General features: G+C 39.9%; 1 long non-coding RNA gene across 1 annotated transcript; it reads right to left on the reverse strand.

Annotated features, from left to right (window-relative positions):
* Nucleotides 1–14791: 14791 nt before the first annotated feature.
* LOC114232443 (uncharacterized) lies at nt 14792–21623 on the reverse strand. Its single transcript, XR_003618493.2, has 2 exons — nt 21471–21623; nt 14792–15129 (listed from the first exon to the last, which is right to left on the reverse strand). It is a non-coding gene; the product is annotated as an uncharacterized LOC114232443 (long non-coding RNA).
* Between the last annotated feature and the right edge of the window lie 50466 nt (nt 21624–72089).

The raw sequence follows: 72089 nt of genomic DNA on the forward strand, positions 1-72089 counted from the left end.
GTTAAATAAAAAAGTAGTGATTGATTTAATTGGCCTAACAGAAGTGGACGGCACGTATCCTAAGACCTTAAATAAAGGACAGGCACAGGTGTGGTGGTTGGCCAGGACAACCATGTCTCATTGCACTTTGGAGGATGCACCAGACTATATACCTATGAAACTTTTATGACTCTTCTCAGGAGAAAGACCTTTTATTTTATTTTATTTATGTCTGATTTTATTTTATTCTTTTATTTATTGATTAAGGTATTACATAGGTGTCCTTATCCCCCCCCTTGCCCCCACCCCCACCCCACCCCCCACTCATGCCCTCACCTGCCTTGTGTCTGTGTCTCAGAATGCAGACTGGTGCAGCCACTGTGGAGAACAGTATGGAGTGTCCTCAAAAAACTAAAAATGGAACTCCCATTTGACCCAGGAGAAAGACATTTTAAAAAAACTTTTAGAAATACAATATTTTTTTCTTGTGGTGGGTAAATTTCTAGACTAGTGCAATCCAATCCTACATAATAAAAAGGTAATATGCAAATTGCATCACTCCGCTATGCCCACGATTGGGCCGGCTGGAGGCGCGGGGGGCGGGACTCAGGGTGGCCGATTGGCTGGCTGTAGGAGCAGGGGGCCTAAACGGCCGGTGCTGCGGTAGGACCCATGGGGCAGGCGGAAGACGCCGGTGGCGGAACTCAGGGTGGCTGATTGCGTGGCTGTGGGCACCAGTTTTCCGCCAGCACCAGTTTTCCTCTGGCCACCCCCAGATCAGAGCGCCTCCCGAGTCCCACCCTCAGCCTTCAGGAGGCGCTCCGATCGGCGGGTGGCCAGACGAAAACTGGTGCTGGCAGCCAGGTGAAGGGAAGTCTATTGCACAAAACTTTGTGCAACGGGCTTCTAGTAGAAATATAATTTTAACTACATAAGTTTAACATTTTCTAGAAGGCACATTTTAAAGAGAAGCACATGTATTAAAATTTTAATAATATTTTAAGTTCAATATTAAGAAAGTATATTATTTTAACATGTACTCAATGTAAAATATGAATGAAATATTTTACATATTTTTGGTATTAGGTCTTCAAAATCCAGTATGTGCTCTGTACATACAGCACATCTCATTTTGGACTAGGGCTCAATAGCTACATTTAACTGGAGGCTAACATCCTGGACAGCATAGCTCTGCATTATGCAGTTGTCACTGGTATCCTCAGGGATTGTGTCTAAGACACCCCCTGTCCCCTACTGTGGATACCAAACTCTGAGGATGCTTAAGTTCATTATGCAATAATGGCACAGAATAGTTGGCCCTCTGAATCAGTGGATTTTATAACCTCGTATGAAAGATGTTGTTTTTTATTCTTTGTTGGTTGATTCTACAGTTTCAAAATCCACAGATAAGAACGAGAGCCCACGGTAAATGCCAATGTAGTTCTAGACCATAGATGCCAATGTCTTCGAAATACCTTTATCCCTGGCTTCAGTTTAGATTGCCCACCATGGAGAAACATACGTGTCTAAAGTGTCATGATTTGAGGTTAACTGACTTCTGAAGCAGCAGAAGTCACTGAGTGTTGATGTGTATGTGAAGAGAGAGAGAAGATGTCAAGACTAAGGGATGGCATATTCCTCAGAGAGGGAATGGCGATAAGATCTATTCATTATTAGAAGGGCAGTAGAGGCCTGAGCCAGGGAGACGAGGTGCGTTGCCTGTGGGATCTGCCTCACATATTGGTCTCTATTTTCAACCCTAAATTTTGAGAGTGGGATTTCTGTTTTTCGTTTTCTTCTTGACATCTTCCCTCTGTCTCTGTCTCTTGTCTCTGTCCTCTCATATCTCTTTCCCTCTCATATGCTATCATTATTCCTGTGTTTGCTTTTCAGATCCAAGACTTTTGTATTAACCGTGATTAATCTCCTTTACTATTTTATTCCTTTCTTTCTTTGCTCTCCCAAAGTGTGGATTTTTTTCTGCTTCTCCTGTTCTGGGACATAAAACTCATTCATTGTGGATGCATCATGGAGTAATAATGATTTTTCTTGTTGACACTGATACATCCACATGCTCAAGCACAAACCACACACTCTATTACTACTGCCTAACGCTGTACTTATGCAGAACATCAGCTACTTGCCATGGGTTTATTGTGTTTAATGCTTGCTTATAATTTACAATCCACATAATTTCTTAAATTTTATCTGAATCTTTTTTATCAGGTTGGCTGCCTTAGATATTCTGATCTGTATTCCTCAAGCTGTGTTGTACTCTGGTAGACATGCACACATCTTCATTATTGCTGTATGCATGGAATGAAAGATTAAAGAGTTATTAGTTACTGTTTGTTTTTTAAATATACACAGATCTTTGTAAAGTTTACAGTATTTTTAGGAATTTAAGCATTAGGATAAACCAATTGATAAACCTACTTAGTCAATTAGTAAAGCTATTATTTATAGAGATGGGTATAAATTTTACTAAAAAAAAAACACTTTTTGTTAGAAATCATTAAAAAGGATCCCAACTTAAGAAAAACAAGCAAACATGTATAATTCTAGGGCCTTCATTTAGTTTCATGTTTGGCATTATTAAACAATATGGGTTTTAAGAAAATAAAAGAGAAATGTTTGAACAAACATTAGAAAAATATTTATAAAACATTAATAAGAACTATTTTTAAAAACAGTCTAGAGAAAAACAGACACATAATTTTATGTGCTAACTTTATTGAGTTTTTATTATGTGTGAGGTATTGTTCTAAGTGTGTGCATCTGAGGTACAGAAAAGTCATTTAGCAAGGCAATAGCAGAACCAGGCTTCAATTTTAATGACATACATTTTCAAAGGTGATTTTCTAAACATCATATCACTTTTTATAACATATATAGGTCTTAATACAATGAGGATAATAGGGATTTATGACATAGGAGTTTTGTTTTTTATTAGAGTAACAGGATTGATTAGTGTGACTATTAATATCCAACTTATCTATATTTACAGAACACTCAGTTTTTAGCCAGGGTTGCTGGGAATGAGAACTACATTTTCTAGCATCCTCAAACACAGACGTGTCATGTCGCTGATTTCTGGCCAAGGTGATTTAAGTGTAAGTACTTTTTTTTAATCTTTAGGGTTGTGTCCTTAAAAGAAGTTTGACCCAGTCCTATAAGACCTTTCCCCTTTACCAATGTGTAAATGGTGCATTTGATGTTGAGTCATCTTAAACTGTGAAGTTGGGTAATCCACAGAGGGATGCTATACAACAAAATAGAAAGCACCTTAATCATAGACAAATTCATGTCAGAGTCTCTTTTTCAACTTGGATCTACATTAAAAATAAATAAATTTAAGTTTTTTTAAAACTGCTGCAAATCCGGGTCTTTGTTAAAGCAGATTAATCTCCCAACCAATATACAGGGATTGAATTTACTATGTAATTCTTTATAGCAATTATCACCAATTTTCTTCCTGTCTTCCTGTCTGTTCCTGGCCTATCTTTTCGGTGTTGGCTAAAATGTATGCTGGAGTAAAGAGAAAAGAGCAGATAGTATACTTTTACTATGACTCTGTTTAAGAACTTATATCCTGCCCCCTTACCTGCTTATAAACTACATCATGCCTATATTACATGCACACACACATGTGCACACACACGCACAATCTTTTTATCGTGATTGCTTTATTACTTAGAATTTTTATTTTGAAATATCCTTTTTAGACTTAGACATAACAATATTTTAACATGCATTGCTCTTTCTCGTTCATAAAGTGGAAAATAGCAGGGAAGTAAATTGGCTGTGGTTTTTCTAAACTTCTTCACAGTCAGAGTATTACTGGCTGAAGCACTTTTGACTTGGAGCTGTCTATGTCTTGCTTCCCACACAGTGCGGTTCTCTATGCCATCAGGAGTGCTGGCGAGGCAATATTTCTTACAAAAGTACTCTTGACTTTTTTCCCATATACCTGGCTCCTATTGTGTAAATTGATGTGCACACAGGTAACGACAACCGCTGAACAACTGCGACCTGGCAACAGTGACTGTATATGCATCTAGATTTTCAAGATATCAAACTGGAAAAATAATACATCTTAGACTCAGTGAAGTATGAATTCTGAGACTCAGCCAAAAAAAAAAAGACTACATTCTTGCCCTGACCGATGGCTCAGTTGCAGCATCATCCTGTATACCAAAAGGTTTAGGGTTTGATTCCCAGTTGGGGCTCGTATAGGAGCATCGATAGATGTTTCTCTCTCACACTGATGTTCCTCTATCTTCATACCTCTCTCTCTAAAGTCAGTAAAAAGATATCATCAGGTTAGGATTTAAAAAAAAAAAAAAACATACACACAACTACATTGTTGTCATTAAGCAATAATTTTCTCCTGTATAATTTGCAAAACTAAATGGTTTCCAGTGCATCAGACACAATAGAGAGTCCTCTGTGATTTAATAGAGTCTGGAAGGCTGTATGCATGAAGTAGGACACACACACTGTTTTATCACCATAAGTCTTTGGAGATAGGGAGACAGTTCTGTGTGTGCACACAAATACACACACACACACACACACACACACACACACACACGTGTCCCTCATGCAAGATGTGTAAATGACACTTTTCAGGAATTGTGGAAAATTCTTGTTGATAAAGATGACCTAACTTTTGACTGAGACAGTGACTAAAGAAAGTCTTAGTTTGCAAAAATCTCTATATGAGAAAATCTAGTAGGTTCTCTGAGAAGGTGAAGAATGTGGGTATTTTTATGCCATTAAGTAGGATTAGAAATACCAGTTAAGTCAGTATTCCAGATCATAGATTTTTTTTTCTCACTAGTCCCTAAAAAAATATTGAAGTGGGAAAAATATTTCATTATATTTTGCTTTAACCATTTCCAGTTTTTAACTTAGACAAGCTATGTACATAGAGTCAAATTGTATTCAGTTTGAAACAACTTGACACAGCATATATTAAGCTAAATGGGAGGCAATGTGAGTACACAGAAACTGATTTAGTATGCAATATTTATCTGTGGGAGAGAGAAATGCAATTCAATTCAGGCTGATTCATCCTCCATTTTCTGTGCACAGAATCCCACAGGAGGTCATCTACCATCATTTTTGCTATTTGGTATGCTTGACTATATCAGGCAGTAATAGAGTAAAGCCTGCGATCATAGATTACAGGGTAACATGCCCTCCCCTATGTACTAGCATGCAGAGCTTAAATTTTTGTTTTTCCCCTCACAGACATTGTAAGCATGAAATTACTGTAATTGTTTTTGAAAAAACTTTTATGTTTTCACTTTATCAGTCAACCTAGGAGGCCTTGCCTTGCTGTGTACTATTGCTATCTCATGATAAATATCATTTTAGAATTTGGAGATGATCTTACTTTTATTTATTTATCCAATTTGGTTAATATTCTACCATTGATAGGGTATCCTTTTTTTCTTTTTTAACTCTCCACTCTTTGAATTTTTATAATGAAAACACCATATTCTTCAAATATATTTTCAAATGTTATTTTTTTAAAGCTAGATTTATCAGAAATTATATACTATTTTCTGGGAAGAAAATTTTGAATGTTGGATGTAATTAATTAAATATATATTTTCAATAATTCCCACCTCACTGAGTTATTATGAATTCTCTATAGTATTTTAATGCCATTATTTTTAGTAGTATCTGCTGTCATAAAGAAGATAACCATTAGCCCTGGTCGGTGTGACTCAGTTGGTTGGGTGTCCTCCCTTGCACTGAAAGGTTGCTGATTTGATTCCCAGTCAGGGCACATGCCAGTGTTGTGGCTCAGTCCCTGGTAAGGGGAGTACAGGAGGCAGCTTATCTATATTTTACTCTTACAATAATGTTTCTCTCTCTCTCTTCCTCTCCTTTCCCCTCTCTCTATAAATCAATTAAAAAAAATTTAAAAAGGAAAAAAGAGCAAGTAGAAAAACATTTTTTTAAAAGAAAATAACCATTAAAGTTTGATAGTGACCTTCAATATCTCCGTTTATTTAAAATACACACACACACACACACACACACACACACACACACACTATCTAATAATAGACAAATATGCAAATTGACCATACCTCCGACACACCCACAAGCCACGCCCATCACCCAGAGGAAGTATACAAATTAACCCAAACCAAGATGGCTACAGCCACAGAGAACAAGGTTTCCTAGGTAACAGAGGAAGCCAAGCTTGCCACCTGCCCTTGCCAGGCCTAAGCCTCCACTCAAGCTACAAAGTTTCAATTATGGAAGGTAAACAAATTCAAACAAATGGCAGCAGAATGGAGCTTGAGAGAGCAGACCAGGGTTGCCGCCGGCAACAGGGGAAGCAAAGCTTTCCGCACACCCTGGCTGGGCCCACCCCCTTAAGGCAACAAAGTTTCAATTATAACCCCAACACAAATGGCTACCAGCCTCAGAGGGAGCCCCAGGCTTGGCTCCGCTGCAGGCTACAAAGTTTCAATTGTAGAAGGAAAATAAATTCCAGATACCAGGGCCTCCGCTTGCATTGCCAGGGGGGCGTGGCCGGCCTGCAAACCACCACAGGCCCCTCGCTCAGGCGGCCCCACGCCCCAAGGGAACCCCCACCTGATCCGGGACACCCTTCAGGGCAAACCAGCTGGCCCCCACCCCTGAACCAGGCCTCTATCCTATCTAATAAAAGAGTAATATGCAGATTGATCATCACTGCAACACACAATATAGCTGCCCGCATGTGGTCAAATATCCTGCCCCCATGTGGACACAGGATTGCCACCACAGCAGCAGGAGAGGGCAGTTGGGAGGCACCCGGCCTACAAGGGAGGGCAGTTGAGAGGGACCAAGCCTGTAAGGGAGGGCAGTTGGAGGTGATCAACCCTGCCGGAGAGGGCAGTTAGGGGTGACCAGGCGGGCAGAGGAGGGAAGTTGGGGGCAAACAGGCTGGCAGCAGAGTGGTTAGGGGGTGACCAGGCTTGCAGGCAGAAGTGGTAAGGGGCAATCAGGAAGGCAGGCAGGCAGGCAAGCAGTTGGGACCCAGCAGTCCTGGAATGTGAGAGGGATGTCCGAAAGGGCAGTTGGACATCCCTTGAGGGGTCCCATATTAGAGAGGGTACAGGCTGGGCTGAGGGACAACCAACCTCCGTGCACGAATTTCGTGCACCGGGCCTCTAGTACACTAATAAAAGAGAAAAATGCTAATTGACCATAACTTCGCTATGCCCACAGCCAACCAGAGTGAGTATGCAAATTAACCCAACAAAGATGGCGGTTAATTTGCATAACCTGAGGGAGGGAGGAGTGAAGACTGAAGACAGCATAGAAGGAAGAGGGAGGGAAAGCGGAAAGCAAGGCAGCTGCCAGATGGAAAGCATGGGCGAGGCGGCGGCAGGCGGGATGGGGCAGGAGGCATGCACGCCTGTGGTGGCCGCTTACAGGAATCTTCCTGCAACGGGCTCCTAGTATATATATATATATATATATATATATATATATATATATATATTTGTCTATTATTAGGTAGCATAATAGACAAATATGCAAATTTACCATACCTCCGACACACCCACAAGCCACGCCCACAAGCCACGCCCACCATCCAATCAGAGCGAGTATGCAATTAACCCAACCAAGATGGCTACAGCCACAGAGAGCAAGTTTTCCTAGGTAACAGAGGAAGCCAAGCTTTCCACCTGCCCTTGCCAGGCCTAAACCTCCACTCAAGCTACAAAGTTTCAATTATAGAAGGTAAACTAATTCAAACAGAAATGGTGGCAGAATGGAGCTTGAGAGAGCAGGCCAGGGTTGCCGCCGGCAACAGGGGAAGCAAAGCTTTCCACACACCCTGGCCGGGCTCACCCGCTTAAGGCTACAAAGTTTCAATTATCACCCCAACAGAAATGGCTGCCGGCCTCGGAGGGAGCCCCAGGTTTGGCTCCGCTCCAGGCTACAAAGTTTCAATTGTAGAAGGAGAATAAATTCCAGATACCAGGGCCTCTGCTTGGGTTTCCAGGGGGCGTGGCCAGCCTGAAAACCACCACAGGCCCCTCGCTCAGGCCGCCCCATGCCCCAAGGGAACCCCCACCTGATCCAGGACACCCTTCAGGGTAAACCAGCTGGCCCCCACCCCTGTACCAGGCCTCTATCCTATCTAATAAAAGAGTAATATGCAGATTGGTCATCACTGCAACACACAATATAGCTGCCCCCATGTGGTCAAAGATCCTGCCCCCATGTGGACACAATATGGCCACCACAAGATGGCCAAAGAAGAGGGCAGTTGGGAGGCACCCATCCTGCAAAGGAGGGTAGTTGAGAAGGACCAGGCCTGCAAGGGAGGGCAGTTGAGAGGGACCAGGCTTGCAAGGGAGGGCAGTTGGAGGTGATCAACCCTGCAGGAGAGGGCAGTTAGGGGTGACCAGGCCAGCAGAGGAGGGAAGTTGGGGGCAAACAGGCTGGCAGCGGAGTGGTTAGGGGGTGATCAGGCTGGCAGGCAGAAGTGGTTAGGGGCAATCAGGAAGGCAGGCAGGCAAGCAGTTGGGACCCAGCAGTCCTGGATTGTGAGAGGGATCCCAGATTGGAGAGGGTACAGGCTGGGCTGAGGGACAACCCCCCTCTGTGCATGAATTTTGTGCACCCGGCCTGTAGTATATATATAATATATTTATATATGAAGACTGATAAAATCAGAGTTTATTTTTTTAAGTGTGTACACTAAAAAATACATTCAAACTATAAATCTTGAAAAAGTAGTTTAAATGTACTTTTGTTTAAATGTATCAATGTTTAAAATTTCTATGGAATATTTATTCTAAATCTTCTAAGATATTTTATACATTTTACACAATGACCACTTTTATTGCCTGATAGGCACACATTATTTAGGAGGATGCTTAGTATGTACAAGGACCTGTCCTAAGTACTTGAAATGGAGCAACTCACATAATCCTTGGGCAACTCAATGAGTATAGTATATTATTATTCTTATTAACAGGTGATAAAATGAGAGATTAAGACATTTTTCATGTCCATACTTCCTGGCACTTACTAAGTATTCAAAAAATATAATTTCATAAGTATAGAGTCCCGAGAACCAAGATGGCACCTTCCACAACCACATCAAAATTATAACAAAAATACAGAACAATCATCATTCAGAACTTCCTGACAGATGGGTGAATGAAGGTCCTACAACTAGAGAAGTAAAGAAGAAAGTACATTGAGACTGGTAGCAGGGGTGGAGGCAGGGAACAGGCTGCTCTGACACCCACGTGTGGCCTTTTTTTTCAATCGGGAGGGATATCTCAGCTGCAGAGGCCACCATGAGGAATAAGGGGTCCCATCTCCACACCAGCACCCCAAGCCCAAGGTTACAGAGCCTGGAAGAGAAATCCCCTTAACTTTAGACTGTAAAAACTAGCAGGGATCGTGGCTGAGTGACACAGAGGCTGCTGGAGTCCCAGGGAATACCTCTTAAAGGCCCAGCACAAAAAATTAGATGGACTAACTTGCTCTGAGCTCCAGCACTGGGGCAATGGCTCAGGGAGACCCAGGGACATACAACAGGAATTGGATTGTCTGGCATCAGAGCAAGAACTCAAAGGCAGCTTTCTCCCAGGAAACGATGCTAGCAGGGGTTATTGTTTCCATGCTGAGACATCCCCAATGCAGAGCTGACTGACAGCCATATCTGCGTTTCCATCAGCCTGGCTCACACTGCTCACCCACCATGGTGACTCCCTGAGACTCTGCCCATCCATTTTCAGCCCTACCAAAGCTATTTGAAATGGCTTCTCCTTATGAATGGCCTGTCCTGGTTCAGGCTTCAGACTTTTCTAAAATTACTCAAACAAGCAGAAGCTGGCATCAACATACCCCATACCTATTAATAAGAGACCCAATACCTAGCACTAGCACCTGCCTGCCTTGCTTCACAGCTGGGCCTCACTTGAGCACTTCCAAGCCCAATACAAGTAGCAGCAATCTACAGATCTCTCTGTAGCTCCTTCTGGGTGGCCGCAGGAAGTGGCTGACTTTGCACCTCCAATGAGGTCCAGAGCCAGTGAGCCTGGTGGACAGCTTCAGACCACACCAGATTACAACTCTACACATCCACAAGTGACACACTCAAGGGGCAGACTCAGTAAGCACCAAAGCCCAACTGAAGCAAGTCCTGCTCCATAAGGGTATCTCCAGTTGGCCTGGAGGTCAATTCCTTCCAGTGATGCCAACAGTAATCAAGGCTCAACTACAATAAGACTATGCACACAGACCACCCAAGGGGTGCAGGTAGAGTGCCCAGGTCAGGTGACTGGGGAGGCTGAGCCACTGGGCTCTACAGGACACCTACAACACAAGGCCACTCTACCAATTCCAGAAGACATAGCAGCTCTACCTAATACATAGAAACAAACACAGGGAAGCAGCAAAAAATGCAGAGACAAACAAACATGTCACAAGTGGAAGAACAAAAGAAATCTCCAGAAAAAGAAGTAAATGAAACGGAAGTAAACAAATTACTGGATATAGAGTTCAAAAGAATGGTTAAAACAAATGGGACTACATCAAAATGAAAAGCTTCTACATAGCAAAAGAAATCATCAACCAAACAACAAAAAAGCCCACTGCATGGAAGAACATATTTGCCAATGTTATCTCTGATAAGGGTTTAATCTCCAAAATTTACAGGGAACACATACAACTTAACAAAAGGAAGATAAACAATCCAATCAAAAAATGGGCATAGGACCTCAATAGACACTTTTCAAAAGAGGACCTACAGAAGGCCAAGAGACATATGAAAACATGCTCAAAGTCACTAATCATCTGAGAGATGCAAATCAAAATGACAATGAGGTACCATCTCACATCTGTCAGAATGGCTATCATCAACAAATCAACAAACAAATGCTGGCAAGGATGCAGCGAAAAAGGAACCCTCGTGCACTGCTGGTGGGAATGCAGACTGGTGCAGCCACTGTGGAAAACAATATGGTGTTTCCTCAAAAAATTAAAAATGAAACTCCCATTTGATCCAGTAATCCCACTTCTAGGATATATTCCAAGAAATCAGAAATACCAATCAGAAAGGATATGTGCACCCCTATGTTCATAGCAGCACAATTTACAATAGCTAAGATTTGGAAACAGTGCCCATCACAGATGAGTGATTTAAAAAAATATGGTAAATCTACACAATGGAATACTATACTGCTGTAAAAAAAAAAAGGAACTCTTGCCATTTGCAACTGCATGAATGGACCTGGAGAGCATTATGCTAAGTGAAATAAGCCAGTTGGAGAAAGATAAATATCACATGATCTCACTCATTTGTTGAATATAATGAACAACATAAACTAATGAACCAAAATAGAGCTAGAAAAAACAGTGGTTATAAGATTGCTCAAGGATCTTAATGAAAGCCTCAAGGGCCTTAGTGAGACTTTAAAGAATCTTAGTGAGAACTTCAAAGGCATGAAAAAGGACCAGTCAGAAATTAACCACACACTAACTGAAATAAAGAACAATTTACAGGGATTCAACAGTGAGTAGAGGATGCTGATAATCAAATCAATGATTTGGAATATGAAGAAGCAAAAAACACCCAATCAGAAGAGCAAAAAGAAAAAAGAATCCAAAAATATGAATATAGTGTAAGGAGATTCTGCTACAACTTCAAACATACCAACATTCACATTAGGGGGAGTGTCAGAAGGAAATGAGAGAGAGCAAGATATTGAAAACCTATTTGAATAAATAATGGCAGAAAATTTCCCCTACCTTGTGAAAGAAATAAACTTATAAGTCCACAAAGCACACAGAGTCCCAAACAATAGGAACCAAAAGAAGCCCACACCAAATACATATTTAAATGCCAAGGGTTAAAGACAAAGAGAATTTTTAAAGCAGCAATAGAAAAGTAGTTATTTACTTACAAAGGAGCACCCCTATGACTATCAGCTGATTTTTCAAAAGAAAAATTTTGTAAGCCAGAATGGAGTGTCAAGAAATATTCAAAGTGATGAGTAGCAAGGACCTACAACCAAGATCACTCTACCTTGGAAAGCTATCATTAAAATTGAAGGTCAGATAAAGAGCTTCACAGACAAGAAAAGCTAAAAAATTTAATCACCACCAAGCCAGCATTACATGAAATGTTGAAGGTTATTCTTCAAGAAGAAGAAAAAGATAAAAACTTGAACATTAAATAGTAATAAATACATATCTATCAATAATTGAATCTAAAAATCAAAAGTATGAACAAGGAATCTAATGAACAAAATAAATTGATGAATAAAATAGAACCAGAGACCTGGAAATCTAGAATAGACTGATGAATCTCAGGGGGCAGGTGGGGAGGGGCCTGGAAGAGATTAACCTAAGATTTTATATGCATACTAGAGGCCCGGTCCATGAAAATTCATGCACTGGAGGAGGGGGTCCCTCAGCCCGGCCTGCCCCCTCTCACAGTCCGGGAGCCCTCAGGGGTGGAAGGCAACCCGGTGATCAGGGGAAGATGATGCCCCATCACACCTCTGCTGCTGCCACTGCCAGCAGCACAAACCTCGGCTTGCCCTGGTTACCTGAGCCTCGAGCAGCCCTGGGCAGCTGGGAAGCTGCCATCCGAGGATTGCCTGTGCCTCGGGCCAGCCCTGGGTGGCTGGGGGGCTGAGGGGACTGGGCACTGCGATCTTGTGGCTGTGGGCACCACCATCTTTGAGGGCGGGGGCAGTCAATTAGCATATTCCCTCCTTATTGGCTGTGGGTGCTGCTATCTTTCAGGGTGGGGCAGTCAATTAGCATATTCCCTCCTTATTAGATAGGATATGTATTACCTATGGACACAGACAATAGGGTGGTGAAGGCATTGGGTGGGATGGAAACTGGGTGGAGGGGGTTAATTGGAGGGGAAGGGGGAATATCTGTAATACTTTCAACAATAAATATTTAAAAGAGAAAATATATTGGGGAAATGTTATATCAGAATTTTAGAATTTCTGAATTTTGTTTCTCTTTCTCTTGAGTCTTCCAATACAACTTGTATCTTTTGTTTTTATTTTTTTCCTTTTTCAAGGCCATTCTGTATTGGAATGTTCTTGCCCTTTTGTTCAGGAGCAATATTTTTAGACTCTGCTTCCATACTTATCCAAAGGTCACCTTAATATGAAAATTTAATAAAGTATTTTGCTGCTCTTCTTTGTGTCTTTCACCAAAGGTTTCCATTAGTTATTATAAGGCATCACCTCACTATTTTTGTGATTTTATGTCTTCACCCTCTCTCTATTTGAATAACCTGTATTCCCTGGCTGCTAGCCTCACTATTTAGTCCTAGCCTCTGTACACTCCCTGTTTTTGATAGAGGGACTTATAATCTGATAGATAGAGCACCTGAATTAATTTGAAAAATAATCATATTATTTTAAATCTTAGAACACATATACTTATGTGAATATAGGGTTAAGTTTTTCTTAATTTTTTTTTTTTCAAGGCCTGTGCAAAGTGATTGAGGAGGTGACTCAGCTGTGAATCCAGCCAGCAGAACTGATAAGCATGGTCAGACTGACCCACCAGGAGTCAAAACAACATCTCATCGCATGATGACTAAGGACAATAGCTGACGTCTGCGGACCTCCAGGGCTGCATGTAGCTGCATTCCATTCCCAGCCTCACCCTAGCCCAGTCCCCCTTTATAATCTTGTCCCAGACACCTTGCTGTAAGACAGGATTTGAATGCTTGTAAGTTCCCTGTCTCCTTGGTTGGCTAGCCTTCTCAATAAATGTCTTATATGATTCAACCCTGCTTTCGTTTTTAGACACAGCAACAGGCAGCCCAAGCCCACCTGGGGGTTTTCCAGTAACAATAAACACATAAGTTTGTGTGTGTTTTTGTCACAGAAGTAGAAGTGGGCTAAGGAAGAAGTGAGACAGCTGGGCTGAGTGGGCTCAGGAAACAGTTTATAGAGGTAAAAGAAGAGACCATGGAGCTTAGGAGAAAGAAAGGTAAAGAAAATGCACCTGAAGGAAAGAGGAGGGGGCGGGAGCAAGGGTGTGCTTCAGAGAGAAGGAACAACCCTGGGAAAACAAGAGGGTGAGGAAAGGCATAAGTGTGTTTAGGAGAAAGAGCCCCCTCTGTCCTGAGGGTTTTTTTTTTATCTGCCCTCTAACTGTAGGGATCTTATGGGAGGTCCCAGGGGAAGATCTCAAAAGAATATTCATCAGCTTCCCAGAAGTGTCCTTTCCGGGTCTCCACTGATTGGTCAGTGCCAGGGGAGAGGGTCATCAGTCATAGCAACTGGTCCTGATGTCAGCAAGGGCATCATCCCATCTGGCCTTATTGCTATCCAGGGCCTGGAGCTGAAACACAACTGAGAATATATCTATTTTGACCAAACTTCTGTCTCTATGGTCAACAGACCCAAGGCTTTGTCCCTAAGATTATCTGATGTGGGTCAAAACCTCATTGTCTTAAGGAACTAATGCTGAAGGGACTGGTTGTGCAAGGGTTTGTATGGGACTCATGTGAGGATGTTCTCTGAATCCCTTGTTTCTCCTCTTAGGGGATCTACTACATGACTATTAAAGAAAAGGTAAGGGGAGGTTCCAGACCCCCTGACTGGCGATATGAAAGATCAGGGAGTCTAAATCACATGACCATGGATATTCTAGGGTAAGGATGAGACTCTTGTTTTCCCAGTTTTGCCTGTTGCTAGGCACCCAGGGCTTTCTGTCCTGGTGACATTCCATACCCAGCCTGTAGTTCCTCCTCTGCTTATGTCTGTCTAACTAGCTACTACAATTTAACTTCATAAGTGAGATATTTTTAATTTATAAAGTTTGCCTACATGTTAGCAGACTTTGAATGCCAGGTTTCTAGGTCTCAATGTCATAGAGATAAGCACTGAATTCTGTCCAGTATCAAACAGATAGAGTTTATTGAAAAGAGTTTGTGCACAATGGAGTCCACCAGAAAAGAGAAGCCAAGTTCCTGGCAGGGTTCTTGTGGATGGCTTCTATCAGTCCTTGGGGCAAGTGTAGGGCTTGGGAATGAGGATGAGGTCAGTTGTCCCACGATCATTATCTGGTGGTGGTTGATCCCAGGGTAGTTGCAAGATGTTTTCCACAGTGGATCACTCAAAGGGCCTGTAAAAGAATGCATGTGCAAATATTCTAGTTAACCTTTAATTGACAAAACACTTTTGCAGAACATGATGTTAAGAAAGGTGTCATCCTCATATATTCTTTCCTTTAAGGATGTGGTTAGGTTTGGTCAAGAATGAGTTCGGATGTCTCTACCCTACACTGTCTCATACACATTTGCCATTTATTAGTACTGTTCCCAGAGAACTGAATTTCTCTGTTGCTTGTGGGAGTGGTGTCCTTGGGGGAACTCTGAATTAAGCATTTTCAGAAGCCTCCGTGGAAGAATGAGATGTGGTGAACGACTTTATTTGCAGGGAGTTACATTCCTCTGATTACAAAGCGCCAGGTCCATCAATCCAGTCTTGGGAAAGGGGCAGCTGTGGATTCAACAAAGCCAGAAGCAGGGCCAGTGTCCAGAGTTTCCTTTCCATGTTGCAGCCGGGTCCAGTACAGCAACAGGCTAACTAAAGTCCATTAGTCCATTGTGTGGGTGGCACATGGCTGTGGGCCATGTGGGCCAATGTAGGAGAGGGCGACCCCTGCAATGGGAGAGCCAGACATGCAGGCAAGTAGCAAAGGAGAGCCAAGAGCGCATGCTCCTTTGCTCAGGAGCTTAAGTATTTAGGTTTCACGCTGTTGCAGTGGCCATGCCGGACTTGTTTCCAGGTGTGACTGACAGACAAGCACCTTCCCAAGTCATTCAGACCTTACGGGGCAAGCGGGGCATGTGGGGCATTCGGAGCATGCAGGACATGCATCTATTGTCCAGTCCTTTCCCCCAGCAATCTGTGGGGAACAGACCTGGAGAGTGTTAAACTGTAGCTTCCTGGCAATTGCTTATATCATCTAGTCTTCCCTTTACTCCTTTCCTGTTAAATAATAATCAGATTATTAAAACAGTATCATTACCTGTTTAAAATTTTCACCTAATATCTAAGAGATCTTTACAATTAAAATGGGTTTGAGTTAATTTAAATGGTATAACAAATCGCCTTAAAGATAATTATTTTCAGAATACCAGGTGATACAGGAATAAAAATTCACCAAATATAAATTTCTATACTATTAGAAAAATATATTTTTGTTTATAAGACTGAATCTACCCTTTAAAGAAAAATGCTCCTCACAGTAGTAATAGTATTTTCTAAAAGCAATTTCTGTTGTTTCGGCCTTTGCCAACCTGACAAGATTTCAGGCATACAAATTACAGGCTGCTTAGTTTAGCCAAATCAACTTGAAAAGTTCTGCCCATGAAAATCTCTCACTTCCCCAGCTCTCAAACAGATTTAAATGAAGAAAATCTGGTACTTAATGTTCTCCTGGTTAGGTTGCTTAGCGACCACTCCACCCTGCAGCTCACACTGTGGGTTAGGTGTAAATTAACTATTGCAATGCTTGCAGGATTACAATTAAATACACAAACACAGGTAATGAGATAACATGTTTGCAAAAAAACATTTGTCATATCTAAACATTTGTCAGACTAAACTCCTTTACAATATCATATGTTTACCTAACTGTTTTTTAAAAAGACTTACCTTCACTAATTTAAAAGAGTTTAGCTTAAGATATCTGACATACATAAGGTGATTTTTAAATACATTGATAAACACACTAAATAAGTAAATATTTCAATTGATAATTTTTTGAAGAGAGATGACTTGTAAGTGAATAGACTATAGCTGTTTACCTTGCATTAAGATTACAACTTAATAAAATGTTTTCAAAGAAAATGTAAAATATTTTATAATCTGAAATCTCCTATAACATATTTTCTTTTATAGTGTGTATCCTTTATTTTGTCAGATCTTAGGTTCCAGATCTCTTGTTATTACTAACAAGAATTGTGATCACTAAAACAAAAAAAAAAATGTAATTTCTTGTCAAATGGTCTACTTCAATTCTGAGCCAAATTCTTATTTGACTGGTGTTCTATTCTAGAACATTTATGCTTATAATTTCCAACTTGGGCCTGTCACAAAAATTCTCAACAATGGCTTTTTCAAAAACAAAGCATATCCTTACCTGTTTTCAACATGCCTGTAAATAATAATCCAGTTATGGTGAGAAAACATCTAAGCCTTGTTTACATATTGTTAGCATATAAATATTCATTTACAGAAAGGCTCTTCTGTAGATGTTTACTTGTAGAATGTGTTATTTGAAGAGACATATATTTTATTTTCTATTCTAACATATGTAAAACTAAATTAAATTATGAAATGTTATGAGTTTAAGTTATGTCTTGCCCTCTAGTTTTTATGTGTCCTAAGTCTTATAGAGAACTTTGATTAAGTGGAGATAGTAATATAGTTAATAATTATTGAGATGTATTATTGAAATTAATTAACAACAGGAGTATCAATATTTAAAAATATCTCATATAGGTTTAATACTTTCTGTGAATTATAATGCATTGGTTTTTTATCTATAGAAAAAATATGTTAGAGATAAATAATTTTCAAAAATTGTGGTGCTTTGGTTTCTTATCAATTTTCTCAAATAAACATTACATTTTCCCCAAGGGGGAAAAATTATATAGATTCCCAAGTTGATTACAATCAGAGCATCATCACTGAAGAATGTTTAAAGTCCTAATTACTATTGATTAGTTCTTTTGCTACCTTCTAATCAAACGGAAAGCAAACATTTTCATTTACATTGGTGAGGTGTCAAAACTTGAGAGTAAGCAGGTAGTACCTAAATCAAGAATGAGGCTGCATAACTTGCTAGACTGAGAATAGAAATCAGAAGTGCTGATTGTAGGTACAAAAATAGCAATATTGTGAACATTCATGAGAGTATCTCTGTGCATGAAACCCAAGAATTTTTTGTGCATCATGGTGGTGCAAATGATAAGGGTTAGCTAGCTAGCTTAATTAGGAAGGCTTAGGGAATAAAGAGGGTCCGTGGGAGAGGAATGCATAGATGGGGATTTAAAGATGCCAAAATGCTCATCTTACTCATACAGAGGATAGAGAAATGCCCTAAGAGGAAGGGGGTCCAGAGGAATCATCTTGGCCTGAACAATTAAAGCAGCGCTGACCTGAGGAGTAATAAAACATCTAGAACAACTGAAAGAAAGCCATAGGGAGGTCTAAAATAACTCCAACCTGGACAGATAAGACAACCAAAGAGAGGAGAAGCATGGATGTGGGGGTCTTGAGAACTACTTATAGGGCTAAGGTCCCACAGTGGGAAAGGCACAATAAGAGAAGAGGTCTCCGGGATATATAACGCCTCAAGACAAAGAAGGCAGTGGACACCCTTCTTAGGTGATCCCTCTGTCCCTCTGTGCCAGAAGGGACAGAGTCGTCGGCTTAGGGATTTAGAATTAGGGTTTTAGAGGTAGTATTTGCTTGCAATAAAGTTTCTGTACTTTTCACCTACCACCTTTTGTCTGTGGCTTCATTCTTTGAATTCATCTGGACAAGAACCTGGGAAAGAAATCACCCTTGCATCCTGCTCAGTAAAGCAACCCGAATCACAAGGAATAAGTTCTTGAAGTGGTAAGTAAATAAAATATTTTTATATTATTATATATTTCTCATAGATTGTTCATTTTAATAAAGAAGACACAAAATGGATCACAGAATTTCCTAAGTAGAAATTCAGTGCCTCCTTGTCTTGAAATCCTCTTATTGTTGTTGACCTCATGGTCCCTTGTTCTGCTGAGTGTGCCCAAGGCAGTTCTTCCTGTCAGTGCCTGAAAAGGAGCATTGATTCTCTTCTAACTATTCAGTACAGCACAGACCGACAGAGGAAGGGTGGTGCTAATGGCAAGATCCTGAGTAGAGAACACATTTTTCAGAGGCATGGGGAGGCATATACGATTCAGAAACAAAATTATTGCCTGCATTAAAGAACACACACAGAGAGAAATTTATTGAAGAGTGTAAAAATAGATATAAAAAGCAGAGCTGCCAATGACAGAAAGATAAAGGAAAGAAAACGAGGTGTTCCTTGAATAAACAAGTAACATTTGGGTAAAGAGGGAGGAGGTGGAGGTGAGATGACAGATGGAGCTGGCTTATAAAAGTGCAAGATTATACGAAAGAATTTCAACTTAACATTCAACAAAGGGCTAGAAGGTTCCCTTGCACAGACTGGAATACCTTTTCCTGTAGTAGAAAATGAAATATAAAAAGGCTTTATTATTGCACTGGAGCAGATAATTAGGCAATTAAAACTATTTAAATATGATAGAATATCAGAACTTATAAAGCATGCCTGCCAAGTTTTAACTTTTCAAGCTAAGACTTGGCTTTGGAAACATTATCCTTGCTTTTTAAAATTGTTAGTGCTTTGTTGCTGACTAAGTCTGCATTCCATTATTGGGAATCAAGAATATTGAAGGAAGAAATAGAATGTATTCACAGAAGAAAATAATAAAATTGTAAAGAATGCATATGTAGAAAGTAAAGAAACAAGGTTGAGCAATGGCACAAATAATTTGTGAATTAAAGACAATCATATTAGCTGAAAACAGTTCTTTTTGAGAAAAAAACTACTATTAAAAATCTCTTATAGTGCACATATATACAACACACAAGCACTCACATAGCAAATTAATAAAACTGTGCTACATTTTTATGAATGCAAATGTCTAACACAAAGAATATTTTAGCACTAAAGAAGTAAGAATTGAATTGAAGATTGATAGCAAAATTTCTAACAGATAAGTTTTTTTGAAATCTTTAGGTAATATGTAATTTAGAATTGTTGAATAATATTCTAATATTTCACTAGAAAGGGATAGGGTAATTAGAATTTGACTTCTAACTAGGACAAACATAATCATTGTGGGCAATTATTTTTGTTATCCTACTACAAAAATATAATTTTCTGTGGTTGTTTGACTATTGCTACAGCAACCTCAGGGTCTGGCTTGTACTATAAAAATGAACTTAAATATTTAAGTTTAGAAGAGTCCTGAGAGCCTAATAAATCCCTGATTGCTTTATTTAACCACTAATAAGTTGCACTGAAAGTGTGAATGACATTGGGATTTTATGTTTTGGATTTTATAAAAGAATTGGATCACATTTCAAGAGAAGACTGTAATGTTTTGAATTTTCCAGTCATATATTAACATACAGTGAATAGCCTTATGTGTTAAACTAATTTATTTTCAATTTTATTGAGTTTGGCTTGTTAATTTTTGAGTAAAATTGGGGCTTTAGTTTATGTACCCGAGAAATCGTGACTTTTTATTTAACTTTTACTAGATAGCCATGGCCAAAAATTAGAAATGGAAATTCCCCAATGACCAGAAATAAAATGGGTATCCAAAATGTGAGCAGGAGTTAAATTCACATGGCCCTCAGAGGGACAAGGAATAGATGTAGATATTAGGGACAGGATTTAATACCCACACAAGACCCATAGTTAAACCTGGTCTAAATAAAGCCAGAAGCCAGAATGATGCTGCACTGTCTACAAATAAGGACTATAACATATCTGCCTGCTATCTTGGAACCTCAGCTGAAGACAGTTAACTACATAGGCTAAAATAAAGGAGAATCAATGACTAAAAAATTGAAAACCTAAACTTTACTCAATGTCAGTTTTAGCAGAAAGAAAATGAAAATAAAATTTAGGACTGACAGCACCAGAGATCACAATGACATTTAAACCTCGAGTAAATCAACAATTGTAAGCACTGTTTTGGAATGTACCAGGAAAAGGTAACAATGGAAACAACTTAGAAATACACAATGGAAGATAATTACTGCTGAAGATGAGCCCACAAAGAAAAACTATCTATACTAATAAAAGGGTAATACGCTAATTAGACCAGGAGACCCTCCGGACATCCTTCTGGACAAAGCCATGGTGGCGAGGCCAAGGCAGAGGCAGTTAGGGGCGATCAGGCCAGCAGGGGAGGGCAGTTAGGGGTGAGAAGGCTGGAGGGGGGGCAGTTGGGGGCAATCAGGCTGGCAAGAGGGGGCAGTTGGGGGCGAGCAGGCTGGCAGGGGGGCAGTTGGAGTTGAGCCGGCCAGCACTGGTGGGCAGTTAGGGGTGAGCAGGCTCGCAGGGGGAGGCAGTTGGGGGTTAGCAGGTCAGCAGTGGGGGGCAGTTGGGGGCAATCAGGTTGGTAGGGGGTGGCAGTTAGGGATAATCAGGTCAGAAGTGGGGGCAGTTGGGGGCAATCAGGCTGGCAGGCAGAGATTGTTAGGGGTGATCAGGCAGGCAGGCAGGCAAGCAGTTAGGAGCCAGAGGTCCCAGATTGAGAGAGGGCTGTCTCAGATTGGAGAAGGTGCAGACCAGGCTGAGGGACACCACCACCGCCCCCCACCCGTGCACAAATTTCATGCACCGGGCCACTTGTCTATACTAACCAAAGGCTAGGTGGTCCTTACGCCCTCGCGCATGATGTCGTCACAAGATGGCTGCCACAAGATGGCCACCACAAGATCACCACCACAAGATGGCCACGTGCACAGTGGAGGCAGGGCCCAGTGGCCGCTCCATGTGGTGAGGCTGAGGGTCCTGTGGCTCTGTGTGGCATGGAGGAGACTGGTCTCAGTGGAGGAGGTGGGTCATGGCAGGGGAGGGCAGTTGTGGGCGATCAGGCCAGCAGGGGAGAGCAATTGGGGGCAATCAGGTCAGCAGGGGAGGGCAGTTGGGGGTGATCGGCCGGCAGGGGAGCAGTTAGGTATCAATCAGGCTGGCAGGGGAGTGGTTAGGGGGCAATCAGGCAGGCAGAAGCAGTTAGGGGCAATCAGGCAGGCATTCAGGCAGGTGAGCGGTTAGGAGCCAGCCATCCCGGATTGTGAGAGGGTTGTCCAATTGCAGGTTTAGGCCTGATCCATGGGATTGAACCTAAACCGGCAGTTGGACATCCCCTGAGGGGTCCCAGATTGAGAGGGTGCAGGCCTTCCCCTCCCCCCGGTGCCGAATTTTGTGCACTGGGCCTATAGTAGAATATATGGGAGTAGTACTACATGATAGGGTGCCTATAGACTCAACCTAGGAAAACACACAACAGATTTTTTGTTGTTGTTTACAATATCATCGATGTCCCCCATTTTTGCCCCCTCCACCAAGCTTCAGCAGTGACCCACCCCCCTGGCCTTCATAATGATACGGAATTTTTAGACTGGAACCTGGATTCTTTGTCTCCCGGAGCCAAAGAATGAATCCACAGACAGAAGGTGGTATAGCAAAGGTGGAAATTTATTAAAGAACAAGTACAGACTCCCATGTAGGGAAGGGGAAGAGTCCCACAGAATGGACTCCCACATGGGGATGGGGATAGGGTCCCACAGAGTTTATTTTCCCTATGGTTTATAAAGGCTGCAGATCCTAGTGCCTTGATATCCCCTCTGATTGGTCACTATTCCCTTAGACTGGTTACTATAGTAACTCCTGAGCTCAAAGGTCCAATCTCACATGGGACATGTGAGGTTCTCCCCCCTACTTCCTTATTGTTTTCCTATTCCCTTTGGGCTTTCTTCCTCTCCTTCAGGATGAGGGGCTTCCTTCCCTTTATTTTGTAAATACAGACCTTTTGCTGTTCCCAGCTCCCTCATTCTATGGAAATGTACCTGTTGCAGCTTTTCAGCTTCCTTATTCTATGGAAATAGACCTTCTGCTGCTCTGCAGCCCTGTGCTTCCTCCATGGTCCCCTTAATTTCTAAAATTTCTAAAATCTCCTAAGACCTGTCTTTTTCACCCCAAAAATTCCTGTTTCAATAACATTGTTGTCTGTGTCCATGGACTATGGCATATATGTTATTTGGTTAATCTCTTATTAACCCTTCCCTCTGAGATCTGTCAGTCTGTTCCATATATCCATGCCTCTGGTTCTATTTTATTCATCAATTTATTTTGTTCATTAGATTCCACATATAAGTGAGATCATATGATTTTTATCTTTCTCTGACTGGCTTATTTCGCTTAGCATCATCATCTTTCAGGTCTTCCATGCTGTCTCAAAGGGTAAGGAGATCCTTCTTTTTACAGCTGCACATATTCCATTGTGTAAATGAACCAAAGCTTTTTTATCCACTCATCTGCTGATGGGAACTTGGGCTTTTTCCAGATCTTAGCTATCTATATATATAAAAGTCTAAGCGACCGTCTGACAGGCCGGTAGCTATGATGCACACTGACCACCAGGGGTAGATGCTCAACGCAAGAGCTGCCAAGCTGCGGTGATTTGGCAGCTGCAGTTCTCAGGTAATGCACCAGGAACCAGAGAGGAGGGAGCCCGATTCTGGGGTGTGTCACCTGAGAACTGTCCTCTCGCAATCCAGGACCCTTCAGGGGATGTCGGAGAGCTGGTTTCAGCCTGATCCCCACAGGCCAGGCCTAGGGACCCCACAGGTGCACGAATCCGTGCACCAGGTCTCTAGTTGTAAATAATGCTGCTATGAACATAGGGGTGTATATATTTCTGATTGGTGTTTTGGGATTCTCAGGATATTTTCCCAGAAGTGGGATCTCTGAATCAAACAGCAATTGCATTTAAATACTTATTTTTATTTTTTTGGTTAATCCTTACCCGAGAATATTTTTTCCATTGGTTTTCAGAGACTGGAGGGTGGGGAGGAAGGGGAAAGAGAGAAACATCAATGTGAGAGAGACACATCGACTGATTGCCTCCCACATGCACCCTGAACAGAGATTGAGCCTGCAACCGAGGTACCTGCCCTTGACTAGGAATTGAACCCCTAGACTACCAGTCTGCATGCTGACATTTCAACCACTGAGCCAAACCAGCCAAGGCCCATTTTTAGTTTTTTTGAGGAAACTCCATACTGTTTTCCAGAGTGACTGCACCAGTCTGCATTCCCACCAGCAGGGCATGAGGGTTCCCTTTTCTCCACTTATTGTTTGTTGATTTTTTGATGGTAGGCATTCTGAAAATTGTGAGGTGATACCTTATTGTAGTTTTAAAAGAAAGCAGAGCAGGTTTAAAAGAATTATAAAAATCTGTACTAGGAATTGTGGTTTTTAACTCTTATTAGAATTTTTGTCAGAGTGTTTGAAATTAACATACACACAGGTCCCATGATCTGAGGTTTTGATTGAATCTAAGCATTTACTAGTAAGTTGATTGTATTGCTAATGATTTGTAATGTTCAAAGAGCTTTGGGATAGAATAGCTCCTATGAAGCATGTATAAAACACTGTAAAAAAAAAAAAGATTTATTTTAATTTAAAAATCAATATATTGTTAAAGCATAAATTAGCCCAGAAGTTCACACCATTGCTGGTAGTAAGTCACAATTTCCTATGAGATATAAATGATTATACATTTTAATTTTAAAATGCTTTTACAATTATAGAAATGTTTACACTTGAATTCACGTTAGAATTTTTTGTGTGTCTCCCTCAATAAAATTTCTGAATTCATATTTCATATTTTTACCCATTTGACTTGGTACTCAGTCCCTACACTGCATGGTCCCTACAATACATATTGGTCACACTGTCCTCATCTTACAGTTACATATTTCAGTTAGTTTGATAATTACTTATTATAATTGTTATTGTCAGTGACATCCCCTGTTTTGCAAGCATATAAAATATGTTATTTAATTCTGTACATTTTTATAATATATAATTTTTTTTTTGTTAATGCAAACATGACGATTTTTTTCCCACATGATTTTTAGATAGAATGGAAGGGAGAGAGGGAGGGGTAGAGATGAGAGAGAGAGGGAGGGAGAGAGAGAGAGAGAGAGAGAGAGAGAGAGAGAGAGCCTAACTGGGGCCAGAAATTGAACCTGTAACCAGGTACATGTCCTTGATGTCCTTGACTGAGAATCAAACCTAAGACCCTTTGGTGCGTGGGCCAACATGCTAACCACCGAGAAACACTGGCCAAGGCTATAATCTGTAATTCTTATTGAATTTTTCTAGCAATTGTTACTATTCCTATGATCTGATCTAAACTCTTTCTAAATAGAATATGTTTGATTGCATTCATTTCTTGAATTTTTTTGACCTGTCTCTCCTTTATTATTACTGTGTTTTGATACCAAAAAATTAGCCACAGTTTGATTTACTGATGAAATTTAATAATAAAATGAATTTAAAAAAAGCTAACTATATTAATATATAAAATAAGTCTCTTAAAATTCATTTTAAGTACTTTATTATATATAAATATAGGATTGCTTTTGTGATTTTATAAAAAATACTTTTTAATTAAATATTTCAGCCCTAACCGGTTTGGCTCAGTGGATAGAGTGTCGGCCTGTGGACTGAAGGGTCCCAGGTTCAATTCCAGTCAAGAGCATGTACCTAGGTTGTGGGCACATACCCAGTAGGAGGTGTGCAGAAGGCAGCTGATCAATGTTTCTCTCTCATCGATGTTTTTAACTCTCTATCCCTCTCCCTTCCTCTCTGTAAAAAATCAATAAAACATATTTTTTAAAAATTTATATATAAATATATATATATATATCAATATTTTCTACTTTACTTAAAACATGTTAGATTTTTCAATGTTTTTCATTATAATTTTAAAAACATTATCTTAAAAAATTGATTTCTGAAGCCACAATCATTCTACTTAAGTATTTTATATTTAAAACAAATTAAGGTTTGGCTGGTGCTTTCTTTCGGACTGTAGGACCCCCTTCTCCACCTGCCCTATGTTTTATGAGTGACTGTGCTTGGTTAATAAAACTGGCTATAAATCTAGGAGATATTATTGAATATCTAGGAGATATAATTGAATATCAATTTTTCTGCTAAATATTAAAAGCAAAAAAATGGAATGAACAGACTTGTCTATTACTCAAGTTTGTCCTGCAAGTAATAATACTTTGTATAAAGGTTACTCAAGGATCTTCATGAGACTTTCAATGATCTTAGTGAGAATTTCAAAGGCATGGAAAAGGACCAGTTAGAAATTAACCATACACTAACTGAAATAAAGAATAATTTACAGGTATCCAACATTAGAGTAAATGATGCTGATAATCAAATCAATGATTTGGAATATGTAGAAGCAAAAAACACCCAGTCAGAAGACCAAAAAGAAAAAAAGAATCCAAAATATAAAGATAGTGTAAGGAGCCTCTGTGACAACTTTAGGCATACCAATATTTGCATTATGGGAGTGCCAAAAACAGAAGAGAGAGAGAGAGAGAGAGACAGAGAGAGAGAGAGAGAGAGAGAGAGAGAGAAAGAGAGAGAGAGAGAGAGAGATTGAAAACCTATTTGAAGAAATAATGACAAAAAACATCCCCTACCTGGTGAAAGAAATAGACTTAAAAGTCCAAGAAGCTTAGAGTCTCAAATAAGAGGAACCCAAAGAAGCTCACACCAAAACACATCATAATTAAAATGCCAAGGGTTAAGGACAAAGAGTGAATCTTAAAAGCAGCAGGAGAAAAGCAGTTAGTTATTTACAAGGCAGCACCCATACAACTGTCAGGTGATTTCTCAACAGAAACTTTACATGCCAGATGGGAGTGGCAAGAAATATTCAAAGTGATGAATAGTAAGGACCTATAACCCAGATTATTCTACTCATCCAAACTATCATTTAGAATTGAGGGTCAGATAAAGAACTTCACAAACAAGAAAAAGCTAAAGGAGTTAATCAACACCAAACAAGTATTACATGAAATTTTGAAGGGTATACATATATATGTATACCCAGTTTTATATATTACCTTATAATAGAGAAACATGCAAATTGACCGCACCTCCGCTATGCCCATGATTGGGCCTGCCAGAGGCTGGGGGCGGGACTCCGGGTGGCCCATCCGGCCGTTGGGAAGACCAAGATGGCTGCGCCCAATCCTGTAAGTTCCGGGGATCCGCATGGCGATCGCCACAGGGGGGGCGAGTCGGGCAGAGCCCGGCGCTCCCCGGGTGTCAGCGATCGCCACCCGGGGGGCGTGTCCGGGCCGAGCCCGGCGCTCCCCGGGTGTCAGCATGGCGATCGCCACCCGGGGGGCGTGTCCGGGTCGAGCCCGGCGCTCCCCGGGTGTCAGCATGGCGATCGCCACCCGGGGGGCTGTCCGGGCCGAGCCCGGCGCTCCCCGGGTGTCAGCATGGCGATCGCCACCCGGGGGGCGTGTCCGGGCCGAGCCCGGCGCTCCCTGGGTGTCCGCATGGCGATCGCCACCCGGGGGGCGTGTCCGGCCGAGCCCGGCGCTCCCCGGGTGTCAGCATGGCGATCGCCACCCGGGGGGCGTGTCCGGCCGAGCCCGGCGCTCCCCGGGTGTCAGCATGGCGATCGCCACCCGGGGGGCTGTCCAGGTCGAGCCCAGCGCTCCCCGGGTGTCAGCATGGCGATCGCCACCCGGGGGGCTGTCTGGGTCGAGCCCGGCGCTCCGTGGGTGTCCCGGGGGCGATCGCCACCCGGGGGACGTGTCCGGGCCGACCCCGGTGCTCCCCGGGTGTCTGCCTTGACAAAAGCTTTCCACATCTCTGTTTATTCTTTTGAATCCATAAAATGACCTTTAAAAAAGCATGGGGGCCAGCTAAGAAAGAATGCACTTTCTGGCCAGAGCACGCAGGATTCTTTTGCCCAACAGGTTAAAGGGAGCAGAGCTGGCCCAGTGGGAATGGCCCTGGTGCCCTATGAGGAGACCGGGGGAATGGGGTTGCCGAAATTCCATAAGCCTCTTGCCACCTTCTCCTTTGCAAACCACACCATCCAGATCCACCAGGACTGGAGGCAACTGGGAATCACAACCGTGATTTGGGACATGGTAAGCAAATCTTGAGGGGCCTCTGAAAACACCTGCAACTGATTATAAGACTGGTCTTTATTTAAAAAGAAATAAAAGAACAGCTTTGTTGAGATATAACCCATATACTGTACATGTCACCTAAAGTGTACAATGAACTGGTTTTTTAAAGTAAATTCAGAGTGGTACAACCATCACCATGCTCAATTTTTAAATATCTTCGTGACCCATCCCCTCCAAAAAAAACTTCTACCCACTGGAATCACTTTCCTGATCATCTTCCCCAAAATAGATTGCACTTTAAAGGTGGGTAAAGGAAAGTTGAGGGAAGTTAAAACACTGCACAAAGGATATTGTAAGATGACAAAGCCCAAAGTGAAGATCATGTGTTTTCTTTAAAATATATATATATTTTTAAAATTTCAGAAAGGGAGAGGGAGAGAGAGATAGAAACATCAATGATAAGAATCACTGATCAGCCGAAACTGGTTTGGCTCAGTGGATAAAGCGTCGGTCTGTGGACTGGAAGGTCCCAGGTTCGATTCCGGTTAAGGGCATGTACATTGGTTGAGGGCACATACCCCGGTGGGGGGTGTGCAGGAAGCAGCTGGTAGATGTTTCTCTCTCATCGATGTTTCTAGCTCTCTATCCCTCTCCCTTCCTCTCTGTGAAAAATCAATAAAATATATTTAAAAAAAAAAAAAAAGAATCACTGATCAGCTGCCGCCCACAGGCCCCTTACTGGGGATTGAGCCCGAAACCCAGGCATGTGTGCCCCTGATCAGAATCAAACCTGGACTCTTCAGTCCACAGGCCGATGCTCTCTCCATTAAGCCAAACTGACCAGGGCCATGTGTTTTCTTCAAGTTCTGCGTGGTTGTAATGGTCCCCAAATCTATACTAATAAAAGGGTAATATGCTAATTAGAGTGGTTGTCTTCTGGACATCTTTCCAGACAAAGCCGCAGTGGCTACAGAGGCCAAGGCTCAGGCAGCCATAACCACCTGCAGTGGCAGCAGCATTGGGGTTATGGGGGTGGTGCCTCCAGAGGGAGGCCAGACGGGGGGCCAAGGCACAGGCAGTTTGGGGTGATCAGGCTGATAGGGGAGGGCAAGGTAGGGGCAATCAGGCTGGCAGGAGATCAAGGTAGGGGCGAGCAGGCAGGCAGGCAGTGGGGTTAGGGACAATCAGGCAGGCAGGCAGGTGAGTGGTTAGGAGCCAGCGGTTCCAGATTGTGAGAGGGAAGTCCGACTGCTGGAAATTGGACATCCCCTGAGGGGTTCCAGATTGAAGAGGGTGCAGATTGGGCTGAGGGGCACACCCCCCCTACCCCTCCCTCCCACCAGTGCACGAATTTCGTGCACCGGGCCTCTAGTATATATATAAAACTCTATTATGCAAATAAACTGAACAGCGGAACAACTAAACAACCGAACAACCAGTCGCTATGATGTGTGCTGACCACCAGGGGGTGCATGTGGAACATGGTGGGCATCAGCTGCTGTGGGATGGTGGAGCAGGTGAGCGGGGGCACCAGACCAAGGCAGGGCTCTGGTCACTGTTATTGAGGCAAGCCTTTGGTGGTTATTGAAAATTCTTTGCTCCCGTATGCCAAGGTCCTGCTGGCGCTCATACCCACTGCTGGCGCCGGCCACACTTGCACCCGCTGCCAGCACCGGAGCCACTTCTCACACCCACTGCCTGGCACCTGGCGCCGGTCCTGACCGCTCGGCGCTGTCAGCGGGTGCAAGCAGCAGCTGCAGGCCCCAATTGCCCCTGAGGGCTTCTCCACCTCCCATTGCTCCTGAGGGGTGATTGGGGCAGCAGCCGCTGATCACACCTGCTGCTGGTGCTGGCCCCAATCGCTCTGTGCCATCAACAGGTGTGAGCGGGGCTGAAGCTGTCAGCACATGGGAGCGGTGGTGGTGGGAGCAGGGCTTCTGGCAGACAGAGAACTGGGGGCTGCAGCAGGAGTGGCTGGGCGAGGGTGTGGAGGATGGATCAAGACCTGCCCCCATGCCCACTTCAGCCTCGCAGCCCACAGTTCCTTTTAAGGTGCACAAATTCATGCACTGTGACCCTAGTTCTTTAAGAAGAGGAAGGAGAAGGAGAAGGAGAAGAAGGAGAAGGAGAAAGAGAAGGAGAAGGAGAAGGAGAAGGAGAAGGAGAAGGAGAAGGAGAAGGAGACAGGATAAAAAATATGAACAATAAAATGGCTACAAAAATATATCTATCAACAATTGAATCTAAAAATCAAAATAAATGAGCAAGAAATCTAATGAACAAAATAGACTGGTGAATAAAATAGAATCAGAGACATGGAAGCATGGAACAGACATGAATCTCAGAGGAAAGGGGGCAGAGGGATGGGACGAGATTAACCAAAGATCTGACCTATGAACACAGACAGTAGGTTGGTGAAGGCCTGGGGTGGGGCAGGAACTGGTTGGAGGGGTGTAATGGGGGGAGGGGGGGATACTAATGTATTTTAATATAATAATATGCTAGTAGAATAGATATATGTTATTTGCTACTTTTATGTCTATACATCATTATCACAGTGTAGACTATGCTATTATAGTAATGTGATAGGATAGGATATTATAGGTAATAATATATCTATATGTTATTGGTTGAATTTTTGAAACTTTAAACCCTATTACCACAGAATATGACTTTATATGGAAACTAGAGGCCCGGTTTATGAAATTTGTGCATGGGGAGGGGTTGTCCCTGAGCCCAGCCCGCACCCTCTCCTATCTGGGACCCCTCGAGGGATGTCTGACTGCCTGTTTAGGCCTGATCTCTCTCACAATCCAGGACTGCTGGCTCCTAACCTCTCGCCTGCCTGCCTGCCTGATGTCCCCTAAATGCTTTGGCCTGCCAGCCTGATCACCCCCTAACCACACCCCTGCCAGCCTGATTGATGCCAAACTGCTCCCCTGCTGGCCCAATTGCCGCTAAATGCCTTCCCCTGCTGGCCTGGTCCCCCCGCAACTGCCCTCCCCTGCAGGCCTGAGTCCCCCACAACTGTTCTCCCCTGTAGGCCTGTTCGCCCCCAACTGCTCTCCCTTGCAATCCTGGTCCCTCCCAACTGCCCTCCCCTGAAGGCCTGATTGCCAGTAACTGCCCTCCCCTACAGGCCTGGGTCCCCCCCAACTGTCCTCCCCTGCAGGCCTGTTTGCCCCCAACTGCTCTCCCTTGCAGGCCTGGTCCCTCCCAACTGCCCTTCCCTGTGGGCCTAATCACCCACAACTGCCCTCCCCTGCTGGCCATCTTGTGGCGGTCACCTTATGTCCACATGGGGGTGGCCATCTTATTGTTTGAGTGATGGTCAATTTTCATATTACCTCTTTATTACATAGGATAGGGTCATTGAAGATGTAATTAGTTAAGTTGAGGTCATATTAGGGTAAGATGGGCCTCTAATTCTATATGACTGGTGTCTTTAGAAACAAGGGAAATTTGCGACCCAAACGAACACACAGAGAATGCCATGTTAGATGAAGACAGATATTAGTGATGCGTCTACAAGCAAATAATGCCAAGGATATAAAACAACTAATGAACTGTTGAACAGATTTTTTTCCCTCACATCCCTGGGAAGAAACCAACTCTGCTAACATGGAACTTGGATTGTTAGTCTCCAGAACAGTGAGACAATACATTTCGGTTGTTCAACCCTCCAGTTTGTGGTACTTTTTATACAAAAGCCTTAACAAATTAATACACTCTACTATACTATACTATACTATACTATACTATACTATACTATACTATACTATACTATACGATACATAACATACTTATCTAATGTACTAATATATCTATACTAATATAGTATGTCCAAAAAATTGTATATACACTTAACACCTGATAGCTCAATTGAGGTTTCTTTCTCTTCAGATTTAACCCATTGGAATTAATAATTATTCAAAGTGTGTATACATTTTTTGCAGGACATTTATATATCTACCTATCTAATATAAAATGTAAGGTCACCATTCTGAAAGACACTAAGATAAAATAAACATGCATTTATTAAGTTAATGGAGACATAGTTTTATTTTATTCAAGTAACCTAAATGCAAAAACTTCAACTGTAATTGGGCTTGTTGCCTAATGTGGGTAAAGTCTATGCAAACATAATAGCTTGTAGAAAAGTAATAAACAGTTGGAAGTGACCTTAGAGGTTATTTAATCTAGCTTCTGTCTCAGTGCTGAAATACTCTCCATAAAATCCTGTACTTGCAGCCAATTACCTTCTTTCATGGGAGCAGACAGAGGGGGGTGACTGACTGCCTAAAGGCACCAGGGAAGAGTCCAAAAGAGGAAGTGATAATTAGCCTGAGTTGAAACATGGACAAGAATGGCAAATTTCCTTAAGGCTAAAGTTTAGTGTGTGGGAAAGAGAAAAGTGGGAGGTTAGCACAAGAAGCTGGACTAGCCAATTTATGAAGTGTTTTAGTACTATCCATAGGATCCTATCTAGTTTCTTAAGTGATAGGGAGTTTTTGGAATGCTTTATTTCTAAGAGTACAGAGTCAATGCACCTATTATTAGTAGGTATATATTTTAGGAAGCTCAAACTTGTGAATGAATTGAATTGTTTTGAAGATCAGAATGTAGGCAGCTCAATCAATGGGGGAATTTTATTTGCTAGTTTAGTATTAATTAATTTGCAGTTTTTCATTTGTTGTTTTTTTAATGTATCTTTATTGTTGAAAGTATTACAGATGCCCCCCACTTTTTTTCCCATCCCCCTCCACCCAGTCCCCACTCTTCCCAAGCCTTCATCACACTATTGTCTGTGTCCATGGGCTATGCATATATGCATATAAGTTCCCTGCTTAGATTAATCACTCCCCACCCCCCCAACCCCCAACCCCCAACCCCACTCCCATCTTCCTTCTGAGATTCATTCCACAGTCTGTTTCATCCTTCTATGTCTCTAGATCTATTTTGTTCATCAGTTTATTTTGTTCATTAGATTCCACATATAAGTGAAATCATGTGATATGTATCTTTCTCTGACTAGCTTATTTCATTTAGCATAATACTCTCCAGGTCCCTCCAAGCTGTCTCAAAAGTTAAGAGATCCTTCTTTTTTACAGCTGCATAGTATAAATGTACCACAACTTTTTTTATCCACTCATCTACTGATGGACACTTGGGCTATTTCCGTATCTTAGCTATTGTAAAATGTATTGCTATTAACATAGGGATGCATATATTCTTTCTGATTGGTGTTTCAGGTTTCTTAGGATCTATTCCTAGAAGTGGGTCAAATGGCAGTTCCATCTTTCATTTTTTAAGGAAATTCTATACTGTTTTTCATAGTGGCTGCACCAGTCTGCATTCCCACCAGCAGTGTACTAGGGTTCCATTTTCTCCACTTCCTTGCCAATACTTGTCATTTGTTTATTTTTTTTTTTAAATATATTTTATTGATTTTTTACAGAGAGGAAGAGAGAGGGATAGAGAGTTAGAAACATCGATGAGAGAGAGACATCGATCAGCTGCCTCTTGCACACCCTCTACTGGGGATGTGCCCGCAGCCAAGGTACATGCCCTTGACCGGAATCGAACCTGGGACCCTTGAGTCCGAAGGCCGACGCTCTATCCACTGAGCCAAACCGGTTTCGGCGTCATTTGTTTATTTGTTAATGATAGCCACTCTCACAGGTGTGAGGGGTTACCTCTTGTGGTTTTAATTTGCTTCTCTATGATTATTAGTGACTTTGAATATATTTTCATGTCTCTTAGCCATCTGTATGTCTACTTTTGAAAAGTGTCTATTTATGTCCTTTGCCTATTTTTTAATTGGATTGCTTGTCTTTCTTTTGTTAAGTTGTATAACTTTCTTATATATTTTGAAAATTAATCCTTTATCCAATGTATCATTGGAAGTTTCTCATTTGATAATTGTTACCAGTGAAACAATGAGACCTCTGTTCTTTTCTTCTTGATGGAAATATTTTAATCAAGAGACAAAGTGTAGAAAAGCAAGCAAGAATGTATTGACCACAGCAAAAATATCATGGGGTCCCTTAGAGGTTAGGGGACATGTGCCTGTGAGGGAAGAGATGGGGGAAGGGAATGGCTTGGACGTGCTCCCTAGAGGGAGATCAGGCTGAAACCTTCCTTTTTAGGGGATTTACAGGCTGAATGTTTAGGGGAGGTTTTAGGAAAGAATCAATAGAATATTCATCAGCTTTATGCTGATGTACCAAAATGAGACTTATTTTCTTAATTTTCCTGTCCTTGGGTATGGTTGGGAAATGGCACTAATTGTGCTAATGGCACAAATCTGTCTCCCTGAGTAGGGTGATTTTAGCTACTTACCCTCTGTTTGGTGAGGAGAAGTAAAAGCAAATTACTCCTTAGTGTCCTTGGTTTAGGGAATACAAGATTTACCAGGTGGCTGAAAACTGCTGTTTAACTATGTCTCAATTTCCCCATTCCATTTGTCCTATAATTTTCCTAGCTATCATTTGAATATTGGACCTATATTATCACCACATCCCATTCCAATTGTATCACATGGCACTCATTACAATGTTTCCTATGCATTATTCATACTGAAATTATTTAGTATTCTACTAGAGGCCTGGTGCATGAAATTCGTGCATGGGGGGTTGTGTCCCTCAGCCCAGCCTGCACCCTCTCCAATCTGGGACCCCTCGAGGGATGTCCGACTCCCCATTTAGGCACGATCCCACTGGGCAATTGGACATCCCTCTCACAATCCAGGACTGCTGGCTCCCAATCGCTCACCTGCCTGCCTGCCTGATTGCCCCTAACCACTTCTCCCTGCCAGCCTGATCACCCCCTAACCACTCCCCTGCCAGCCTGGTTGATGCCTAACTGCTCCCCTGCTGGCCTGATTGCCCCTAACCGCCCTCCCCTGCAGGCCTGGTCACCCCTAAATACACTCCCCTGCTGGCCCGGTCACCCTTAACTGCCCTCCCTTGCCAGCCTGGTCATCTCTAACTGCCCTCCCCTGCTGACCTGATTGCCCCTAACTGCATTCCCCTGCTGGCCTGGTCACCCTTAACTTCCCTCCCTTGCCAGCCTGGCCACCCCTAACTGTCCTACCCTGCAGGCCTGGTCGCCCCCAACTGCCCTCCTCTGCTGGCCCGGTCACCCCTAACTGCCCTCCCTTGCCAGCCTGGTCACTCCTAACTGCCCTGCTGACCTAGTCGCCCCCAACTGTCCAAACCTTCAGGCCTGGTCCCTCCAAACTGCCCTCCCCTGCTTGCCTGATCACCCTCAACTGCCCTCCCCTGCTGGCCATCTTGTGGCAGTCATCTTATGTCCACATGGGGCAGCCATCTTGTGTGTTGAAGTGATGGTCAATTTGCATATTACCTCTTTATTATATAGGATACACACATTTTCTTCATGGTACTGTTTCTGGAAAGGGGACCTGGCTTCAAGTGGCTCTCTTCCTAGGACCAGCCAGTAGTGTATGGGTTCTTGCCATCCTGCAGGAAATATTTCACACCAGTCCAGGTGATTTTTAGAGGATGTTTATTGAAGCTGGGACAGTGAAACAAGAAAGGGCCTGATGCAACAGAAGAGGGACTAGGTGGGGAAATGAGCCTAGGATAGGCTGCTTTGATTAACTAAGAAGTTTTAGAAAAGGGGGCCTTAAGGATAGAGTTTGGGGGTTAGGCCAGAACTAGCTGCCACTGCCTATTGCTCCCTGGTTACAAGTCTCATGGGGTCCTTTAGAGTGTAGGAGATGCATGCTTTTAGGGGAAGAATCAAGAGAAGGGAAAGATGCAGGTGTGCTCCTGGGAGGGAGAGTGCATGCTGGGTCCTTTGTCTTGAAGCTTTTATCTCTCCTTACAGGTGGAAAGAGGGGTGGGTTTAGCAGAATATTCATCAGTTTTCCAGATGGGCCCTATCAGGGTCTTGGTCTCTACTGAATGGTTAGTGCAACTGATCCTGGCATTATCACCCACCTGGTTTTGCAGCATTCCTGGGCCTGGAGCTGAAATATAACTGAGGCCTAGATGTTCTCTCTGGGGAAGTGACCATCTGTATCTGGCTGTAAATTGCTCTGCCAGCTTTTTCAGCTATCAGTCTCAGTTTCCCTATTCTACTTGCCAAAGAACTTTCCTAGCTACTTATTGTCTGCCTCAGAACTATATCTTTGCACAAGGTACTCTTATTGACAGGAAGAATCTTTCTCCCAATACTTGACCATTAAGATCTGATTTATCTTTAAGATACAACTCAAAAATCACCTACATTTTTCGGTACCTCAAAGCAGACAAAGCAATATCATTGCTCTTCCCACTCTGCTTCCAAAGCATTTCGAACTTGATGCTATAATAGCCCTTATTTATATTATTCTTATTTACATACCTTTGTAGCCACATAATAATATAAATAGCCCTTATTTATATTATTCTTATTTACATACCTTTGTAGCACCTTTGAATATATATATATAGCATATATATATATATATATACACACATACACACACACATATATATAAAATATGTACACTACATATATATATGTGTACATATATATATATACATATATATATGTGTGTGTGTATGTGTGTGTGTGTGTGTGTGTGTGTATCCTACCTAATAAAATGGTAATATGTAAATTACCATCACTCCGCTACGCCCACGATTGGGCCAGTGGGAGGCGCAGGGGGCGGGACTTGGGGTGGCCAGGGTAGCTGATTGGGCCAGCGGGACACTGAGCTCGCATCACCAGTGGCGGCACGAGCTCAGCGTCTGTGCCATGGCTGTGCTGCGGAACAGAAGGGGCCTCTGGGGCAGCGAGCTCACGTCCCGCCATGGACCATCACCATCAAAAGCGGGGGAGCTGGGTGCCTGTCTGCTCCGGCACCAGGCCTTTCAGAAGCCTCCGCTGAGCCGGAGGTTTCTGAAAGGCCTGGTGCACCAGCGGACAGGCACCCAGCTCCTCCGCAATCGAAAGCGAAAGCGTGAGAGCTGGGTGCCTGTCTGCTCTGGCACCAGCAGACAGGCACCCAGCTGCCCCGCAATTGAAAGCGAAAGCGTGTAGTGGACGCTACATGTGCATAATTCAATCATGCACTGGGCCTCTAGTGTATATATACATACATACATATTCTAGAGGCCCAGTGCACGAAATTCATGCACAGGTGCAGTCCCTAGGCCTGGCTGGTGATCAAAGAATGAGCCCTGATGTCCCAGAGGAGGGTACCAGGGGGAGTGGGAGCGAGTTTGGCGGACATCCTGCATTCTCACCACACCTTCATCTCAGTCACTCCCCCCGTCCCCAGGTAGCCAACGAGAGGTTGCAGCACATTACTGACACCCACCATCTTCCACACTGCCCCCTGGTGGTTAGCTCACATCATAGTGAGCGGTTGAACTCCCGGTCTCCCAGTCAATCTCCTAGTCAAACAACTGCCAGAGAGGACAATTTGTATATTAGGCTTTTATTATACAGAATATTTTTATTGATTTCAGAGGGGGGTTGGTTAGAGAGATATAAATATCAATGATCAGAGAGAATCATTGATTGGCTGCCTCCTGCATGACCCCAACTGGGAATCTAGCCCGCAAGCTGGGCATGTGCCCTTGACCTGGGACCCTTCAGTCAGCAAGCTGACACTCTATCCACTGAGCCAAACTGGCCAGGGCTATCTTTTTCTTTTTATTCTGCAAAGTGTTAAAAGAAAAAAAAAAAAAAACTACAGACCCCAAATGACATTGTAACCAGGTAGAAACTTCATTTATTTAATATGACCTTTTTTTCCTTTTGAAGCAAACTAGCCTCATTGAGCACCTGGACTCACCTGTCACCGCCCTTGCAGGACTACTCCCTTAATCTTTAAACCCTCAAAGCAATGAGGTTCCGATCAGCATCATATAATCTTAGGAACAAAGCCTCGTGTCTGTTGATCCCAGAGACAGAGTTTCAGTTAAACTGTGGTAGGCAGTTAGACATAAGAAAAGGAAGGATGATGGGCCAGGTACAGGAGGTCACCAGGGTGAAAAGCCCCAGTGCTTAGCAATTACAATTGTAGGGTGGGACCTGGTCCCCAGGGTGACCTTTTCTTCGATAGCATATCACTGGTCATGCAGTTTGGAACCCCTGAAATCTCCTCCCTGGTGATAACATGTAGGCTTCAGTTGTATTTCAGCTCCAGGCCCAGAAAAGCAGCAAAACCAGACAAAGTTGTGCCATGGCTGACATCAGGATCAGATGCACTGATCAAGTACCACCTACCCTAGCTCCAACCAATCAGTAGAAATCACTACCCTGATCAGATCCTAACTCTCTTAGTCACCATGATTAATGATTTTTCCCTTTATATAACCAATCCCCTGGAAGCCATCTGGGAGCCAGGTCTTTGAGCACTAGCTTACCTACCTCCTGGTGTGTGTCACTTCTTAAAAATAAACCCTTCCTTTTATTTTTTTTTGCTATAAACTTCTATTTGTGCCTTATTAGGCTTTTCTATGCAGAGGCAAACCAACCCCGTTAGTCTGGTAACAGCATCATTTGTGCCAAAGCCCATGATACCAAACCTAGATTTACTACCTAATCTAATTGCTATTTCAACCTTTCCTGGAAATACAATCTTAATCAACCTGTCTGAAATTTTTGGGTCGAGTACCAGTAGGCAATCTGTCACATGGACCTTCTCCATGCCATATAGAAAGAAGAGGCCATCTGCCTGATAAAAACCCTTGCTGTTTGCTTACACCCCTAAAAAGATGTCAGGATCTGTAAACAATCCTTTCTTTTGTTAATAGTTCTCCTGCCCCACCTTTCTTATAAAAACCTTCCATTTTATACAAACCCTCAGAGCACCCTTCTAGTTGCTAGATGGAATGCTGCTGCATTCATGAATCACTTAATAAACCAAGTAGAACTTCATATTTACCCAGTTAAATTTTTTAAAATATTGTTTTGTACATAATATAAAGTTCATGTTAGTTATATAAAGAAGAGAATAGATATTATGTAAGGTAATTTTTTGGTTGGAAACCAGAGGATAAAATATCAGTTTAGAAACATGTGTTAAAGATCATCTTTCCTATGATCTTTCATTATGAAAAAAATGTAAACTCATTGGAAAACTATACATAGGCTAATTTTGTTTTTTATATATTGTTGTGGCTTTGGCCCAACAATGAATTGGAAATCCCATTAATACTTGACAAAATATCAGTATCGAAGTATATATTTTAGAAGTAATTTTAGAATTAAGCTTGTTTTATTTTGAACTCACGAGATAAAACTATGCAAAATTAACATTTATAAAAATGTTAATATAAAAAGTATAGAGATTGATTATAAAATTTATTTACAGAAGGAAATTGTCACTTTTTTATTTTATTCTTGAACTAATCTTGTCATTTTTCTAAGTCCTCAGTTATTGGTTAGAAGAAAAAGATGTAAGTTTTGGTCCCATCTGGATTAAAATGTAGTGAACTGATAATTTAAAATTATTTTCTATGCAAAGAGAATGCAAATTGTCATCTCTCAGATTTCTTAGTCTTTTATTCTTCCTCACTAGTTGCTTTCCATTGTGACACCTGCCTGTATTGGAGAAGAGCTTTGGCCTGTCCTGCTTTGTGAGAGGCTGATGACGCAGAGTACTTGGCAAGGAGGGAGCAGCTGGCCCTCTTGCTCTCTAGGAATATTTGTTGGCCATCTAATTGCTGCTTCATATGTTGGAAATCACAACTGAAAATTTCAGTAGCTTTAATTTATGATCTGGTCTTACCTGGCCTCACTTCAGCTCCTGCTGTCATAAGAGATCCTCTGGCATCTGACTGAGACTCCTATTCAGCTGTAGTCCACCTAGTCCCTGACATGAAAATATCTTGGAATTTGTAGAATTTGGGAGAGTCTTGACATGAATTCATATTACTCATTCAAAATTACACAGACTGCTTGAAAACCATTTCTATGCAAGTTGCCTTTAAAAACAACTATAAAATGTTGTGCCCCATTTAATTATAGGAGTTGGATTAATTAAATATTCCTATTAACAACTATCATATATAAGATATAATTTATCTACATTAGAGTCAAAGATGTTTTTTGGAAAAATTACTGTCCCAAATTTTAATGGGTTTGTATTTAACAACTACTAAGCAATTTTCCTCCTTTATTTTTCTTTGTTAAAATTGTTTTTTTTTTTATTTTAAATTAAGTCACAACAAAGTGGTCAAGAGCAATGTCTCCATGTTCAAACCACATGTCTTATCTGTAAAATGGAAATAATAATAGTATCTTCTTCACAGGATTGTTATGAAGACTGTGTGAAATTACAATCTCAAAGATTACCTATTGTCTGATAGCATGCAAAGAAAAAATGTTAACTATTGTATTTTTCCATGTATAAGATGTTATTTTTTTCTAAAATTGTTAGACTGAAAATCAAGGGGCATCTTATACACAGAAGTCAGCCGAGTAGGGAGCCCCATGGGTACAGGTGCTTGTGCATAGCTGCCCATACCTTGTCAAACAGGCTTCCTCCAATCACAAGCCTTATTGTTACTGACGTCAGCTGATGCCATAATTGGAGGTGGAGGTGTAGAGTGTGCAGATGCAACAGGGACCGGCATTCTGAGCCCATAAAGATGTCAAAAATAAAAAGATAAATACTAGTAAGTGATTGTCTTACTCTGCAAAATTCAAACTGAATCTGATCAGCTATGCAAAAGATCATGGAAATAGAGCTGCAGAGAGACAATTTGGATCTCTTCCATCAGACAGTGGAGAAAACAGGAAGAACAACTCCTTCAGATGCCCAAAAAGAAGAAGGCCTTAAGAGGAAACCAGAAAAATGTTTAAAATATTGAATTTTTAATTTGGGTTGGAAAAGTGGGGAGGGGTGTCTTATACATGGAGGCATCTTATACACAGAAAAATATGGAAATATCTATGGCAGAGAAAACTGGGGCTTCAGTTTAATTTATCCACAAAAGCAGAAGTTGATCCTATTAGGCTGTACTTTCTCAGTTCATTTTCCAACAGAGATGCAGTAACATTATATTGTCATCTTCCTGTATAGATCTACAATTGTATATGTACATATATATTTCAGAGAGGAAGGGAGAGGGAGAGATAGAAACATCAATAATGTTTGCCTCCTACATAACCCCCGTTGAGCCTGCAACCTGGGCATGTGCTCAACCAGGAATCAAACCATGACTTCCTGGTTCATAGGTTGACACTCAACCATTGAGCAATACTGGCCTGGCTAGATCTACAATTTTATAAAAATATAAACAGTTTTTCTGTTAAAGCATAACACTCTGCACTTGAGCAGTTACATAGGATACCTTCCCTACAAGAATTTGCTAGGAAAGTAATCTTGAGCCCAATATTGCTAAATATCTTTAAAGTTTCAATTGAAAGAAAAAAAAAATTGATGGGAGCTTGCCTTAAGTTTATTAACATCATACCCAGTCCTGTATATCATTGACTTTTTAAACCTTGTTGCATTGTGGTTTCAACAAGCAAAATGCTGCTTCTTCTCCCATAAAATCTTACACAAGAACTGAAGACAGAACAAGAGTTTTAAAGTTTGCTCAGATTGAAGGACGTGAGGGCCACCACAACTACACAATTATTTATCCCCAGTTCTTGATCCCCAAGTGCAGAATTCTCTGATATTAAGGATCAAAAACTACTCCTTTAGATAATTTAATTTTTGCTCCTGTACTATCCAGGAAATCAGAGAGCTCTGTGCTCAGCTTTTATTTTATTAGTTCCCCATTCTTTAAATTATTCAAAAATCATAATTAAATAGTTGCTCTGAGCCAGACACTGTTCTTGGTGCTGGGTAATTGTACTGACACCATAGCCAAGCATTTGCTTCTTGGGCCATAATATATTTTGGCGGAGAGGAGACAAATAACAAATGAGTAAGAAAATGTATACTAGTCATTATCACATACACTTGTAAGTTCTGTGAAGATTATAAAAATGGTATTATAATAGAGGGTATGGCATTACTTTGCACAGGATCAGTGAGGAAGTTCTCTCAGGGGAGATAATATTTGGGCAGGAACCTGAATAAACTGAATTAGCCATGCATGTGAAAATCTGAAGGAAAGTCTTCCATGAAGGAGGGAAAACAATTACAACACTAACCTAATACTGAGTTGGGCTTATTTGAAAATCAGAAAGAAGGGCAGCATGTAAGAAGCTTAGTGAGAAAAGCAGAGAAGATACTAGCTTTAAGATGGTATCTAAGACTTAGGCAAACAATGGTTCATATAGGGCCATGTAGAATCCAGTTATAACTGGAGGTCCAACTTTATTCCAGGTGCAGTAAAGTACCATTGGAGGATTGGGGGAAATAACAACTTGACTTACATCTTATCAAGATCTCTCTGACAATCAGGAAGAGAGAGAATGTTCCAGGAGCAAGACAGCAAACACACAGATTCTTTTTAAAGTGTTTTCACTGGATAGCAATTTGACCTCTTTGAGAATCAAAAAATCCTTTTCAAAATGTCTTTAGGGAAAAAAAAAAGTCTTTGGTTTAAATCATAAGGAGAGTCAAACACTTGCCAAGCAATTAGTTTGTATTTATTTGATTGGACGATAGATCACTTTACTGATAATTGTTTGCCTCCTGGACTGCTAGTAAAAATAGAGGAATTCCACATAGTCTTACGTGCACTAGCATTATCATGGGCAATTCTTAGTTTAGGTTCTGTACTTCTTTTCTCTAGTCTTACCTTTCTCACTTACATGCAAAAGTATATTACATTGTATAGTGCATAGCTGTATGGTGTATGTATAACTAGGGAATTAGCTTTCAATCCTTTGATTGTTGTTGTTGTCTTTAATTTGAATAAATGATCCAGACTAACTGCAACATTAAGGAAACATAATTAGTTGGGAGGGTCTATGGGAGGAGCGAGGGCTTATGGAAGTTGTTGCACACTATGTAACTATGAGAACCCTACAGGAAGAACTCTATGTTTATAATAAAGCTCTATGGTCCCAACTCCCCCTTCCCTTAACTTCCTTTCCTTTCTTTAATCACCCCACAGGCGAGAGTGTGTACGTGGCTTGTGATGTCCGCATGCACTGGGTTGCAATTCTTTCTACTTCCCTAATAAATCCTTTTTGGTGATGAAACACCCAGTCAATATTATTTTTAAGTTGACAAGTGGAAATAAGAAAAAGTCATGGTCAAATGATAAGTAAATACATTAGTTATTAAAAATAAGACATAGAAATATCCTAGGCATTATATAAAAGCAGGTTCCATGTGTCATTTTAATTTCAACTAACATTAATAGATTTTTGTGTTATAGAGTAAAATTTATCACCAAAATGAATCAACATTATGGCTCTAAGGAGAAAACAATGAGATTAAGATATACATTATACAACACTATTATAAGACCAGATCCTAAATCCTTAATATGTAGAAAGTAATTTAAAACCAGTTTTATAGTTTACTATTCTCTGTCACAATTATGAGAAATATTACATATTATAGCATTTAAGTATTACAAAATTTATTTCTTAAATATTTTCATAATTTGTATATATATTTAACTATACCAAAAAGTTTAGATTATAGAAAAGAATAAAGAGCATTTGTTTCAGAAATGATTGCAAAGGAGGATGTACAGATTTAGGTAGCAATTCAAATTGTGTTCTAAGGAAGACAAATCCCAAGCTTATAAAGGGAAAAGCACAAGTTGTAACAAAAGAAAAGTTTCTTGTTTGCTATCTAACATGGTGTGATAATTAGTTCAAAAAGGTCCAGGTGGTGAGATTCTGAGGTAAGCAAGTTCCAAGATATGCTTCTATGGCAAGCCTGAAAGTCCAAGAGTTCAAAGTTCATGTGGATCCTCTATGCAAATGAATGATGCTGGCTGGTCAAACAGATTGGATCCTTTCAAGGTGAAGAGAGCAGATGGTTTGGTAAGAAGAGAGTAAAGTTTAGGATGTGCTTTCATGGCTGGTTCAAAAGTTCATGTGTGGGACAAGGATAAGGAAAACTTTTTCATGGCCTTTTTCCATTTTAGTTTCTTTGACATAAATGACTCTATAGTTGCAATTTCCATTCACAAGAATTTTCATAATTTACATATGCATGTGACTTATTCCAAAAGATCCTTCTCGTGTTTTAACTGCATATATTATCATCACTGATTTATGAAGCATTCAATGTAATTTTCTTAATCTGCTGAAATGTTATGACACTTGGAGATTCCATTATATACTCATGTAGATCTATTTATATATAAATGCACTTATCATATTCAATGCTATGACTCAATTTTAATATTTTTTATGGTAAATTACCTTTGAAAGTATATGTGGTAACTTATTTTAAATTAAAGTTTAGAACTATTTGCATCCCATGGAAGGTATTAGAAAATGATTTTAACCAGAAATGCCAGATCAGGCTTTAAAAGTAAGAAAACAAAGTGTCAAAAATATCTACTGTGGTTGTCCATAAATCAGTGTGTGTAGAATTTTAAATGTGACTTGTTCTAAATTAGAATTTATGAAAAGACTGTATAATCTTGAGAGCATGTCTTGACATTTAAAGTATATGCAGCAACTCATTGTATAAAAATGGTCTAGCTCCCAAGACAGGGGCTCAAATAAGTTATACACCTGAGAAACATCTGCAAAGCTGCTTGCTTTTGCAAAATTCTGTGTTTGCCAATGAAAGACATATGGAACTATTCAAAACAGAAGATAGTCCTAAAAGGTAGAATAAAAGCTAAGATAAAAATATCTCAATAATTATATGTTATTGAAATGGAATTTTTGGACTGGAACCCGGATTCTTTGTCCGCCAGAGCCAAAGAATGAATCCAGGAACAGAAGGTGGTATAGCAAAGGTGGAGATTTATTGAAGAACAAGTACAGACTCCCACGTGGGGAGGGGGAAATGGTCCCACTGAGTTCCTTTTCCCTATGGCTTATAAAGGCTGCAGATCTTGGTGCCTTGATTTCCCCTATGATTGGTCACTATTCCCTTAGACTGGTTACTATAGTAACTCCTGGGACCCTTTCCTTATTGTTTTCTTATTTTCTTTGGGCTTTCTTCTCCTTCTGGATGAAGGGCTTCCTTCCCTTTATTTTATAAACATAGACCTTTTGCTGTTCCCAGCTCCCTCGTTCAATGGAAATGTACCTGTTGCAGCTTTCCAGCTCCCCATTCTATGGAAATATACCTTCTGTTGCTCTGCAGCCCTGTGCTTCCTCCATGGTCCCCTTAATTTCTAAAATTTCTAAAATTTCCTAAACCTGTCCTATTTTACCCCTAAAATTCCTGTTTCATTATGTTCAAAGGTCACTCATCATGTCAACAACTTTAAACTACAATTTGTTTTAACAATTGATGTTTATTTTTTGCAAGTATTTATAGCACATAACATGGAATCTAGTGATATATGCTGTTTGTACCTATTAATATCAAGAGATTGTATAACTTTTTATATAGACACATACTGACATATATAATATTTAATTAATTGATTAGTTAATTATTACATAATTAATGTTTTAAAATTTTCATACGATTAATTATAAGAATAATTAATGCATATAAAATTTAAGTTATGCATTCCAGTAATAAGTAGCAGATCTAGGACTGAAACTGATCTACCAAGGTCAGTGTTTTTTCAATGAGACCAACAGTATCACAGAAAATCCTTTATAACTTGAATCTTTGAAGTTCTCTTTACTTTTTGTCCTTTCAGTAGACATTGTTCTTTTAAATAAAACTCATAAGCAAATGTATCTTCCTATAAGTATAGTCATTCTCCAGATGGAGAGTTATTTTTTTCTCAGTGTTTTCTTCAAGGCTTCTTTCTTTCCACTATCCTTCATCTGGATAACAATCTCATCTTTTAAATCCAAGGAATTGTTTTCTCAGTGCTAAGAATTGCAAGTTTCTGCAGTATTATCTTTGATCACCCTGACACACTCCCTTATTTTCTGTCTCATATTGCTTCTAGATTTGTGTATATGAGATTTTTATTTTGATGCATTAAATTTGGAGAAAATTTGCAAAAATAGTATAAGAAGTTCCTGATTATCCTTTACACAATTCAGAAATTGTTTACACTTTTGCTCAATTTCTCTTATTATTCTATGTTTTGTATATGCACACATATTTTTTCTGGACCATTTAAATAAGTAGGGGATGTTATACCCTTTTACCCTAAATATTTTAATGTATATTTCCTCAAAAATTCTCTGACATAACCACAGTTCATTATCAAAATTTGAAAAATTGTTATTATTACATTATTTAAGTCCATACTCAAATTTTATCAATTGCTTCCATAATATCTTAGTTTAATAGCTATTTTACCCTGCTCCAAAATCTTGTCCAAGAGGATGCATTTATTGCATTAGTTGCCCTGTTTTTTATGGCTTCTTAAATCTGGAACATATAATCAATCTTTGTCTTTCTTGGTGTTGGCATTTTTTAGAATGTCCAAGATTGAATGTGTAGAAAGTGCCTCAGTTAAAGGTTATCAGATATTGCCTGATGATTAGATTCAGGCTATACATAGAGTATTGTATGTTATAACCATATCAAGATATAGAACAATTTACTCACTCCAAAAGTTTCTGTCATGCTTCTTCTCAGTGAATCACTTCTATTCCTCCTCCAAAGGCAACAATTGTTTTTTTTCAATATATTTGTTTTCTCTGTTTTTGAACTTTCTATCTTAATATATAAAGAGGTAATATGCAAATTAAGCCCAGACGCCATAACAGGACAACTGTTCACAGGGTGGGCGTGGCTGCAGGGCCAGGGGCAGCACTCTGGGTCTAAGCGCCATTTCGTCCCACCCAGGCAGATTCCACCATGGCCCACAGCCGAATCCCAGCTCCGACCTGGGGTTTACTACTTTACTCCCCACACCCCACCCCCTGCCCCAGGACTGCACTGTCCACAGCAGGGCACGCCAGCAGCATCCTGACAGAGGGGCAACCCTGGATAGCTGACTGGAGCCGGGGCTGCAGGAAGCCACGGAGGGGCGGGGCCGCCAGGGGGTCTGAGGAGAGCACCTGAAGGGAAAGGAAGCTTCAGCGAAGCGGCTGGCCAGGAGGTAGGTGGCCCAAGGGGCGCAGAGTGGTGCTGAGGCAGGGTGCACTGGAAGGGGCTCAGACCAGGCCAGGGGGCCAGCTGGCGGGAATCTGCCTTGCCTGAGGAGATTGAGGTTCTACAGTGGCCCCAAGAGGCAGATGGGCCTGGCCAGGGATCAAGGGGCATGGAAGGATGTCCAGGAGGAAGGGCAAGGACCCTCACCCCTGAGGCGGGGGCTGAGGGGTGGTGCCACCTCCGTGAAGGGGTGCTGCACTGCAGGGTACTGGACTGACTGACATCATTCAGAGAAGCTCCCAGTGCTAATGGGCCTCGGTCAGGCAGCCTTCACACTTCAGAGGCGGCGACTCCTGCTCCCGCCTTGACCCAAAAACAAACCCACGCCACCCTGCCCCACGGCAGAGCATGCCCAGGCGGTGAGTGCAAACTTTCCACCTGCTTCGGAGAAGGGTGGGCAGTAAAGAATGGGGGCGGGGGACCGGGGAGAGGAAAGAATGTGGAGTGTCCGTGATGAAGAGGTGCTTAAGAATGAGGCTTGGAAGCCTGACAGGGAGGTTTGTTTTGTTTGCCCAAAGGCTGTCCCTTGGAAGGGCAGAGAGCATGGCTCTGAGGGCTCCCTGTGCACTGAGTCCAGTTCCACAGCCAACTGGAATTGGCCTCAGTTTCCTGGTCTATAAAATGGATTAAGCATGCCCCAGTGCCTTCATTTTGAGGGCCAATTGAAATACTATATAAAGAAAATGAGGGAAGAAGTGAGAAAGAAAAGGAAGGGCGAGCAACGGAAAAGAAAGACTGGAAGGAACCTGTAAACCTATTGTCACTTAAATACGAAATATAGTCAACAGTGTTGTAATGATGGTGTGATGCCAGGTTGGAACTGGAAGTATAGGGGTACACTTTGTAAAGCGTATGATTGTCTAACCACTATTCTGTAACTAATATAAAACCTGAAACTAATACAAAATAATATTGAATATAAAGAAATGAAAATAGGAGTGAAATCTTTATAAATTTCAAAGTTTAAATAAAGCTGTAAAGGAAGGAAAGGGGAGAATAAAAATAGTGTTTTTCATTTTACCACTTTATTGTCTTTTCAGTACATGAAAAAGACAGTTGTCTTTATATGGTGCTTTTATACTTTTCTAAGTCATTATCTCATCTGATGTTCAGGGCAACTTAAAGACAAGATAATTATTCCCTCCACTATTCAAAGAAAGGGAATCTTGGTGTCTGGCCCCAATGATTCAATCATCAAGCCCAATTATAAAGCAGGGTTAGTGAAACTTTCTGTGAAGGGTAATATCTGTACTAATAAAAGCCTTGGGGGTGATCAGGCCAGCAGGGGAGGGCATTTGGGGGTGATCAGGCCAGCAGGGGAGCAGTTAGGCATCAATCAAGTCGGCAGGGGAGCTGTTAGGGGGTGATCAGGCTGGCAGGCAGGTGAGTGGTTAGGAGCCAGTGGTCCCGGATTGTGAGAGGGATGTCCGAGATTGGAGAGGGTGCAGGCTGGGCTGAGGAACTCCCCCTGCCCCCCATGCACAAATTTCCTGCACCAGGCCTCTAGTATATAATATTCTAACCAACTTCTAAGACTTTTCCCAATTTTTTTTCTTTTCCCCTTTTTATTGAATATATTGGGGTGACACTGGTTAACAAAATTATATAGGTTTAAGGTGAACAATTCTACAACACATCCTCTGTATACGGTACTAGGTGTTCACCACCTCATCAAGTTTCATGTACATTAAAAGTACTTTTGAATGAGTAACACTATTTAAGTTTAGTAAAATCAAATTGCCTTTTAAAATTATTTTATTATTATTTTCCTATGGCTGGATAGTTTGCTTAAAGTTGCAAAGTTATTAAAATAATGACAGGAGTTGGATTTTCCCCCCATATAGATGTTCAGATTTTCTACCTCCATTTGTTAAAAAATATTAATCCTGAAACACCAATCAGAAAGAATACACACCCTATGTTCATAGCATTATTATTTACAATAGCTAAGATCTGGAAGCAGCCCAAGTGCTCATCAATAGATGAGTGGATAAAAAAGCCATGGTACATTTACATAATGCCATACAATGCAGCTATAAAAAAAAAAAAAAAGAGAGAAGGACCTTTTACCCTTTGAGATGCTATGGATAGACCTGGAGACTTTATGCTAAGCAAAATAAGCTAGTCAGAAAAAGACAAGTATTACATGATCTCAAGTATATGTTGAATCTAACTAACAAAATAAACTGACAATCAAAATAGGTCCAGAGACATGGATGCATGGAAAAGACTGACAGAATTCAAAGGGAAAAGGTTGGGAGGGACAGAAAGACATTAACCAAAGAACTTGTATACATATATGCATAGCCCATGGACACAGACAATAGTGTGATGAAGGCCTGGGGCTGGGCAGGGGTTCGGTGAAGGGGGACAAAATGGGGGAGGGGGAAGGGAGACATCTGTAATACTGTCAACAATAAAAGAAAATATTTACCCCTATTCATTGAATGGCTTGAGAACCATTGTAGAAAATCAATGTCTCAGTTTATTTCTAAGCTTTATGTTCTCTTTGTTATAATTTATTTTTTTATTTAGTTATCCTTATTTAGTTTTACTTTAGCCTTATATTGAAGTCAGGCCATCCATATTGGTTCTTCTTCAAGATTTATCTGTATATAGTAGGTTCTTAATATTCCCATATGAATTTTAAAATCTACCTGTCATTTGCTATTAAATCAAAGTAAAACAAACTCAAAACTTATTGCTATTAGGATAGAGACTGAGGTGAAATATAGATCAATTTAGAGAAAGTGATGATTTGTACATTTTGAGCCTTCCATCCATGAATATGATTTATCTCGCCATCTCTGAGTCTCTTTAAATCCTCTTGCAATACTTTGTAGATTTTAATGAAGAGAACTTGTCCATCTACAGCCAAATTTTCCCTAAGATATATATATTTTTTTCTCATTTACTTTTAAGCTATATTTTTCTATCTTGCTCCAAACTATAGAAATTAAATTGATTCTTATATATTGACTCTGCATTTTTCAAACTTGCAGGATTCACTTAAAATTTTAGGTGTTGTTTTGTAAGCCCTTAGGATTTTTTAAAAAATAGATATATAGAGAGAAACATAGATTTGTTTTTCCACTTATTCATGCATTCATTGGTTGATTCTTGTATGTGCCCTGACTGGGGATCATACCCTCAACCTTGGAGAATCAGGATGATGCTCTAACAAACTGAGCTACCTAGCCAGATCCCAATCTTAGTTTTTTTAAATTTATTTTTCTTGCCATCTATTGTGATAACTTGGTTTCCAGTAAAATTTTGAATAGAAGTGTTGAGAAAGAATTTGCTTGCCTTGTTTACTACATTTGGGAAAAAAGCACTAAATACTTCAGAAATAACTATTAGATATTTTTAGATGCTTCTATTTATTTCTAATTTGCTGAGTTATTTAACCATAAATGCTTACTTGATTTTGTCAGATGATTTTTTTAATCTACTGAGATGGTCATATAATTGTGCCTATTTTAAAAAATACTGTAAATAATGATTGATTGATTTTCATGAGTTAATCATTTCTACATTCCTGGAACAAAGATAACTTGGACATTTTACATTGTATTTTATCATGTATAGATTAAATTTATCTTTTTATGTTTTCAAGGATTTTCTCATCTATATTTATGATAGAATTTGTACTTTTTTGATAATTTTTAAAGCATGTTTCAGTATTAAGTTTATGCTGGTATCATTGAATGAGTTGGGACATATTCCCACTTCCTCTATATTCTGAAAAGATTTGGATAAATTTGATTTTATTTCTTCTTTAACAGTTTTTTTCCCTATAAAGTTATGAATGCCTAAAGTTTCCATTTTGTAAAAATTTGAATTCACTTGAAAATAAATAAAAATAAATGCCCCTGACATGAGATTGGTGTTAGTTGGTTTATTGGCTTATTTATTGTATTCTAATCTTGTTAGAACTTTACTTACTTTGACTGTCCTGCCAGTTTGAATGCATGTGAAACTGTGAAATACTCCTTTACCGACTTCCAACTGTTCATTAACAATACTTTAATCATTCTTAGCTTTTGTGCCCTGGAACTAATTCCTAATAAAGCACAACTGTGCCATATGTAAATGGGGAGGAGAGTTGATGTTTTTTTGCTGTAGATTTAACTTTATTTTTTTCATTTCCCTCATACATTAAAGTTAGGAAGAAATAAATTCATGGGCTACGTTTTTTTATAACATCATAGTGTTCTTTGAAAGGAGAAGTTGTAAAATATTTCTAAATAAAACTGACTTATGTCTCTCACCTTTACTTTCCCTCCATCCCCCACTGCAACAGTAACTTGCTCCAGGCTCACTTTGCTCTAGTGTCTAGGAGATCCATCTGCCACCAGAACTACTATTCCCAGAATTCCTGGTGCTCCCCGAGCTCTTGGTTTTCTCTTCCTGCTCTGTCTCCATCCCACAGCCTCCCGCTCTGCCAGGTCCTCCAAGCTGCCAGCTCTCCCTCTCTGCTCTCTGTCTGGCATCTGTGTATGCAAATTAACCCACCAGCTTTGTTGGGTTAATTTGCATACTCATTCCTGATTGGCTGGTGAGCATAGCAGAGGTACAGTCAATTTACATGTTTCTCTTTTATTATATAAGGTGTTATTTGGAAATATTTAAACTATTACTGTTAAATATGAAACAATTAAAACATTCCAGTATTATTAGTGATCACTCATTAATGGACATGAATTTCTCAAAAGCTCTAATGAAATCTATGTTAGAAATGTTATATTGCTCTCAAGTCTGAGTAACTTCCAGTTTCTCCATTAAAAGTCCTTACTGCATGAAGAATTAAAGGTATAGAATTTTAACATAGACTGTTTACTCACTTGTGAGCACAGATCTAAGTTTACCTCTGTGGTTTCTCTGATCTCTTTTAAAATAGATGAGTAAAGCAGCCCATTTAAGATGTCTAAAACATGAAATTCTGGGCTTTACAATACTTTTGTTCAATTTTATTACTGTACCAATATTTGTAGGAATTGGAATTATTTTTTGATCCTTATAAATTTTTGATTTATCAATCTTTCACTTGAAATGACCTTGATTTTTTTGAAACAACATACTTTCCTCTTTTTTTAGCATTACATTGTGATTGAATCAAATTAAATGACACAAGCAAAATATATTAGATTTGATTGTTTTTTCTTTTTAACATGTTGAGTAGGAAGGTTACTCACTGTTTCCGATAGTGAATTTTTCATTTAGAAGTATGAGCAAGGTAAAATGATATAGGATCTTGGCATGTAGGTTATTACTGCTATAATTATATTTTACCATTTGACTTCAGTTAATTTTTCCAGTAAGTTGTCACAAATTAAAGAAGCAGAGATACTCTCCACTTAAAAATAATGATATTGTATTTTCTGCATGATGTTTGTTCACAAAACCTCTTTATATAAATAAATTTCATAGAGTACACTCTTATTAGGTAGTCAAATATGATTAGTAGTTTTTTAAAAAAGGAAAAATAATTTATCATTATAAGACTGAGATATTGACATAAATGATAATATGATATCTTTTTAGTGGATATATTACACCACATTACTTATAATGCTGCTGACATTTTTGAAAGAAAAAATAGTATTTAGTTTTGAGGGAAATGTGTAGAAAAATGACAGCAATTTAATGGGTCTTGATACATAATCATGTGAAGGTAACTAACATATTGAACTTGCATTTTGTCCCTTCTGGTGAAGTATAACTATGAAACTGTGCCATGATAATTACTTTTAATAAATTACTGACATTATTAAAGTGTACTGAACGCACAACTTTGAGCTTGCCCCAGTTTGTTTACCACCATAATTTTCTCCTTTACTTTGGGATGGTGTTCTCCACAGAGGAACGCTAAATCTTTCCCATCCCATAAATACGTGAGCACAAACCCATGATTTATTGTAATTTAGCTTCTGTTTCTGTGAAGGAGGTTTACTGTGCTGAGAAAACTCATTAATCTCATTCAGAGCTTGTAGTATAAACATAACCTTTACAATATATAACAGAACAAATTATGTATTTGTGTGATTTACCACTTCTGTTTTAGAAAGAGAACAAATTGTACTGTTTTTTCTACTTTTGGTTTAAATACTCATTGACAAATTTGCACTATTAACACAAACCAGGTATAAAATACATTATTTTTCACTTTGACATTTGTTTTTAAGTTTTTACTCACTATAAAAAGAAATATTGAAATGTGATTTGACATAAAACAAACTACAAAGTAAAACTGTCTGCTGTGGTATTTGCTCGTATAAAATTGGCTTATGATTCTGAATGTAACTGTGAACACAATTAAACTCCATTTAACTTTCTGCAGAATTTCATGAAAAGAAAAGGTTTTAAAACATTATATCAATTTAATTTGTGCAGAATACTTATTTTTATTTTCTGCTCTACTCTATTATTGCAATGTCATTATAGATTCTCTGATACTGATACCTACCAGCTGAATTTTAAAGGTGTAATTGCACTAATATAAAAAAGTTATGCTATTACCTTATGAGATTTGTTCTAAATCATTTTTTTCGTTTGTCTTTGCAATTTTCTGAAAATGTTATTTTGTATCATTTCTTTTCTTTGCAAACATTTGGATTAAAAAAGATAATTCTCAATTTCTTACCTCAAATTAGACTTTCTCAATTGTGAAAGCATTACAGCATCATTTACTGGTTTTCAAAGTGATAATTTCAACAATTAGTGGAAGGGAATATTGCTTTTGGGGGATCATAATCTGCAGCATAAACACTTTATTATTATAGAATTAAGTTTTTAAAGCAATAATATAGATATATATGTATTATTCTCTACAATAGAGATAATATTCTGAGAGGTATTCATGAGGGATCTTCCACTTGGGACTGAAGGAAAAGTACTGCTTACAAGTACTTAGATTGGCTTTAAAATAAATCTCCTAGTAATCATATACGTAAAAAAGAAAATCTACTCATTGTTTTTGCTTTTTGCTTTTGGCCTCTCCTACCTGAAAGCACAGCCTGTAGCTGTCAACCAAACGGTTGTCTCCAAGCCTGCAGGGAAGGCAGCAGAGGGCACTGTGAGAATGTGACAACACGGCGAAGATCTTGACTACTTCAGGTGTGATGCTAGGGCATTCAGCAGACAAAGAAGGGGAGTTGTTTTTAATCCTAAATTATCCTTGATTCACTGATCTTTAAATTGAGAGAGATCTATCAAAATCTGATATTTACCAAATGAATATTTGGTGTCCACTTAGCTCAGATCTCAACCTCTTGACTGCTGATTGAAGCTCGTCTCTGAACCAAGATTGGACAATAGGTCAATGTACACTATTAGCATATGACTTAATTCCTACAATCAGAGGGCTTTCTTTATCCAGGATGTTCTGATAATCTGTGATTTTTTCCCCATCCATCCATTTTTCTTGCCCTTCTGATTCTAATACAGATAGAGCACATGGAGAGTCATAATCTAAGGATTGACCAAGGATCTTATTCTGTCAACAACAAATTACTTTTGGAAAATAAAAGTGTTAAAATTCAATATACCCCTGTTATGTATCTACTACCAAAGTTTCTTGGCCAATTGTTATATGACAATGGCAAATTAGGAGTAGGATTAGAGCTAACAATAGCACCATGATTGTCTCAAAGAACAGCTCTGTGGTCAGATGCCTAATTTCTTGTTTGGTTTGCCCTTCACGCTTCTAAACCATGGACTAGAAGAAGGGACGTGGCAAAATATCCTCTAACCAATTTACCTTCAGTACATTATTCAATCCATTTCCATAGGCCTTCTATTCTTGCAAAAAGTTGTCCCAGATTATGATTAGCCAATTGACTGTCAGTCCTAATGTTCTGCATTCAAACAATTTCTTATTTTTGGACTTGAATGAATATTTAGTAAGATATTGAAAAATATTCTACCAATAGCTCTAGCCAGACTCATTTATTATCAAACTATCTACTCAGAGACACTGCTCCCATTCTTCTCTGTACATGACTAATATGTACACAAATGTTAGAATTTATACTTTAGTTCCATTATTAATATCTTTGATATAACCCTAACTCAATGAGACTGGGAAAATAATTGAGACTACATTTACTTTTGAATATTATACAACATATACTTAAATACTCATAATAGATATCAGAATGATAAAAAGTGGCAGGGCATTGTGTACAAATTCATTTACATCCTACTAGTTTATATGTTTTCCAAATTAGTACTATTTCATTTAGGGAAGCATGTTGAAAATAGACTTTAAGAGTTCCATTATCCTTAATGTTTTTATATTTGTAAATAAAGCCTGAAAATTAACCGGGATCCCTTGGAGGATGTCAGAGAGCCAGTTTCAGCCAAATCTCGCAGGCCAGGCTGAGGGACCCCACCGGCGCACAAATCAGTGCATCGGGCCTCTAGTATCTTTATATGTGGGTTCCCTCTTTAGCACATCCCTACTGCTTCAGTCCTCCATTCCCCCAAGTCCCCAGTTTCTCTGCAGGTTTCCCCTGTGGTAAGAACAGTGGTGATTGTTTCTGTACTGAGAGCAACCTTTCAGAAATTGGTGGGATGATCAATGTGTACTAGTATACTATGATAAGTAACCATATAAAATACCTTCCTAGTCCCTGGCATTTTATAGTAAAACAAAATGTTCTGCTACTTGCTAATTTCATTAGGTCAGCAACTTTACTGATATTATTTTTGCAAGCATTAAGCTTTTTGATGCCACAGTAAATAAGCTTTATTTTCTGTTTAAAACAAGTACAGAAAAATAGTTGTTATGTGTTAAGTGCTTATCATGCATGAGACACTAATGATGCTTTGCATGCCTCATCTCTAATCCTTAGAAGGGCTATGTTCAGCCAGTTTTATCAGCATTTTATAACCTGGTAAGTGAGGCTCGGAGTGCTTAAAACATTGCTGAGTATAAAGCCAGCTTGCAAAGCCAGGTCCTTGAGACCATAATCCTTTCTCTCTCTAACATGTACAGTTGCCATTCACCACTGCAGTCTTCCTTCCCCATGTTCAGGCCATCTTTGTTTCTGATCAAGAGCTAGGTTTGAACACAATTATTCTGTTAGTGAGTACAAGTTTCATTCTTCAGCATAATGTAGAGAAACTTGTTGTGAATAAGGGTTTGTTCTTTTTTTTTTTTTTTCCCCCAGAACTTTTTTCAATATGGAACCATTTGCTTGAATTTCTGATTTCGTTTTTAGTTGATCTAAGCAGAGTCTGAACTGAGACTTAGGAACCATTTGTAATAGAAACTGGACAAGTTCTTAGAAGGAATAGTAACTCAGTACTGAGCATTTGTGGTGTTCATTTATTCCCTAAACAGAGGATTTTCTTTTGAGGATTTCATATGAAGAGATTTCACATTGATAATCAGTATCAGGAATTCTTTTATTTCAATTGATAAAGTTCTTTAATTTTTAGAATTTTCAAAATATTTATATTTTGTAAACTGAAATCACATTTATTTTATTTTATTAATTTCTAGAAATTTCATGAGCAAATTGTGTCCCCACTCTTTATATACAAGATATTATGGCTTATAGCTTACACATTTATTTTTAATTAATAGTATACTTAATAAAATTACACTTTAGAATTTTATGCAAAGGTAAGACATAAAAATTCATAAAGGAAAACATAAATATCATCTTGTACTGCTAACAGAATGATTTTTCCTGTGTCTTGTTAAACTTTGAAGACTCAATGCACAGTTACAATTCCCAAAGACTTTATTTATTTTTTAAAAAGATTTTTATTGATTTCAGAGATGGGAAGGGAGAGGGAGAGATGGAAATATCAATGTTGATCGAGAATCATTCATCAGCTGCCTCCTGCATGCCCCCTATAGGGGATCGAGTCCAAAACCCTGGAATGTGCCCTTACCAGGAATCAAACTGTGTCCTCCTGGTTTATGGGTCTACACTCAACCACTAAGCAACACCAGCTGGGCCCAAAGACCTATTTCTAATGCTTAATCTAAGTCATCATCACTCACCTAGTTTATTGTAGTAGCCTCCAAATTGACCTCCAGTACTACAACTCATGTCTCTTGTTTATAGTACCTGTTTTGATAAATTAAGATTAATTTGTTAACACCCTCTATATACTTAAAATGTTTTCATAACTTTGCAATGTAGTTAAAATAAAATCCTTTAATCCTTAACCTGCCCCATGGGGTTCTTCATTAACTAAGCTCACCTCATATCTCCAACTTTACCCTGGACCATTCATAACCTGCAAGAACTACATTGATCGATATCTCAGAGCTCTTAGGTACATATTTTCATTCTGGAACTAATTTCATCAATCCACATCACCCCCAAATTATCCTCTAAACATCCTGGCCTCAGCCAAATGGTTCCTTATGTGAAGTGTCATTCCACAACATCTACTGTGGATCTCCTGAGCCATTCTCTTACACAAGCCCACTTTTATCTTAATCACAGCAATTATAGCTATACTAGCTTTCCCGTTGCAAGAAAAATCCTGCAATAGGATTTCCTGCTGCACTCTACCCTGCCTCCGCTCCTCCCTTGCCGCCTGCCTCGCCTTCTCCTCCAGCCCGCCCGCGTTTCCCTTCGCCCCCGGCCCCGCCTCTGCTCCGCCCTTGCCGCCGGCCCCGCCTTCTCCTCCAGCCCACCCGCGTTTCCCTTCGCCCACGGCCCTGACTTCACTCCTCCCTTCTCCTCACCCCCCCCGCCCCCCCGCTTGCTTGCTTCTTCGAAGCTTTACTCCCTTTTGCAGCTCTTGGCTTCTTTCGACACTGTCTTGATATGCAAATTAGGCACCATCTTTGTTGGGGTAATTTGCATATTCGTCCTGATTGGTTGATGGGCGTGGCTTGGTTGGTGGGTGTGGCTTGGGTGTAGCGAAGGTGTGGTCAATTTGCATATTTGTCTATTATTAGATTAGATATCATTACATATTTGCCTATCGTATGCCTTTTTCTTGGTTGTAACTTCCCCAAAGAATGGAAGAATGTTTAATTATTTACCACTCTATATCTAACACCTAATAGAGTATTCACTTAGCATACTCTAAATGTATGTATAACTGAAGCATAATCATGGGTACTTACAGATACATTTTCCTAAAACACACACCATAAATATTTTCATTGTTTATCACTGTTGTACCATTAATTTAAAACTCAGTCATATTTACTCAATTATTTACTTAAAATCAAAGTTAAGCATATGAAAGTGATAGCATCATTTAGTAAACTCCATTTACAACCACATGTGCTTCACTATAAGATCAAAACCTTTGCATTATTAAGACTGCTTGAATCAATAAGTTATGAAATATGTACTTTGTATTTGAAGAAGAAATGTGATTATTTGTTACCCAATGTCTCATTGTTGTATTTGTACATGATTTTTACACTATAGTTCTATTTGTGATAGGACATCAATGTTATAACAAAGTAAATATGGTATGATGGAAAAGTATTAAATTTATCTCTAGAATGTATATTTGGAGTACCTGCTATCACTAATCTTCAAGAACAAAGTTTGATGGCATGAGTTGTTTATGAATAGCTTGCTTATACTTGACATATAATCAATTAATTTAATGGAAACAAGCTGTGCTAATCACATCAAGACTGTTTTTGCTTCTTACTTCCATGTATTTATGTACTGTTATCAAATAAGCCTTGTGATTTTTTTATTTGGCAACCTTGTTTTCTCTTTAAATACAACAAGATCCTTAAATCTCTTTAATTTCTACATTTCAGTTGCACACTTGTTGCTTATGCAACAACCACTTCTAATTTCTCACTTAATTATGCGGCTTTTAAGACAGAACACCTGCTGAGAGGTGTTCTTTTGAAAAGATCCAATTGTCTTTAGAGCAAAATGAAATACAGGCACAGAGGCCCAATTATTATTGTGTTAGCGTAATTGCAATTATAAGTAGAGTGTTTCATTATATTGCATCTGTTGAAGTTTTAAATGAATCTCAGTAATGTACTATATTAATAAGCAGTGAGGAATTGCTGACTTCGCACACTTTTTGATCACATTTGTGACAACAAAAGAAGTTATGAAAATGAATTTACCATAGACACCCTACTGAGTTAGTTACTATGATTTGTAAGTTTGTTATGGCAATAAAGCAACACCAGACAACAATGCTCGGGACTCAGGTATATGAGGGAGGCTCAGTATTTCTTTAAAAACCTTATGAAGAAGTAGGAGGTTCTGGGAACTGCACAGAGGCTAGTGCAGCAGCTGTCACACTGCTGAAGGCAATCAAAAGGTCCTCTCCACCTTGCCCCTTCTTGGTTGTTTCCTTCACATGCTGTTTTCCTGACTGAGAATATATGAATTGATTCAGTACATAGAGAGATTATTCTCCTCGTGATCTGGAGGCACAGATTCACTTCTTATTTTTTAAAATAGGAAGACACAGAGAAATAGCACAGATCTTATCTTTAAACACAACAGGGGTGGCAATTGTTCTCTCCCCTTTGTGATTTCCACATGAAGTGTCAGGGTTCAAACAATCCCAGGAAACAGAAGTGATGAAGGTCAATAGATATAGAAAGAAACAAACTCTTGAGATCTATAAATCTGGATCATCTCTCTGGCATATACAAACAAGTCAGCATGTGTTTTGCACTAAAGTATAAATAAAAAAATCCCTGCCAAATAAAAAGTTCATTTTAAAAATATTATTTAAAAACCTTCTTCATTTCCAGTATCATTCTTATTGACTAACTAGAGGCCCGGTGCACGAAATTCGTGCACAGAGGGGGGCGTGTCCCTCAGCCCAGCCTGCACCCTCTCCAATCTGGGAGCCCTCGAGGGATGTCCGACTGCCCGTTTAGGCCCGATTGGGCCTAAACGGGCAGTCGGACATCCCTCTCACAATCTAGGACTGCTGGCTCCCAACTGATCACCTGCCTGCCTTCCTGATTGCCCCTAACCATTTCTGCCTGCCAGCCTGATCACCCCCTAACCACTCCGCTGCCAGCCTGATTGATTCCTAACTTCTCCCCAGCCAGCCTGTTTGCTCCCAACTTCCCTCCTCTGCCGGCCTGGTCACCCCTAACTGCCCTCCCCTGCAGGGTTGATCGCCTCCAACTACCCTCCCTTGCAGGCCTGGTGCCTCCCAACTGCCCTCCCCTGCTGGCCATCTTGTGGCCATCTTGTGTCCACATGGGGGCAGGATCTTTGACCACATGGGGGCAGCCATATTGTGTGTTGCAGTGATGGTCAATCTGCATATTACTCTTTTATTAGATAGGATAGAGGCCTGGTGCATGGGTGGGGGCTGACTGGTTTGCCCTGAAGGGTGGGGGTTCCCTTGGGGCGTGGGGCGGCCTGAGCGAGGGGCCTGTGGTGGTTTGCAGGCCAGCCACGCCCCCTGGCGACCCAAGAGGAGGCCCTGGTATCTGGAATTTATTTACCTTCTACAATTGAAACTTTGTAGCCTGGAGCAAAGCCAAGCCTGCTGCTCGCTCCCCAGACAGCAGCGATTTCTGTTGGAGTTAATTCACCTTCTGTAATTGAAACTTTGTAGCCTTGAGTGGAGGCTTAGGCCGGCAACAGAATGGCTTCTTTTGTTACTGGGGAAACCCAAGCCTCCCTCCCGCTCTCGGTGGCTATAGCCATCTTGGTTGGGTTTATTTGCATATTTGCTCCTGATTGGCTGGTGGGCGTGGCTTAGGCTGGTGGGTGTAGCTTAGGCATAGCAAAGGTGTGGTCAATTTGCATATTAACTCTATTATTAGGTAGGATGCTAATTTATAGGCTGCTCATAATAAGTTAATTTAATTAATTCCTTTAGTTTCTCTTGTTTTGAGACTCAAATGTTAATAATAAAAATAATACTCAATATAATTGTTTATTTTTATTATTAAACTAGAGGCCAGGTGCATGAAATTCATGCACGAGGGTGTGTGTCATTCAGCTCAGCCTGCACCCTCTCCAATCTGGGACCCCTGGAGAGATGTCCGACTGCCTGGTAGGATCAGGCCTAAACAGGCAGTCAGACATCCCTCTCACAATCCAGGACTGCTGGCTCCCAAATGCTTGCCTGCCTGCCAGCATGTTTGCCCCTAACTGCCCTCTCCTGCAGGCCCAGTCACCCCCAACTTCCCTCCTCTGCCAGCCTGGTCACTCCTAACTGCCTTCCCCTGCAGGCTTGATTGCCCCAACTGCCCTCCCTTGCAGGCCTAGTCCCTCCCAACTGCCCTCCCCTGCTGGCCTGACCACCCACAACTCCCCTCCCTTGCAAGCCTGGTTCCTCCCAACTGCCCTCCCCTGCTGGCCATCTTGTGGTGGCCATCTTGTGTCCACATGGGGGCAGCCATCTTTGACCACATGGGGGCAGCCATCTTGTGTGTTGGAGTGATGGTCAATTTGCATATTACTCTTTTATTAGATAGGATAGTTAAAAGCCTTAAAAAACTATGGTCAGACAAATTTAATTCATCTGAGCGTTGTATAACTTTTCTTTGCACTTGAAAACCAAATCTACTTATATCTACACAGAGGTGTATTTCTTTTCTATTGCTACATAACCAATTACCATAACCTTAGTAGCTTAAAACAACATCTACCTATTATTTCACAAGTCTAGAGGTCAGAAATCAGGGTACATTGCAGTCTTAGTGTCTCAAGGCCTGAGATTCAATATGTTAGCCAGGCTGTGTTCTTGTCTTGAGGATCTGTGAAGAATCTTTTTTTAAGCTGAGATTATGGGCAAAATTCAATTCCTGGCCTCTGAAAGACTGGTGCTCCTTGCCAGCTGTCAGTTGAGGGTCACTCTCAGCCTCTAGATGTTGCCTGCATTTCTTTCCTTTTCGTCTCCTACCATCTCCAACTGATCTTACTTATATCTTAATAGCAGCACTTAGATTAGTGTTTACTGTATAACTGAATGAACATATATATGCACCAGAGGCCATACTATTTTGGACCATCATAAAATTCTGCTCCCACTTAGTCCTTCATACAAACACTTGCTCAAACCATCTCCCTCAATGCCAGAAAACTTGACTAGAATTACATTGTTGGACAGTGATTTAGGGAGTGTTTTCACAGTGCAGCACCAAAATAATAATCATTTTCATTGTATGTTAAATCCTTTATTCATGCAACAAATCTTTATTGCAAACCCTCATATGCTTAACAGCTAGGGAAGAAAAAGAGTAAGGCTACATCCTTCTCTCAGGGAACTTAATAGGTATTTTGTGTCATTCACTCTTTGGAAACAGAAAATGTAATTATAAACAAGAACGACTCTAATATTTGAGCAGCTTAAAGATTTGTTGTAAAAAAGATATAAAAGAAATAATTACAGGAATAATTATTTAATTACCACTGTGATGAGTACTATTAAGGTAAGAATGTAAAATACATTAAAATGTGTATCAGGAATGCAACCTAGAGAGAGAGATCATAGAGTTCCCTGAGAAAGTCACATTTAAGCTGCCATTTGAATACCAGGAAATTGTGATATAATGAATAACCATAGGAAGAAAGAACATAGAGTGTGGATAGAGAATCTGAGCTTTTTGATAACTCATAAAAAACATTAGCATTTTTTCTTTTATGATAATACCTTATAAAATGGACTAAGAAATTGTTCTGTAAAATCTGTAGTCCTGTATAATAAAAGTCCAGGCATCACGACCAGAATGACCGATCAACCAGTCACTGTGAGGTGCATTGACCACCTCTCGGTCTCTCCCCCAAGCCAGCAGGTTCCGATTGATCATCAGTTTCTTCCTAAAGGAACGTGGTGCCTCCACTGCATAGCCTCCCAGGATGTGGACTCACTGCTGTGAGATGCTCCGGAGCAGAGACTTCAACAAGGACTTTAGCACTTGCAGTACCCCTCAGCCTTCACTGCTGGGACGTGGAGGGAGAACTTTAGCTTTAAAGCACAAATACCCTCCTCCAGAAAAACCCACCACCTCCCTACTCCACAGCTGCTTCCAGGTCTGCAAGAAACTGTTCATGCTCCTCCCTGCGGGATGGGCGGGGCCAGAGCCAGAGCTGAGCATTTCAGTGATGGGGGAGGGGCCTAGCCAGGTGGCTGGCCATTGCAGGGATGGAGGGAGGGAGGATGGGGCAGGAGAAAGGGGGCAACCCTAGTTCCCTGCACCTCCTCCCACAGGCATAGCCCTTCCTGGTTGAGTTTCCCTTGTCGTTGTTAAGGTTTGGGCTGGTGACACCAGCTGTGAAAGGATTCAGAAGGGAGAAAGGAGACAGGTGCAGAGAGAGGGCGTTTATTTTACTTCTTTAGAGGGAGCAAAGAGCCAGGTGCCCTTTGATGACACAAGTCACCTAAGGCAGAATGAGCTGTTCTTTTGATCACTGGATGGTGAACGAGGAATTGGGGTGGGTGGCAGCGGCAGGGCTGGACTGGGGACTAGCCAGCTGGGAAGAAGATGGCCCTAATCACAGACTAGGCCTAGGGACCCTACCACGCACGATTTTGTGCGCTGGGCCTCTAGTCATTTTATAATTAAACTAGAGGCACAGTGCATGAATTTGTGCACAGGTAGGGCCTGGCCAGCCCGGCCTGGGAGAGGGGGACAAGGGAGGTTGACCAGCCGGCCCTGCACCCAATCAGGCTGGTTGGCCAGCTTCAGTGCATGTCTTAGCGACCGGTTATTCTGGTCATTCTGGTTGCTTGGCTTTTATACATATAGATATGCAACTTTTTAAACTAATTATGAAAATATTTTTTTGCAGTGACTATTATACTTTTTCCTTTAGGCATATGAATAAATACAATTTTAAATGCATTTCTGAAAGTGAAATGCATTTAAAATTGTATTTAACACACACACACACACACACACACACACACATACATGGCTCATCCTAAGTTGTTTAGGAATAACTCAATCCTTATAATAACTCTATTAGGTGGCTACAAAAATTATCTGCATTTTATATATGAAAAACCTGAAACATAGAGAGATCTTAGAGTGAGAGAAACAGAATGTGAACCCAGGTTTTTTAACTGCAGGCATCTTGATATTAACCCTTATGCTGTACTGCCGAATGCCAGGACACTTACAACACCCAGATGAGAACAGACCATGCAGTACAAGTAGACATGATTTTCTTCTTTTGTTTATCTTGGCCCCTTTTTGTCACAGTATTCTCTGCCTTTTTCCATGCATGATAATTACTGATCATGTTTCAAAATAAATCACACTTTCTGAAAAGACTCTTCTTTCTTTTTAACTGTCTTTTATCAAACTAATTTATTATTCTTAAAAGTTCTCAGAAGCTTAAAGATAACATCTTCTTTTTTGAATACTTGCCTGTATTTGGTAAGTATTTTATTTCAAATGGATAAAATACATCTCTGAAAGATGTGTAAAATACAATCAATGTGCTTGAAATTATTGTAAAAGTACTTATTGAATGTATCTATTTATTTTAATTTTGGAATGCAAAAATATAAGAAAAGGCCTGAGTTGGTTATAAATCAAATATGGTCACAAGCTTTTTTTAATACTGTTCTCTCCCCACTCAGTATCCAACCTGCTTTTATTTGTACAAGTCATTTCTCACAGCACAATATGAAACTGATAATTTCTTCTGAGGTTTTGCTTTCTTTTCTGAATTAGACCTCCGCCCCCCCCCCCCCCAACAAAAAAAATTATGTACAGAATGGGAATAAAGAAATAATGTGTCTGTCTTCTTTTGCAGAAAAAAATATTCACATGCATAAGTAATCCTAAAGCATCTACTACAATGGACTAGAAAATTAAGTGAATTTAGAAAAGTTAAATAATTCAAGTTTAAAATAACATAAATTAGTTGAAGCTTTTTATAACAACAAACGAAGAATTAAAAAAAAACTGCATGTCACAAGAGCATCAAAAACATATAACACTTTGGAATAAATTTTAAATACTATGTGCAATATATTTACAGGGAAAAATTATTTTTAAAATACTTCTGAAAAAATTAAAGAAGGTTAAAAAAAGGAGAGAGTATTTAGTAGAGTATTCCTGAGGGACAGAATCAATAAGTTGCATATAAATAGAGGTTTATTTGAAGGAATGGGCTCATGCAATTGTGGGGCTGACAAATCTGAAATCTGCAGGGCAGCTATGTTCTGGACACTCTGACAGGAGTTGATGTTGCAGTCCTGAGTCTGAAGGCAGACTTGCATCCTTTCTTTTCAGGGGATCCGAGTGTTTTCTTTTTTAGAACTTTAATTGATTGGATGGGGGTAATCTGATTATGACAGATAATCTGCTTTACTCAAAAGTCTACTGATTTAAATGTTAAGCATATTTTCTAAATACCTTCACAACAACAACTAGATTAAGCTGGGAACTGTTGTCTAGCCAAGTTGACACATAAATGTAATGATCACAGTGGAACATACGTATACCATGATCATAAATTGGGAGACATAACACTAGAAATGGTAATGATTCCCAATTTAGCTATAGATTGGATGTAACCCCAAATAAAATCTTTGTGAGCTTTTTGGTAGACATTTGCAAGCTGCTTCTAAAATCTTTAAGTATTTGAAAATAAAATACTATAGCAAGCAGAATTTTAAATACAGAGGACAGAGTTAGATAATTTAAACATCTGATTTACTATAAAGTTAAGAGAAACAAGAATTTATTATAGTGGCAATATGATGGACCAAAATATAGAGATTAGAAAAATATATCTACACATATACGGTGAACTTACTTGCATAAAATAGCATCAAAATTCATTCTCTCTCTCTCTCTCTCTCTCTCTCTCTCTCTCTCTCTCTCTCTCTCTCAGTTTCTTCCTAAAGGAACATGGCGCCTCCACTGCATAGCCTCCCAGGATGTGGACTCACTGCTGTGAGATGCTCTGGAATGGAAACTTCAACAAGGACTTCAGCACTTGCAGTGCCCCTTAGCCTTCACTGCTCTCTCTCTCTCTCTCTCTCTCTCTCTCTCTCTCTCTCTCTCTCTCTCTCTCTCTCTCTCTTTCCCTTCTGTTCCCCACTCTATCTCCCTCTCTCTCTCTCCATACAATGACAAGGCGGCTGTCTGCCAGCCAGGAAGAGTGGTGTTACCAGGACCTGAATCCACCACTAACTTGATCCTGGACCTTGCAGTCTACATAACCATAAAAAATAAATGTCTGTGGTTTAAGCTGCCCAATATATGGTATGTTGTTACAGAAAACTAAACTGACTAAGACAATCAGTTTCTTAAGACTTATTTCTTTCTCCCCTCACAGGTAGTTACTATAGAAGAGGATTTTAGATAGTGTGTCAACCTACTATAAAATTTCATAATTATATAATACTTCAACACATATTAGAAAATTATAACAGTATATCAAAACCATATTTACTGTGAGCTTTTGTTCCATATTAAAATAGGTGAAAATGCATTCAAGATATAATTTAAAATATCAGGTAATAGTAGTAATAGTAAAACTTAATACACATTAGACAAAAATTGCAAAGATGATACAAAAATAACAATTCACAATACTTTGCAGTTCCATTATTCAATTTTTTAATTAGTATTATTTTTTATTTCAAATTTCATTTTTTTTCTAAAAACACCAATCATCTTTAATTATAGTCACTGATTCAAGTGAATATAATCCTTCTAATGGTTTAATTTTAACTAGATATTAAACTTTGCTTATTTTATGTTTCATTACAGCTACTTGGAATGAAGTGCCAGTCAATTTTTTTTGAAAAGTAAAGGAAGTAAACTCTTCTAAAATGGATGCATTTTTAACTGAGTGTTTTCTCTCTATTTAGGTTATATTGTGCATTGCCTAGAAAGGGTTCAAGCTTCTAATGTGTGAGAAAGACCCTCTGTAAGCAGTGTTTTGCAAGAATTTACAGAGTACAAGCCCCCTCCCACCGCCTCGTTCTTTTATCTGAGGAAAAAGCCCTATTATGTTTAGCACGTGAAGGTTGATTTTTGATATCATGGGCTCTGCTTATTATACCGAAACCCATCCCCATCTGACACACTTTCAAAATCAAGCACTACTTTGGATAATTATATAAGATATTAACAATTATCAGTTGCTAGTAATAAATTACTGCCGAGGATGATTTGATGCATTCATACTCCCAAAAATAGTATTTAAAGGTCTGTTCTTCTGATGACTCACTGCTGTCATTTTCCCAGCTGTGCTGAGTCACTTTCAAAGGCTTTTTCACATTCATTTTAATTTGTTATTTTAATCAATAATATTGAAATCACAGAGTGGAAAAACAGCCAGCTTAGTAATGACTGTAGACTCTTTGTTGATTTGAACTGTGTATGTGTGAAATTATGCCAATTTCACACATACACAGACATAATCAGGTTAAATAGAAGCTTGATCCCTTGCCTTGTACATAATAAGTATTTAGACAGTGACACCTCATGGTAGAAACTCCTTTTTCTAACTTTAATGATTTTGATTTTGTGAGTGTTTATTCTTCTCTACATGTCCTTCTTATCTTTTGCCTGGTTCCTGTCATTTTTGGCATTAAATTTGGATGTGTTCCCAGAATACATAGATGCTTCCCTATTTTTATACCTTATCATATGCCATTTCTCTTACTGCTTTAAGGAGTAGTTAAATCCTAGAGAAAGCTCTAAAGTGAGGAAGAATTGAAAGAAACCATGATTGAGCACTAGGAAATAATGGATAACTTTTTGAAAGGGGAGCTTCCTTAGAAGCCAAAAATTCTTAAGACATTAAGAGTTGATGATGAAATAGTGGTAGTCAATCTATATCAGTGGTTTAAAAAATTTGGAAGTGAAATGAAATTAAGAGAGGAAAACCAGTGTCATATGAAGATGTTTCAAAGCTTTAGACATTGGAGACTAAAAGGGCAGAGACCAATGGAAAGGAGGGGGAGGCTATTTTGCACTGTTCAGGGATAATTGAAGAAGTATTAACCAGAGCATAAAAAAAAATGAAATGAAGGAAATTTTGCCTTAAAAGATAGCCATACATCAATACATCTGAAAGTATAGAGAAGGAAGAGAGAATATTGTGAAGTTGTTACCTGACCTTTAAGGTAAAGTAAAAAAATACATATGTGTGTGTGTTGGGGGGGATAGTGATAGGTGGGGGATCTCTGTACCTTCTTCTAGTGTTGTTGAGAACATAATATACCTGTAAAAATAGTCTATTAAAAGAAAGATGGCATCTCTTTATAATTATTGGCATGAACTGAGTTGCGATACGAAGGAAACCAATTTTTGAGCATCTATTTTAATTAACATTATAAAGAATTAGCCCCAGGGCTTAATAAAATCATGCTAAAACAAGTATAGAGGTGCAGTTGAAGTTAAGATAACATGAGTTTGGATTGAGTTTCATTATTTTTCACTTTTATAAATTCAAAACAAGACTCAAGAAAGCAATGATTTTAGTAGTTTTTCTGGAGGGGATCATGGGCTGTATTAATCTTCACTAATAAAAGAGTAACATGCTAATTGACCATACCTTCACGACACCCACCAGCCAATCAGGAGTGAGTATGCAAATTAACCCAACAAAGATGGGGGTTAATTTGCATACACAGGCGCCGAGCGGCTGGGGGAGGGGTGGGATGCTTGCGTCATCGCCATGGAGACAACGCAGGTGTTCCGTACCACCCCAGCCACTCCGGGCCTTTGGGCAGCATGGGAAGGCAGAAAGGTGCCTCCAGGCCTGAGCGGAAAGGCAGCTCCAGGCCGAAGTGGAAAGGTGGCCCCAGCCAGAGCGAAGGCGGTGCCGGCAGCCAGGGGAAGGAAGGCCCATTCTTGCACGAATCTTCATGCATCGGGCCTCTAGTGGATAAATAAAAGAATTAGGGATAAGAGAAATTATGATGCTGCTAATGGCTGCTAATTATGAGTGTCTATAATGGACAACTGTTCTGAGGGCTACTTCATATAACTTAACAGCAACCATCCTGTAAGATAAATGCTATTATGTTCATAACACAGATTATTATTACTATTATTGTTTTGAATTGTAGGATATATAACATTTATTAAATGTTTACTGTGTGGCAGCACTGGTTAAGTACTTTATAAAAATGTTCTTATTTAATCTTGAGGATTTAAAGGGGGCTCATCTACTGGGCTTTAAAAAGTATAGATCATGTGACTTTAGAGGTTGCACTCTTAAATACTCTGTGATATTCCTTGTAAATTCTCTGTGATATTCCTTATAAATACTCTGTGATAGTCCTTGTATCCTGTCTGGCTCCAGGTCAAAATTCTATGTGTGATCTTTCAGGCCTGATCATAGGCAACAACCAGTCTTTGTTTAGCAGCCCAAGTAGTTGGGAATTTGTCCTCCCCTCACCAGAGCCAGCATATTTCAGCTTGCTGGAGGGAGTTTCAGTCAATGGCATCCTCAGGCTACCATGCTCAGAGGCATATCTGCATTGCCAGTCCAGGCCCTTCTAATTGAAAGCCTTCTTATCATCAGGATCCTTGGTTGAGGCACTTTCCAAAGACTCTACCAAGACTTCCTTATGGGGGCTTTGGCTAGGGTACCCTTCTATGTCTCAGTACATTTCAAGCCTAGCTCTCCCCCTCCTACTCTGCTGGCCCAGGAGGGGTACAGAGGCAGAAGAGTCTTTTGTTCTGGGCTCCTCAGCATTGAAACAGCAGCCGTGTCTGTGTTGCATCCACCAGACACTAACATGGTGCCGTTCTGTGGGGGGAAATGGAGCACACTTATGTATGCATATGCACTCTCACAGTAAGTGAATAAAGCTTGATTGCTACTTTCAGTTTGGTTTGCTTTTCTAATTGACTACCTACTTGATGGAAATGGTACCCCACCTTTGCTGCATGTCACAATTAAAATTACAATTGTCTTTGCTTTAGATGAATTTAGTGCACTCACTAATGTGTAGTTGTTTTCTTATGATGATTGGAAGCTCAGATTTATATCAGTAACTGCCTTTTATTTTTTCATAAGAAAGTTGATTATTTGTTAGTTAAACCATTTATTTTGTAGGTTATGGCAATCCACTGTAAAATACAACTCTTGTTTATAGGATTGGCATGTGTGCTGTTCAGTCTTCAGGTGCAATATTCTCACCATTATTTTTCATGACTTTTTTTTTATTTTCCTTTTTGTGTAGATGTTAAAACTGAAAGGCATAAAAATGCTAAAACTATAACAAGTCATTCCAACTCTCCATACTCTCTTCAATTATTGGGCTTCACTGCCATATCTGACTTCGATTTCACACTATGTCAGTCAGATAAAAAATATGGTTTCGAGAGATTAAGGAGGATAGCAATTTTCAGATATATTTTTTCTCTCCTCACTTTGCTAGAGATCTAGGCATACTATTCTCTGAAAGACAGTTTATAAAATTTTTATGTTTATAAAGTGTTTATGCTTATAAAGTTAAAAATATTTCAGTTGTCAAAGCCAATCAATTCCATAAAGGAGAATGTCTTAAAATCAAAGAAAGAAAAATAACGTATGAGTTGCTGCCCTACGATTAAAAAAATCATGAAGATTATTATTCAGGCCAAGTGTCGTTTAAAATTGTTAGTGTCTTACTGCTTTTCAGCATCCTCCTCCAACACACAGGTCATGTGTAGGGGAATTCATGGCTGCAGGAGCCCTTCTCTGAGGCCAAAACGATTCAGGGCTAGAGGTTCAAAGATTATCTCAGGGGGCTTCAAAGTTCCTTTTGGAGTTTCTTGTGCAAGTTGGTACATGTATAGAGCATTGCCAGAGCTGACCACCAAAGAAACTGTCTGAGGTGTTAAAGTTTCTTGCCTGGTTTCTGTCTTATAAATGCAATGAACATGTTCTGCTCCCATTCACCTCTTACATATACATACTTTGTACGTTCAAAGATGCAATAAAAAGTGACTGTATTAAAATCTATATTATAGTGCATACCTCTCATATAAAAATACATTTAACTTCACAATGGAATACTTTGGATTTATAAATAATGGGGTATTTTTATTACTTTTTTATTATTTCAAGTAAGACAAGTAAACTAAAAATATTCTCAAATCTTATATGGAAACATATGTGTTCTCATGCACATATGTGAATGATTTAGCTTTCCCTTTTATGTGCACTATTTCATTCTTGATAGTAAGTATGAATGTTGATTTAAACAGAAATTTGGAAACTGATCCCACAAATATAGGTCACTGAATACTAATAAAATAAAGTTTTTATTTCATATTAAAGATGACAACTATAACATATGAGAAAAAGTTAACAAAATTATAAAATCAATTATATCATTAGACTTAGGATCTGATGTATTTTTAAATGCAACTATTACTTTAGTGCATGTGTTCTTAAAAGAGAAATGTTTACAAGGAAATATTCAAGAATTTATAGAAATTTAATTTTAAAATATACAACAATTAAATTTTTATCAGGATAAATAAAAGAAAGGCATAGCAAGGAAATCATAGATTTCTTTAATTTAACAAAAGCAGCAAAAACTACACCAGGAAGAATGATAGGTACTTTGTAGGGTTCCTGAATGTATTATTACAATAAAAGGCTGTATGTGCAAGCTTTACACTTTTATACATATACTAGAGGCTCGGTGCATGAAATTCATGCACAGAGGATGGGGTTCCTCATCCTGGCCTGCACCCTCTCCAATCTGGGATCCCTCTCACAATCCAGGACCGCTGGTTCCTAACCGCTCACCTGCCTGCCTGCCTGATTGCCCCTAACCCCTCTGCCTGCCGGCTTGATCGCCTCTGTCTTGCCCCCCTGCCAGCCTGATCAACCCTAACTTGCCCCCTGCCAGCCTTATTGCCCCTAACTGCCTGTGCTTTAGCCCCCATTCTGGCCTCCCTCTGCAGGAGGTGACCTGGTGGATCAGAGGAAGGCACCACCCCCATTACCCTGCTGCTTTTGCCACAGCCATTCTGAGCCTCAGCCCTTCACAGCCACCCATGTCTGCCTGAGACTCGGCCCTCACAGCCGCTGCAGCTTTGTCTGGAAGGATGTCTGGAAGATGACCACTCTAATTAGCATATTACCCTTTTATTAGTATAGATCAGCCCTGAAACAAAAACAAAGTCAGACATCCATCATTTGCTCCAATGAATAAACAATTAATTATCCATATCTACTTCAGAAATGTTCTCTAAGGGTGTATAAAACTTAGAATGCATA

This window comes from Eptesicus fuscus, chromosome 8, assembly GCF_027574615.1.
Source record: "Eptesicus fuscus isolate TK198812 chromosome 8, DD_ASM_mEF_20220401, whole genome shotgun sequence".
Lineage (NCBI taxonomy): Eukaryota > Metazoa > Chordata > Mammalia > Chiroptera > Vespertilionidae > Eptesicus > Eptesicus fuscus.